Raw genomic sequence first — 72,089 nt, 5'->3', positions numbered from 1 at the left:
AGTCGGAGGATGACATGGGTGAGCCGACCCATGGCTAACCCAAATGACATAACACTTGGGTAGGTGTGTGTCAAGGGTGGACAGGTTGAATGCATATTGCGGGTGAGTCGACCCATATGAATTCAAAGGATGTGTCGGTTCATGAAGAAAATCCATCACACGGTTGGGTATAAGTATGGAGCCGTGTGGAGGAGTGAAACACATAAAAAAACAAGAATATGAGTTAAGTGGACTAAAGGTGCGAGTTGGGTAGAGAAAATAGGACGCAAATGAGTGGGCAGGGCAAGGCATTTGGTCGAGGGACTGAGGCAAGCTTGGCGGAGGGAAATTCTGGGGTTTCCGCAGTGAGAGCATTTGGGACGATCAAGTTGCAGTTTAGGCATCTTACAGTTTGGACGGGCCACGACACTGCAGTGTGGAACACAGGATGAAAGACAGTGTGGGTGGTCATGATAGACATGTTCAAAATAGTCCCATGGGTTGAGAGTGTGCACAGACCACTATAGGCGGGCCGCTTGGGTAGTACACGACTGTGTTGTGAACTATGTGGGCAGGTTGTGTCACGGTGACACCAACAAGAGGCATGTAAGTCGAGTGCTGGTGGTCCGTGTTACAACGACACAATATTTCGATAGGATTGAACAATGGCAGGCTGAATGATAAGAAAACAACATGCAGACACTGCACAACAATGTTGACATTTGGGCATAGTCAGGACAACATTCATTTAGTGCACGACTGGTGCATAGGTTGTGAACATGAATTGTGCAGGTCGTTCAAAGGTTGAACGAATTTGGTGAATTTGTAAAATTTTACATTATTGAATTAAGTTGAGTGGTAAGACTATTTTGGGCTTTTCCCCTCCCATTTATGATATGTGTGTACATTGTTGAGTTATGTTTATTTCCGTTGCATATGAAGATTAATTGATGAAAGATAAATGAAATGATTTTCGTTGCATGATAACACTTAGTGAAAAATTGGTTAAGTGTTGAGTAGGCATAGTCCGTGAACTCAAGTAGTGGTGAAACAAAAAATTTTGGTGGTGTCGCACTCGCCTATGTGTTGGTTGGAAGACACCACTAGCATAGGGGCATGACAGTTGGTATCAGAGCCTGTTTTGCAGAAAGGGGCTTTGACAAAGAAGCAGGAATACGACAGCAATGGCTACGGTTGGAATTGAATCTAAGCATTGTGTAGTTAGTCACACTGTGAAATTAGGAAATTTGGCAAGGGCAAGACAACAAGTTAGGGTTCAGCTAAACATTGAAGTGTATGGTCATGACACATTCAAGGGAAACGCTGATGGTGGGAAATGTGGAGGAACCATAGGTGACAGTTGAATCTAGTATGAGTCTCGAGACAGTTTTCATGAACAAGATGTTGGATCATATGGATGAGATAACTTCAAAGATGAGTGCATTGGAAGCTGAGAATGTTGAACTTAGAGATAAGTTCATAAAGTAGGAAGAGGACGACGATAACTGGAATGTACGATATGAGTATCTTGAATGGAAGTATGGAAAAACTATGAATGAAGTCAAGGACTTTGAAGCTACGTAGGATCAATAATTGGAGAAGATCACAAAGTTGGGCAAAAGTCTTGATGAGGCTCTCAATGAGATTTCAATCTTGAAGAAGGCAGTTGGACATGGACAGGTTGGAGGAAATTCTCATTTTAAAATAAAGGAACCTGATTCTTATGATGGGGTGAGGAGCGCGAAAACACTTGGTAATTTCTTATGGGATATGGAGAAATACTTGGAATGCTTGGGGCTTCCTAATGAAAAGGCCAAGGTGAAGGTAGCTGCTTAATTCCTTACAAAGGATGCCAAGATGTGGTGGAGAAGGAAAGCAGACCAGATTGCTCATGGTGATGCTGAGGACATCTCTACTTGGGAAGAAATGAAGGAAGCATTGCAAACTCACTTTATCCCACAAGATGAGACTTGGGATGCAAGGACAAAGATCAAGTACATTAAGAAAACTGGGAGTCTGCATGCATATCAAAGGGAATCCTTGAGTGCGATCTTGGAACTACCTGATATGGTTAAAAGGGACAAGGTTTTCAACTTCATTATTGGATTGAAACCTTGGGCACACAATGAGGTGAAGAGGTAGAAGATCAAGACACTTGAATAAGCATTTGTTGTTGTTGATAGACTAATAGACCATTATGATGAAGGGACTGAAGGGAAGAACATGAAGTCTAATAAACCAAAAGATAAGGCTACAAAATAGGATCATGCACAAGTAGGTGGCAAACCGAAGGCAAAAAACCTATAAAATTTTGGTTGTGTGGAGAGGACCACACGATGAAGAATTGTCCTTCAAGACTAGCAATGGCAATAATGGCACAATCTATTGCAAAGAAGAAGGAAGAACTAGTGGTTGGGATGATGTAGGTATTAGGAGTTGCAGCAGCAATGGAGGTTTTCCCAAGGCACAATCTTGAAAGGAACAAGTTATAATACGTGGACATGAAGAATAGGCAGAGCACATTGCTTACGATGGCGGATAATGGTGAAACCCACAACTTCATTAAAGAATAGGCATTAATGAATATTGGTTTGAAATTTACACCAACTCAAGCTTGTCTCAAAGAAGTGAACCCTCCACCAGATTGAGTTATTGGTATGGCAAAGAATGTGGAGGTGTGCATTGGTGAGTGGCACGAGAAAGTTGAATTCACAATTTTATGGATGGATGACTATGAAGTAGTTATGGGGATTGAATTTATGAAGCAATATGAGGTTATGATGGTACCACATATAAAGAAGTTGTACATTTATGATGGACAGGAGGATGAACCATTGGGTGTTCCCACTGTGGAAGTTATGACAACTAGATGTACATTGACAATAATGAATGTGGAGGACATCAAGCGGGATGAAGAAATATATGAGAGGTTGAACCAGGTGGAGGAAAAACTCATGGAGTAGGCACAGGTTATGAGATCATTGTCTAATAGTGTTATGGATTTGACAGGTAGACTAGTGGCAGTGGAAGGAAACAAAGATGTGGAACCGGATACTTAGGAGGAGAGCCAGAAAGCATACTTGCAGAGATTGGAAGAGGGGGATATTGACAAATGGATTGAGATGTTGGAGAAGGAGGATGGAAAGCCTTCAACCTTTCCATCTCCTCCCTCTTTCTAGACTACTATGGGGATGCGTCTCATTGTCTTCTGCTCATGGTAGAGAGTCCTCTTTGATAGTGAGCATGCATTGGAGGAGAGATATATGCGATTGAAAACAGGATGCGATGATAGTCATTATGATTTGAGATGCATGCATTCTCATGGAGGTGATGGTATGGTTGGATTAACTACGCAAATAGCCACCATCACAAGTGGATTGTACATGGTGTTCTTACACAGTTACGACAAGATTTGAGCATGGAAAAGGTCATGGGAAAAGCTATTTGAGTGTCAATATATGGAGATATTTGTCTTAGAAATCGAGGTTGCTGAGATGGTTTTCTTGAGGGCGACAACCTTTTTAGAGTGGAGGAGGATGTTAGGGCCTCAAGTTGGCGAGCACCCAAGAGAGTCGAAAATCAACAACCTCGGTTAAAGGTGTGCGGGTGTGCCCAAGGTGTGTGATGAGTGCCCATGTTTGGTTAAAGGCAACTTGGGTGAAGGCATTAGGTTAAAGGTGACCTAGAGGTGGACATTTAGTTATTTGTGACCCCAAAGTTGGTTAAAGGCTCGTATGGGTGTAGCGTCCAGTTAAGTGAGACAAATGGGCGAGTGCATCGTGTTGCGTAGGTTCCCACCCATCATGAGGACCGACCAAGTAGAGCGGCGAAACAGGCGACATGGGTTAGGTGCCCGGGGCAGGCGAGTCACTAGGCAGTGCTATGAGTGGGTGAGTAATGTAGTGGTGAGTGAGTCATGATGGGCGATTCATGTTGCGATGGACGAGTTGTGGGAAAGTTGGCAGACAGCATGGGTGAATCAACCCACAACCAACCCAAACGACATAACACTTGGGTAGGTGTGTGTCAAGGGTGGACAGGTCAACTGCATATTATGGGTGGGCCAATCCATATGAGAATCCAAAGGACGCGTCGGTTCATGAAGAAAATCCATCACACGGTTGGGTATATGTATGGAGTTGTGTGGAGGAGTGAAACACATTGAATAACAAGAATATGATTTTAGTGACCTAAAGGTGTGATATGGGTAGAGAAAAGAGGAAAAAAACGAGTGGGCAGGGTGAGGCATTCGGTCGATGGATTGAGGAAATTTTGGTGGAGGGAAGTTATGGGTTTTTCGCAGTGCGAGCAAGTGGGATGGATGAGTTGTAGTTCGGGCATCTAACAAGGCGGACGAGTCCCGACACTGCAATGCAGAAAAACACATCGACGGGTTGAACGATAATGCGGGTGGTAATGACAAGCACATTCAGGACAGTGTTGTGGAACGAGAGTGTGTGTTGGCTACTACAGGTAGGCCGCTTGGGTAGCACAAAACTGTGTTGTGAACTGTGTGGGTGGCCTGTGTCATTGTGACACCAGTGAGAGGGTCAAAGGCTGAGTGTGGTAGGTCTATGTCACAACGACACAACAATTTGACATAATTGAATGGTGGTAGGCTGAAAAATCAAACAAAAACATGCAGAAGCTGAATGACAGTGTTGACATTTAGGCAAAGTCACAACAAAATTCATGTAGTGCAAGACTAGTGCACGAGTTGTGAACAGGAATTGTGCATGTCGTTCAGAGGCTGCACAAATTTGGTGAATTTGTAATGTTTTGTAAAATTGTACATTGCTGAATAAAATTGAGTGGGCAGACTATTTTTTGAGTTCCCCCTCCCATTTATGATATGTGTGTACTATGTTTATTTCCACCGTATACGAATATTAATTGATGAAACATAAATGAAGTAATTTCCACTCCGTGATAACACTTAGGGAAAAATTAGTTAAGTGTTGAGTAGGCGTAGTCCGTGAACTCATGTAGTGGTGAAATGAAAAAAATTTGGTGGTGTCGCACCTACCTATGTGTTGGTTGGAAGACACCACTAGCATAGGGGCGTGACACCCTCAACTAGTAGCGTGTGGCCTCAAGACACCATGCAACTATTTATTCGATTTTGTGTGATCCACGACCAATCCTCAACTTGTAGTGCACTCATACTTGTGGGAAATAGGTGCAATGTCTTGCTTCATTCTGCTATGTCCTTTTGTTCCCTCACTAGTTGCCAACTTATACATTTTCATTGATTAACTCAAACTATCATGTCCCTTTGTGTCCACTGAATCCAACCCTTCATTTACTCTCATGAATATTCACTTTTGCTTGAGTTGTCCCTTCATTTTATTGATTCTCACGTGGTGGAAACATCAAGTTTCTCTCATCCATGTGGCACACCCTCACACTGACTTGATCCATCATTGGTCATCATGCATATTTATCTAATTGATCCATGGTGCTTACAATCCCCTCACATGTCTATTTATCAGGCATGCAATTAATTTGTCTCAACTTGCATCTCTGCTCGCCAACCGAGCCCATGGGAATATACCTATGTTGTGAGACTATTCCCACCCAACTTTCGATGGCATGCCATTCATGCCACCTTTGATGGTTGGTGAGGAAACCCCAATTCTCTTAGGATAACCAAACCAACACCCCCAACATGCAATCATAAACTAAACAATGTGCAATATGGTTCATGTGCGCTCATGCATGCTTGTCTAATAGAAACATACTAAGTTGAGAGTCTTAGAACCTCACTAGCAATTGCGACACTAAATACACCTAACACATGGAAGAGTTATGTATCTTCAAACTATCGACATTTAAGATTTGGACTTTTACACTATATTAGTAAAATTGCTATCATAGATGTTCATCCCAAAACACAAAGTAGGTGTATTTTTCGTTGAGCCATTTGTATAATGGATTAAATATGTGTTATTAAAAAATAATTATGTTTATTACTCTAATATTCGTGCTTATTTCAGAATATGGCTTTTTTTTGGGTAGGTGAAATTAGTTATACATGGTATTGGCCCATGATATTGTAACAAGACTATTTACAAGTTAAGAATTTCCATGGTGAACTCTTAATGAATCTCCATGGTTATGATTATTCTTACATACTCATATATTAATTATTTTTAAGATAAATAATAATAATAAAGTTACAATTTACTTAATTTTATATATTTTTTTTTAAATCTTGTCAATGTGAGATGTATTATGAAGTAAGTGTTTTGATGTCTATAAGTGTTTTTTGACCATTTAGTTTATATGGATCCATTAGTATATCCAAAGTTATCCAATTATACATGTACAACAATAAATATAAATCAAACCACTCAAACTACGATACTTTGACATTTTAACATTTGGTTTTTATTTTATAAATAAATTAGATATAAATTTTATATTGATATATAAAGTTAATGTTAGATATTATCAAAAAGTATATAATTCAATTAAAATTGTAATTTCACTTAAACACATTATTATTTTGTTGTAAATTACTATATGAAGATATATTTTACACAAAAGAGTGACAAGAATGCTGAAACAACTGGGAGTTTGTTTTTTTCCAAGTTTTCATATATTAATTTTTGTTGACCTTATTTTTACATTTAACTAAAGTTTGAGTTTATTTCAATCTTTTTAAATTTAAGGAAATTGCAAAATGTTGGTTTTTCTTGGACATTATTGGTTAAAAAACCTTGATGTCTTGTTGCCCAATAATCGATGAAATTCTAAGAAACTGAGCTTCTTCCTATTAAAGATTTCATTCTCTAGCATTGAAAGATGGACTCATAAGTATTGCAATCTAGGTAAACAATTCCACCTGGTAGCATGTCATGCAAACTGCCACATCCTCCACTTCCACCTAGTAGTATGCATGCAATCTCCCCTAAGGTCATTCAAACTATTTAGTATCTCGATTTCAAAACATTTTCATAGCTCACTTTAAGTAAGACATTGTAGTCCTCTTCCTTTCATTGTTTTGGATTATCTACACTTTCATACTTTTGTCAATCTATGAAGACACGAGATCTTCACAATGTAGCCTAGACTAAAGAGAAGTCCACACCTCATCAATTATTCTAGTCCAAGGACATCTTCTCTCTATGAGAAAGGGTTATAGCAACAAAAGTGCCTGGATTAAAGAAGAATAGCAGTGCCACCTTATCACTCATTTTATTCCATGGTGAAGGAAATCAACATTCCTTTCCAAAGGTCGCAAATTTATTGCTAAAACTCTGCATTTTAAATGGAATTAATAGTTACTTATAAATTAATTTAAGACGTTATGTACACCATTTTTATTTATTATTTTATTATTATTTTTGGGTACTAAGATGTTGAAAGAGTTATATGCTTTGCTGGATAAACTACCTGCATCTTGACCCTAAGCATGGAAGCTTCAGAGAAGAAGAAAATGTCTACTCATCATCAAACTCCTCTTCATCATCAACAACTATAGATGAAGGCATCTGACATAAAAAACTACAAACAAAGGCATTAAGATTTTCCATTTTTCCTTAAGGATAAAGGGAATGCCAAAAAATTAAAATTATATTGCAACATATTTAATGTATTTGTTATTTTTTTCCACATATTACTTATATTAGTTAAAACTTAGGAAAGCGATAAGCTTGCGTGTCTTAATAATTCATTGTTCTCATTTTATGAGTCTCTAAAATTCATTACAAATGAAGAACAATTTTCTACATTAAAAATATATTAAATTAACATTATCATAACTCTCTCTCTCTATTAAATTAGTTTTTACTACATCTTCAGATTTCTTCTACTCATATTGTAGGAGGAATTTGATGCAATTATTGATATAGGAATTGCTTGCCTACTTGTGAGGTGTGATTTGTAAAAGCTAAAAAACTATTGACTAAGCATATACTATCCTAATGAGCAGGCAAAGTGATTTCAAAAGGAAATAAATATGGCACTATAATGATAAAAGCTGACAAATACAACAGTAGTTCAATACAATTTGCAAAAATACAATTTGCAAAAATATTTCAATCGCACTCATTGATAAACATTACATATTTCATGTTGGAAATCTGACTTCATGTAAGTCTGAGCAACAAAAATGAGATAGCCAATATATGAGTGTATCAATTTCTAAACCTTCAACTACCAAGATTTAAGGCTTTACAATGAACCAATTTTTTAAATAGACTAATAAATTATATATTTTAGATTGAATTTGGTTTTAAATTGGACATGTTAGATTGATGCTTAAGATTCTACTAACATTATCAGTGCTTGATTTTATTTATCACAATTAAATTTGATTGTTCACAATTAAATTACAAATAATCATATGATTAATCAAAACTAAATGTTGTTATGGCATGTTACCACTTGCATTACATTTGAATTTAATGCCACTTTGTACTGTTAGTTAGTTGGTAGCCTATTATATTTGATTCATACCTATTTTTATATTTCTTTGTTTGTTGGTATTTTTTCTTGTGATATGAAAACACCCAATGAAATTCATTGGAAAATAAAAAAATGACACTTCAATATATCTAGGGTATAGTTCAGTTTGGGATACATAATAATTTAGGGTGTAGTCCCTTTGGTGGTTGGTTTCATTGATTCCAATTAGGTTGTTAACCTTGACAATTGGAAATCTATTATAGGTTATGTTATTTTGTCTTGGTTGAGGATTGCCACTTGGGATTGTGAGAAGGAATATGCTATTACTCTTTCTTCAGTTGAAGTAGAGTACCATGTAATGGTTAATGCCAATCAAGAATCCTTGTGGTTTTGATGGATGCCTTTATAGTTTTGATTCTAGAAACAACATTTGACTTCCCCTCAATGTGATAATGTGAGTGTGATCAAGCTCACCAAATATTGAGTCTAACACCAATGCAATAAACACATTAGGGAATATTTTAGGGGATAATATTCATAGATGGGCTAATTTTCCATGCTATTTCCATTTTGTTTTGCAAATTTCGATTTTTCTAAATATTATTTGCCCAAATTTTATAAACTAAAATTATTTTATCTTGAAATCACTAAAATTTTATAAAGACTATTTAAAACCATTAGAAATTTGAATACTTTTACAAAAATTTCATCAAACCTTTTATAGTTTGCATATTAAGGACTAGGAAGATTTGCCAATATTTCTAAACTTTAAGATAAATTTTCATCCTTAAAATTTTCCTGGAAACACATTGAGTTACAAATTCACTTCATCAAAAGTTTCATTCATGATCAGGTTCTTCAAGTGTTCTTTTGCTTGATATATGATCAAGGTACATAAATTTTCACAAAGCCTCTTACAAAGTGTAATTTCCCAAACTTCAATCTATGTAAGGAGTTTAGGATGTTGTCATTAAGGGGGGACAAAGTCAAATTCCTCGTTCCTTCTCCTATTGTGTCACCTTTAATCCTATCCCAAGTTGTTCTTGATGAGGGACATTAGGATATGTAGACACTTAGGAGTTGGTTAAGATCAACTTAGTCTAATGTGTCTTTAGGTAAAAGTATGTTTTTAGTGTGTTTCTTTAGTATGCATTTTTATCATGCATTAGTATGCATTTGTAGTTACCTAATATCATGGCTATGATATGTTCTATACATAGAGTGATCCAATGATTCATTTCCTCCTTAACATGAACGACTATTGGTCCATGGCTTCGTACCCGATTGGTCATGAGATCAATTTAATGGGAATGGAGGGTTATTTGTTTATGATTGATTATAAGAAACTCTCCTATGTACACATTTTTCTTTTGCATTAATAACTTACCTAAAGTAGCCACATTGGCTAGGGCTATAGACTATTTCCTTCTTAGAGGTTTTTAACCACAAAAGCACTGATATTATGATCTTTGATCTGGTTGTGTGAGTGGTTACGTTTGTCTTATGTGGAATACCTTGTTTTCCAAAACAATCTCTTCTTATTTACACTGGCCATCTCTTGCCCCTTTGTTTAAAATTATTTTGTTTAGTTCACTTCACCTTGTATAAGTCATTTTCATTCTTCTATTCTCTTTCCATCTTATCAATTTTATCTTTATTTTCTTTCCATTCTTTTATTATTATTCCAATATGATTTATTCTATTTTTTGTATCATGAATTTATTCCCTTTGTCCTCTTTATCTCATATCTAGGACTATCACCATAGTAGTGATTTATTTAACTATTTTCTTATTAATTTCTACTTTTTTCTTATAATAACTAGGCAAAGTTGTATTATAAAAAGTTGTAATAGTTGTCAGCATGTGTTACATTGCTACTATATTCCCTAAAATTATAAATAACTACTATATAATTCATATTCATCCCTTTATTATGTCCATAACACAAAAATAATTGTATCTTTATACAATAAATGCACAATCCCTTGAAATTTCAAATCTTATAATATGTCTAAAATGATAAGAGAAATGAAAAAAATGAAAGATTAAGAAATAGAAAAATGCCATGAAACATCTAGGCCTGATCTTGCATGTTCTTTCTCCTATTAGGTTGGTGCCATGTCCTTATCAGCTTTGTTCATTATTGTCGCTCCCTTATTTTCTCCTCTAAATGAGGACTCTTACCTTTTTTTGAGGGGACATAATCAAATGATCTTCTTTGTGAATATTCAATGCCAAGTTTATTAGAAGGCTACATTTTACTTCCAACACCACTATTTTTTTTTCACTTCAAGTAGTGTGTCCATAATTCCTACCACTTGAGTGGAGATTTTAGTTTCTAGATCATGCAATTTAGAAACAAAATTATGAATCAAGGAGTTGTTGTAGTGAGTGTGATCCTCATGACATCAAAGAGCATTTTGTGTCTCTAATAGTTCATGGGAAATGAATTGCCTTATCACTATGAATCCAAACGTTTTCACCATGAAATAAAACTCATTATCCCACCACTATCCCAGAGTACAAATTTGGATAGGAGATATGAAATATGTGTTAAAGGACAATGCATGCAATTGTTGAGTTCCCATTGCTTCATGTTCTACACTAGAATATCCAAAAATGGAATTTCTATGTAGAATACCACTCTTTGGTATTCTAAGAATTGCATTAGGACAATGTATCATTCTTTTTTCCCATTCTTTATCGCACTGCAATAGGCAATTAGGAAATTACAACCTTCCAGATATGAACTATCCAATTCATGAGTATAACATGAAGTCACAAAGGTTATACTCGTGAACCATCCACCTAAGGAAAAATAGGCACAAGGAAAGAGAAATAGACAAATGGTAAATGAAAGATGCTTAAAGTCGTGGTTTATGTTTTTGAAGCTATTCATTAAAATACTGGTTGTATGAAAATTTAATACTATGCAACATCTCATATCAAACATAAAGTTTTAAGGGATGGGGTGATGTTGTAAAGTTCCATTCGCCATTTAAACCCTCCATGTCACTGAATTATGTGATTTGCGCAATGATCATTTTTTGAATTGCATTCATGCAAAACATGATAGAATGTAAATGAAGAGAACAAACTTTTCATATTCCTACTTCGATCCAAGATTGTTGTAAGGGGATGATCTCTAGGTTCAAAGTTATTTACCATGTGTTTTCTAAGAGTGTTTGGGTTTCCTATTATTAAGGAGTGTATCCCTAGTTCATTAGCAACTTTGAGCTCTTTCCACAAGGCATAAGCTTATGTCTTGTTATCAGAGGTGATGCTAAGGCCCAGTCAATGATAAATTCTTGATGTCTCTCTGATATACAAGATGATCCCCTCACATCTATCACCCCATTATTAATTTATATACTTATCTTATTTTTAATGTTTCAAGTCTTGATCATATCTATCTGCTTCAATAATACATATTTAAGATATTTTCAATTCTTATTCGTCTCTTCCCTTTCATTAGATCAATTTGAATTAGTTTCCTTTTATTCAAAACGATTTATAGTCATTTCAATTTGTTCCATATCTCTTCCTCTAATCAATTTATTTGACTTAATCTTTTCTTTTACTTAATATTTTTACTATTAATAAAATCAATCAAGCCAACTTAAAAGTAATATTTATTGTTATTCTATAATGACTAACTCATTTGTAACTTATATATTTTGTTTTAGGGTTAAGTCTTTTTTATTTTAAAAAGATTCAATTAGGTTCTCTAATGATGAATAGAACATCCACTCGAAACATTTTGATGTTTCTAAACTCCAACATAGTTCATATCCATAAAATCCTATTATAATTTTCTCTATTTACATATAAAAAACCTCACTATCTCACTAGGAACTTCTTATTCAACATAACCCTCAAATCAACACTCAAAATCAAATAATAATCAAACAGTTAATTCTTTTAAAATTGTCAGGCAAGGTATCTGTAACTCCATGAATTGATGAATTCTATGAGGAAAAATCATTAATATATACATTGGAGAGGAAGACCCTTGGAATATATATTCCAGTGTCTCTTCATCTTCTTTATTCTCATATTTACAATATCTTCCCAATCCCTAAGGATTAGGTGTAAACGTTCTTTCCCTTAATCTGAAGGGATTTTGGTGAGTCCAATCATCATTCTGAATCTTTCAAACTTTTCCCTTCCAAGCACTTTGGTGAAGATGTCTATAATCTACTCATTTGTGGAGCAATGTCATAGGTGAATAATCTTGGCCTCAACTTGATGTCGAATAAAATGATACTTTGTATTAATATGCTTGGTTCGATCATGGAACTTTGGATTCTTGGCCAATTTTATTGTAGAAGTATTATCAATTAAAAGAGGAGTAAAATGCACTTGTTTCTCTTGTAAATCTTCAAGAATTTTCCCGAGCCACACAATTTCCTTCTTTTCTTTTGCAACTGCCACATATTCTTCTTCTGTTGTGGAATTTGCTGGAACTTATTGTTTGCATGACCTCCAGGAGACAACTCCTGATCCAAGACTTGTAACATAACCTAAAGTAGATACTCCAGTTTATTTATCTCCGTCAAAATATGAATTAGAGTATCCAATCAAGCTGAAGTCATCCACCTGTGTATATTTGAGTCCAAAGTCTTGAGTTCCCTTCAAGTACCTTAGAAATATTTTTCCAGTAGATCAATGACCTTCACAAGGTTTTTGCATAAACCTGGAAATGATTCCAACAACAAATGAAATGTCTAGTCTGGTAGTAGTGAGGTAGTTAAGAATTCCTACGAGTTGTCTGTACTTAGTTGCATCCTCAGATTCATTTCTTTCTTTGGATGTGAGATTTAAATTTTGTTCCATGGGAGTGCACAAACTATTGCATTCATCCATGACAAATTAATTCATAAAATCTCCAATGTACTTCTTTTGAGAGAGGAATATAAACTTCTGATGTTGCGTCAGGCCAGGAGGTAACTCCTCAAAATTAATTTTATTTCTTATTAACTTAGATGTACATTTATAATACATTGGAGTGACCATTGGATTCCATATTCCAAGGTCTCTTGGACTCCCATTACCTCTTCAACTCCCACACCTTAACCCTTGGCGGATTAGGTGTCCAACATTCCCCCCCTTAATCCAAAGGGGTATGTGCGAGTCCAAGAAGAGAGCAGTAATATAAAATGTGAAAAAAATCATGGAAACACTATGTTGAATGTGCTCTCTGAAATGTTGGTATAAGGGGGTGGTTTAAGGATGACCACCAACACTGGAACGCTTAGTACAGTTCTCAGAATTGATGAGCCTCATAAATGGGTAGTTATATGGGCTCATTTTACCTCCTAACCTAGTCAAATCAACCATTCTCTTAGCTTATTGTATGATTTTTTGATTATATTTATGCTTATAGAGTGAGTTGAGTTAGTTATTGTGCCATGTGGTCTAACATGTATTTAATGCAGATTATTGATGGATTTCGAGGTCAAAGTCAAGGATCTAGTGGACAAATGGTAGCAATAACTCGAAGTGGACAAAGGAGAGGACTTATAGGAGGGAATCCCCCTCATTTATTACTCCTCACTTCGAATTTCCCTTCATTCAGCTCGGAGTACAAGTAGCTGAATCATGCACTAGAAGGCAGTCGAGCAAGTGGAGGATGACTAATGATTATCTCGAGTTTTGGGAGCCAAGCCTCCCTGATTTTAAGGAAGCTGTTGGTAGCTTCATTTGTATAAGTAGAGAGGCCTAGGGCCTCACTAGGGTCGGATTTTTGCTTATGTAAACTCTGCTCAAATTTCAAGCTTATTATTTTTGTGACAGTTTCATGTAATCTTGCTATTGTTTTGGAAATAAAGATGGAATCCTTTTTGAGCTAGCACTGAGTTACCTCAGAGGGCTGAAGCTCTTGGGTTAGGGCCCAATCCAAGCAGCCAAGCTTCTCTTTACTTGTATTTGTATTCCTTGTTTTAGTTTGTAGATTAGTTTGTTGTTAGATGTATTTCTATTATGGTTAAGAATAGGTTGCTTTTGATGATTTAGTAGTTTGCTTCCATTTGTGCTTTCCGTAATAGGTTAAGCAGTGACCAGCAAAGATTCAAAATGCTAGCAATAGTGCCTTGGCCTCTCTTCCTCCATCTAGGACCATGATTTGAGGCAAAGACTCTCTTGCTGCCCCAAAAACACAGATTTTCCTCCTTCATAGGACTTCTAGTGTTCGGAACTTTTTAGTAGGTTAATAGTCTAGCTTTTCTTTGCTTTAGATCCTCTTCATCATGCTCACTTCTTTATTTTCAATAGTCTTCTTTCATGCTTTCCTTTCCTATAGAATTTTACAACATTTCCCTTCATAGATCATAGTTTAGACCATTTTTATGCAAAACTCTGTTTTTCCTAAATGCATTCCTTTCACTTGTTTCTTGATTTCCTTGGTTGACTGTCAGTTTCTATGCAACATATATCTTCCAGTAGTAGGCCAGCTTATCAAAAATCATACTCTCCATCTGATCCATGCCCTATAGGTCTCCCAAATCTCACCTCAATTCTACCCTAGTTTCTTGCATTTTTCCATAGAACTTCTCCCTCTTTCCTTGAGCAAACCCAATCATCTTTCTCTCTCTTGGTGATTCATGGTAGACCTTAGGCACCCTAAAACCTCATTCCAACCTTCATCCACCTCTTTCACCCACTCTCACACCCTCAAAATAGTGAAAACTACTCTTGGCCTCCTCCTGTAGCCCTCTTGTAGTTTTCCTGTTTTCCTCTTGTAGATTTCCCGTGTCCTCCTATAGATTTTCCTGTAGGCTTTCTTTTGAAGGCTGAGTGTGGGAAAAACCTCTAGAAGGCCACTTGAAACCTCCTAGGAACCATCCACACCATCCTACATCCTTTCAAGTCCCAAAACTGCCCTTCAACACCACCTATTTGCTGCCACACTCACACATAATAAATTACAGGCATGTCAAATTCACAAAAAAATACATAAAAATCCAAAAATATGTATTTTGCTTATTTACTTCCAGAAATACCATATTTAGATGTTTTTTACTTCCTTGAGTAGGTAATGGCATTCCTTTCATGGTTTTCATAGTGCTTTCTATAAAAGTAGAATTAGTTGGTTAATTAGGGTTTACTAGGTTTGCTTTACATTTCAGTATTTCTCCTTTCTACAGTTAGAATAGCATCTGTAGAGTAATCTTTCTTTCCTTTCATCACATATAGAGTTTCTTCTGGAATCCATAGAAGTTGGCTTGAGCTCCTATTGATCTTGTACCGGCTGACCAAGTGACAACCTGCAGTGAGAACTAGTACTTGTGCATACAACACCGATGCTTCCATGTTTGTTACGAACTACCGGATTGATAAGAGTAAAGTAGGCGGCCCAGGAGTTGCAACATTATTGTTGCAATACTGGTGCTCACCACTTTTTGGCGCCGTTGCCGGGGAAGCGTCAGAGTATTTTATGATTACTGCTTTCTTCTATTTCCTATTGCAACATTCTGCTAATAGTTTATTTAAGCAAAAGTAGAACAGTCATTTCTTTTCCTTCAGTTCTGCATTCCTTGCCTTCCTCTTCAATTTTGCAAATTTCATTTCAGCAAAAGTAGACTAGTCATTCCTTTTCCTTCAGTTCTGCTTTTCCTTCAGTTCTGCATTTCCTTGTTTTCCTTTTCAATTCTACAAATTTCATTCAGCAAGTTCATTTCAGTTAGTTGCAATTTGTTTTGTTCAATCAATTTTAGTTTCTGCAGTTACCGTCAGTGTGGGGAAAAAGAAACAAAAACCAACCAAAAATATTTCCTCTCATGCCTCTTAGGAATAGAGATAACTCAAGAAAAAAAATTCCCAACACCCCCACTACTTCACACAACCAACCTTCTCTCTTCTTCGGTGGTTGTGATCAAGAAGACCCTTAGGCGCATAGCCAAACATATTTGAAGAACCTATAGGGGAAGAAGAAGAAGAAAACATTCCTTTGGAGCCAATAGCTGAAAACAGAAATGCTAGGGGGAATGGAGAGAGAATAGAGGGTACCTTTCCCATTCGGGAGACCAATGGGGACACCAAAATGAAGAATATATGCCCTTCTCCCCTACGTCATTTCCATGGTCTGACTACAGAAGATCCTGACACCTTCTTGTTTGAGTTTTTTGTCATCTGTCGAACTTATGACTATGCAAAAGATGAGAAAAAGTTGAAACTATTCCCTTCTACTCTCAATGATGTAGCATTGTGCTGGTTCATGGGATTACCTGGAAATAGCATCACAACTTGGGCTTAGATGCAGCAATCCTTTAACAAAAAGTATCGAGAATATTGTAGGTCAAAAGATACTAAAGAAGAAATCTTCTGAATGACCACAGGAAGTGATGAGTCCCTGGAAGACTATGAAGAGAGGTTCCAACTCAGTTACAAAAGGGTCAGGTGTGCACTTGACCCTGAGTCTCTGAAGTTGGTCCTGCTCAGGGGAATTCGGGAAGATCTTTTAGAAACCCTCCATCTACTAGCCGCGAGAGACATCTACCAACTATCCTATGATGACATAAAGACTATTTTTAGAAACCATTCTAGAGCAGTCAGAAAGAAAGGTAGGGGGAGTCAACTCGTCCATTAAAGGAGAAATTGGAACCATGCTGGAAGACTTCAAGAGTGAGATGCTGCAAACTCTTTCTATGCAAATGGATACCTTACATATCAAAAGAAAACAAAAGGAAGCAGAGAGGGCTTTGGCCATTTTTTGCCCTAGATGCACTAGGAGGCATCCTAGGAATGAATGCCCATTGAACTCTATAGAGGTTTGTTCAGTCTGTGAGGAAAATAATTCCACAAATAAGTGCCCTTCTTTTCCTGGACTTAAAGTTGTATATCAAGGGGCTGAGGGAGTCACTGAACAACTCTATTACATAAACCAAAGAAGGCCGCATGGACCTAGACCATACCAGCAGGCGATGCAAGGAACATCTCAAGCATATTACAACCCCAACCAAGTCACCTCCATACCTACTTGGGGTCCTCCTGCTCATCCTTTCTAGTCCACACCTCCTCCTTGGTCGTCCACATCTTAATATCATGCCCAACCAGCCACCCATTCATTTCAAACCTATGCTCAGCCACAACCTCAGTGGAATACATCTCATCAGGGGTGGAGGCCCTAATACAACCCTCTTCCCACTCTTTTACCTCCACCACCTGCCCAACCACAACCGTTGCCTTCTGCTCCATCAAAGAAACCCCAAATTATTGCCCATCCAAATCCGAACCCGAAAAATAGACAGGCTCAACAAGTGTATATTGGGGAACCATCATGCCCAACTTATCCTATGGAGATTCAAGAAATTAACTTGAGATCTAGGAAAGTCCTCCCAGATAGCCAGCCTCCACCCAGGGAGGTTGAGGAAGATAAAGAGGAAAGTGAACCTAAAGAAAATCCACCCTTTGCTGAGAGACTATCTGTGACAGTCCAGCCTACCCCAGAAGAGACTGAACTCCTGGGAGAATTGAAACATTTATGTGTAAATATACCACTTCTCCAAGCCATAATAGATGTGCTTATGTACAATAGGTTGATCAAAGAGAAGTGCTTTAGGCATTCAGGAAGGCGCAAGAGAGATGCCCCAACCATCAATGTCATAGGACAACTGTTCGACCTGATGTTGGGGTAGGTAATCTGTCCAAAATATCTAGACCCTAGAAGCCCAGTAGTTGATGTCCACATTAATGGCACAATGATCCCGCATACCTTGATTGATCTGGGAGATACCATTAATGTGATGAAAAAGGACACAATTCTCAAACTTAACATCCAAGGCTCCTTGAGGAAGACCACGATAGTGCTACAGCTAGCAGACCACTCCATAGTGACCCCTGAGGGGATTGTGGAAGATGTGATGGTCTCCATTGATTCTTGGGAGTACCCTGTTGATTTCTTAGTTCTCCAGCCAAAGGCAAAGCTCACTGGGTATCCTCTCATTCTGGGAAGACCTTGGTTGGCTACAACCGATGCCTACATCAGTTGTTGAGCTGGGAACATGACCATCAAGAATGGGCACATGTCCAAGCATTTAATCCTATATCCTCCTGCCCAACCCTTGCTATAACATGATCTACCTCTCTGGTTGAAGGAGGAAGATGAGGATGAAGTTTATTCTGCACCACTTTGTGCATTAGAAATCTCCATGGGGGGGAACAAGAAGATGAGGATGATATGATTGAAAATTTGATTCAGAATCCATCTCCTAGTGTATCACCATTAGAGGACATAGTAAGAGAAACCCAAAACAACCCTTCAACTGATCTTTGTGTGGCCGACTCCACTTCTCTCCGTATTAAGAATATAGAGTTTGGCCCAGAAAGAAAATTGAAAATCAATCCATCCTTATCCACTTCCCAAGAGAAGGAATTGTGCAACCTACTGAGAAAACCTCTAGATGCCTTCACCTAGAGTTATAAGGAGATGAAGGGAGTGCACCCTTCAGTATGTACTCATCATATATACATCAAGGAAGACTGCAAACCAATCAGGCAACCTCAAAGGAGGATGAATCCAGCACTTAAAGATATTGTTAAGGAAGAACTGCAGAAATTGCTTGATGTAGGATTCATCTATCCCATCTCTGACAGTGAATGGGTCTCTCCTTTGGTGCTAGTGCCAAACAAAAATGGTAAGTGGAGAATCTGTGTTGACTATTGGGAATTGAACACAGCCACTAAAAAGGACCATTTTCCTTTACCTTTCATAGATCAAGTGTTAGACGATTTGGTAGGGAAAAAGTTTTTCTCCTTCCTAGATGGGTTTAGCGGGTACAATCATATTCAAATCAGCCCAGAAGACCAAGATAAGACCACTTTCACTTGTCCTTGGGGTACTTTTGCATACCGGGTCCTTCATTTTGGTTTGTGCAATGCTCCAGCCACTTTCCAAAGAGTGGTATTGAGTATATTTTCTGAACTAGTTCATGATGCAGTAGAAATATACATGGATGATTTTACTCCTTATGGTTCTGACTTTCAGGAAGCTTTATCTAACCTAGGAAAAGTTCTGGACAAGTGTATTGAGATGAAACTATCCCTTAGTCGAGAAAAATGTGAAATTTTTATGACTTAAGGGACTGTGTTAGGTCATGCAATATCTCAGCAAGGACTACAAGTGGACCCCAACAAAATTGCCATCATCCAAAGGGTCCCACCTCCTCAAAAGGTGAGAGATGTCAGAAGTTTCCTAGGCTTAGCTGGATATTACAGGAGATTCATTAAATATTTCAGCAAGCTAGCCTCTCCTTTGTTTGGCCTCTTAGGCAAAGATGTTGAGTTCATATGGTCAAAAAACTATCAAGAAGCCCTAGATACCTTAAAGAGCAAGTTAGTGACTGTCCCAATTATCAGAGGCCCAAACTGAGCCCTACCTTTCCACATTCACACAAATGCCTCAAACAAAGCAATAGGAGTAGCCTTAGGACAAATTGATGAAAAGTTACCTTATGCCATATACTTATAAGAAAAATCTTGTCAAAGGCGGAGTTAAACTATATAGTGATTGAGAAGGAACTCCTAGCTGTCGTGCATTCCTTAAACAAATTCAGACATTATATCACAGGTTATCAAACCTTTGTGCATACTGATCATGCTACAATTATATATTTAATGAAAAAACCAGATGTAAATGCACGCATTATTAGATGGTTTCTTTTACTGCAGTAGTTTGATTTGACCATTTTTGATAAGCCTGGTAAAGAAAATGTTGTTGCTGACTTTTTGTCTAGAGTAAATTTGCCTGCAGGTGAAGAAGGAATGGTGGATGACCAAATGCAAGATGAAAATTTGTTTGCTATATCAGTACTCTCTTCATGGTTTGCTAATATAACAAACTACTTGGTTTCAGTACAGTTCCCACCACTCCTATCCTCAAAAGAGAAGAGCAAGATAGTAAAGAAAAGCGCCCCTTTCACCTGCTTTGGGGGAAATATCTTCAAACTTGGCCCAGATCAGATCTTGAGAAGATGTGTCAGGGAGGAGGAAGTATTTGACATCCTCTTGACCTATCATGACAGGCCTTGTGGAGGTCATTTTGCAGCAAAAAGAACTACCTTCAAGATATTGCAAGCAGGCTACTACTGGCCCACTCTTCATCAGGATGTGAGGAGATATACAAGCCAGTGTGATCGGTGTCAGAGGATGGGGAAACCTACTCCAAAGGATGAGATGCCCATGCAACCTCAAGTGACCTTTGAGCCATTTGAGAAGTGGGGCATGGACTTTGTGGGGCCTATCAGCCCTCCTTCAAAGCAGAAACAATACATCATTGTGTGCACCAACTACCTGACAAAGTGGGCAGAGACAAAAGCAATCAAAGCAGTGATAGAGGAAAAAGTAGCTGATTTTTTGAGAGAAAACATATTCTACAAGTTCGGGTATCCAAGAGAGTTGGTCACAGATCAAGGTAGTTAGTTCACTTCCAACCTGATTTAAGACCTGCTCACACATCATAAGATCAAGCACAGGACTTCTACTGCTTACCATCCACAAGCCAATGGGCAAGTGGAGGTCACTAACAGATCATTGGAAGGGATCCTAACGAAGGTAGTAAGCAGCAGTAGAAAAGACTGTGCGGATAGATTAGTTGAGGCCACTTGGGCCTACAACACCACATGGAAGACCACCACCAGGTTCACACCCTATGAACTGGTCTATGAGAAGAAGGCTTTGCTGTCAATAGAATTTGAGTTCAATACACTAAGGATTGAAGCTCAGCTAGACCTCGACCTCAGCCATGCACAAAAGGAGAGATTGCTTCAGGTCAATGGATTGGATGAATACAGATTGCAAGCCCTTCTCCATACGGAGGTAGTTCAGCTTCAGAGAAAGATATGGCATGACAGAAATATCAAGGAGAAGCAATTCTAAGAGGGAGATTGGGCACTACTCTATGATTCAAGATACAAGGATTTCAAAGTCAAGATGAGGACAAGATGGCTGGGACCCTACACTGTGGAGAAATGCAATGACAATGGTTCAGTTTTGATCAGAACCATTGATGATGAAGCCATCCCCATGCTTGTCAATGGACATCGGTTGAAGCTCTACAAGAAACCCCTCTCCAAGTGAGAGTTCATCAAAGATTCAAATAAAACAGTGATGGTAGTGGAGCATGTCTTAGCTTCCACTTCACCCACTCACTGAAGAAAAGAAAAAATAATAAGGACTCAAGTGCAAACCTCCATGAGGCGCTTGAATCCGATCATTGGATTGAAAACCTCTTCTAAGGCGGCCCAATGATGTCAAAAAAAAAAGGAGGAAAAAAGAATAAGATCCCTGGGTGAAAACCTCCCTTGGAGGCGCCCAGGGTAGGCAATTAGGGTGAAAACCTCTCTGAGGTGCCCTAGTTGTTTTCAAAAAAAAAGGAAAAAGGAAAAAAGAGAAAAAGGAGAAAGAAAATGATTTTTTTTGTTGCATTGCAAGTTTGGCGGAGGACTACAAGGAGAAAAAGAAGGTGCCAAGGGGACCCTGACATTCATAACAACACCCATCTCATCTTCTCCACACCTTCCTCCATCATTTTTGGCATTTCTTTCACCCCACTGTGCCTCTTTTTCAAAAATTGTGTCTTCTACAGGAGGCTCCTGTAGGAATTACAAAGAGCCATAAGTGGCTACAAAAGGCAGTTTGAGGGACAAAGAAGCTTCATGAAGAACCTATAATCCCTCCTACAATATTCAAACCTCCTTGCCATCATTTCCAAACCTGCATCACACGCCAAGCATCATTTTTGTTCATGTCCAACAAAAACACAGAAAAACAGTTTTTCAGTTTTAAAAAACAAAAAAAAATAAAAAAATGAGAGGAAAAAGCACCATCAACCTCACCTGAAGGCTATCTACTACCTCTCCATATTTATCTACACCTCTGGCATCATCCTCGAGCTCCAAGCATGGGAAGAAGCTGACGTTTCAAGGGGAGATGCAGCTACAGGAACTGATCCCATAGAAATCCAACACCAACAGCAAGAGAGTGCAAACATGAAGGTTGAAAAGGCACCTGAAGCTCAGATCCAGCCAGAGAAGAACCTGCACAAGCACACAACCACACATCAGCAAGCAGAGATAGCATGCAAAAAGGGAAATAAAGGCATGTAGCAGAGAAAGCCACAACACCTCACAGCAAATACACTCGGATCACAGGTAAGTAACTAAGTCACTCCTCTGTTTGCATTTGTGTAATTAGAAGTCATGAAAAAGCAATGAGATGGTTGAGGTTGAATGAGGGAAAGGTGGCCAGTTAACTTGGCCACCTTCATCTAGTTGACTCCACTCATCTGAGATGTCACCCACATGTGCACATAGTCAACTCTAGCACAAGATGCCAAGGACAGGTAGTGGAGGAAGTGTGAACTCCGATGCAATAATGAGGGATGATTACGAGGAGGGGCCATGATGACCAAGCAGGTGGGGACCAACGGTCCGAATATGGCCAACGTATACCTTGCCAACTCAACACTCATCACTGAAAATATCCATAAAGGGTAATAAGTACTCCTCCCCGAGCATTCTCACCACCTTTTCCTTCATTCTCTCCTCGTAACTCAACTACAACAGTCTCCTTGTGCCCCCACATCCTCGTAACCGATGTCCTCCATCGATCTCTCCCATATTCTTTCTCTCAACATTTTCTCCAGGAGCACCTACAGGAAATCTACAGGACGGACAACAGGCTTCTACAGGAGGGGCAGTGAGTCGTTTTGAAAGGAGAAAACACAATTTTTAGCACGATTTTCGCTCTGAACAGGTAGGGTTCATGCATGCCCCCTGTTGAATATTAATATATGAAAGAAGTGGTCTCAATTTGAGGAGGAAATAAGTCTTTAGGATTATAAAAATAAAAATAAAAATAAAATAAAAATAAAAAATAAATAAAAATCTGCTTATTTAAAAAAAAAACACAATCTCCTCTGTTTCTCTATTTTCTCAAAATTCTTTGTCTCCACCTCCATATTTTGTTTTCCAAAAGAGTATAGGCAATATGACAGGAGGTTTTATGAGAAAGGAGCCCACTAACTCCACTAGGCTCCATGCACATCCTAAAGTGGTGGACATCTTCACAAGGGCAAACTGGATGAATTTCTTTGAGAAATTGCAAGGTTTGATGAGGAAATTGTCCAAGAGTTTGCTCTCTCTGGTTTCTCACACAAGAACTCATGCCACTGTCACCATTAGATGTCTTTCCATGGAGATAACCCCTGAATTTATCAGTAGGGTCACTACCCTTCCTCTTGGGCTGCCTTGGAGTAAAGATGAGAAACCAATTGGCCAGGCTGCCAAGAAGAACTTTTTCCAAAATAATGAAACCCCTGTTGAAGATAAAAATGGAATTAGAAGGGCTAGCATACCATATCCCTAGGATGAGGTTAGCTATCAAATAATCAAATACATTTCCTGTGAGGGGAGGTACAACATTGTTTATGGTTATCACTTTAGAATCCTCCAAGAATTAAGGTATGGCATGGACACTCCAGCACCTCAGAAGCTCAGTATCCCTTACTTCCTCCTGCAGTCCCTCATTGACTCTAGCACCAAGGTACAAGTAGGAAATTTAGAGTAGCTAGCTCACCATGGCTTAATCAAAATCCTAGTAGAGGAAGCCCTCCATACCTTTACACTCCCTATAGCATGGGAAGTTTTCCGAAACATGACAGCTGAGGACAACATAAAGGCCTTAACCTATGATGTCAGCCCTATTGGCAGTGAGGAGGAAGAAACGCAAGGGGGAGAAGGTGGAGCCAGGGGTGACATAGCAAAATAAGAAAGGAAGGAGGAAGGAACTGAAATAGAGGAGGAGAGAGCTGAAGAAATAGAGCAGGAAGAGACAGAAAAAGAGACATAAGAAGGAGAAAAAGAGGCAGAGAAGGAAGAACAAGGAGAAGATTCCCCTGAGACTTTGGAAAGGGAGGTAGCAGCTACCCTCACTGCCCTTAGTACACCAATCAAGCCAAAGCAAAAGAAGAAAAGAGAGACCTCCATGTATTTCAGGTCTAGGAAGAGCACAAGAATTAATACAGGCAAACCTCAGCCCTCTTCAAAAGTGCCAATTACCATTGAAGATTCACCCTCTGCCAAGGGGAAAGAATCTCCTTCCAAGACACCTATAACATATGAAAGGGAGACTCCTAGATCTTCCACATGGAAGGAAAAGGTGGTAATACAGGGCCCAAAAGCAGTCCTACAGGAGGCTCAGGCAGTTCTATAGGAGACACTGTGAAAACTACAGGAGACCCAAAAACTTGAGAAAAGGATAGAAGGACATACACAAGTGAAGGAGGAAGAACAAGAGATACAAGAAACTGATCCCCAACCTAGTCTTGCCTCCTATTACAATCTACTTGAGGGAGGAAGGATAATCCCACAGAAATTTGCAATTCCACTATTTTTTGAATTGGAGAAAGGAAGAGTGAGAACACATAGGTGGATGTAGATATCCAAATCCAAAGGAGTTGAGGATGTTGGCCATATGGAAAATAAACTCAGGGAAATGGGCAGAGAGTTGAGTGCTCTTAGAGACAGGGAAGCAATTACAAGAATCCACCTTCAAACTAAAAATGATTTACTAAGGAGGCAGCTGCAAGAGAAGGAGACCCAGCTAGCATGCATGGCCAGCTTATCCATGGAGCCATTGCAATGTAGAACACCAGCCAAATCCTATGGCCTCTATCTAAAGGATCAATGGTTACAATTCCAAATAAAGACTTTCACACAAAGAGGCACAATGCCTTTCCAAGACTACAGGCAGTTCATGGATTTGTGTGACCAAAGCACCTCAGAGGATAAAGCAAAGATGGCAGAATTCTACTTACACAACATGGCCCTCACAGACATGAATGTGTGGGATCCCAATGCCAAGCTAGGGGACCTATAATTAATGGCCATGGCCTCATGGATGAACCATGAAGAATTGAGGGCAACAAAAATAAAAAGATTAATGATAAAGGAGTAGAATGAGCCATTAATGATAAGAGATGAGCCATCAGATCCTATGGCACTCATTAGTACACACAACCTACTTGCCAATGACCCTCAAATTTCCCCTAGATATCTCACCAATCAGGCACAAGCCATTGCACACTTTGAGGATATGCAAAGGCTACTTGGGGATGACTATGTGCATGCATGCATGAGGAGATGGAACACCTTACCACACAGTTTGCAGATCAAGGAATATCATTCCCCCATGAGGCTGAAGGAGGCATTGAAAAGAGTGCCAATGTACAAGCGCTCCATGCAGAGGCTGAAGGTCAACTGGATTGGCCTCAAACTAAGTCCCCCACTACTATTAGGCATGCTGGAAGGCAGAAGAGAAGAAGAAGAGGAGGAGTAGTGGAAGGACATAGACAGGAAGGCAGGATTCTATGGCAAAGAAGAGTAGACCACATCAGAAGCCTGGGATGCTAGGGAGGCCACCAGGGCCATAAAAGATGAGGAGATTGACTAGGTTGCTCAGAGGATGAGCAACACCTTTAGTAGAGGGGTGATGATGAGCCTCATAAATGGGTAATTATATGGGCTCATTTTACCTCCTAACCTAGTCAAATCAACCATTCTCTTAGCTTATTGTATGATTTTTTGATTATATTTATGCTTATAGAGTGAGTTAAGTTAGTTATTGTGCCATGTGGTCTAACATGTATTTAATGTAGGTTATTGATGGATTTCGAGGTCAAAGTCAATGATCCAGTGGAAAAATGGCAGCAATAACTCGAAGTGGACAGAGGAGAGGACTTATAGGAGGGAATCCCCCTCATTTATTACTCCTCACTTCAAATTCCCCTTCATTCAGCTCGGAGTACAAGTAGCCGAATCATGCACTAGAAGGCAGCCGAGCAAGTGGAGGATGACTAATGATTATCTCGAGTTTTGGGAGCCAATCCTCCTTGATTTTAAGGAAGCTGTTGGTAGCTTCATTTGTATAAGTAGAGAGGCCTAGGGCCTCACTAGGGTTGGATTTTTGCTTATGTAAACTCTACTCAAATTTCGAGCTTATTATTTTTGTGACAGTTTCATGTAATCTTGCTATTGTTTTGGAAATAAAGATGGAATCCTTTTTGAGCTAGCACTAAGTTACCTCAGAGGACTAAAGCTCTTGGGTTATGGCCCAATCCAAGCAGCCAATCTCCTCTTTACTTGTATTTGTATGCCTTGTTTCAGTTTGTAGATTAGTTTGCTATTAGATGTATTTCTCTTATGGTTAAGAATAGGTTGCTTTTGATGATTTAGTAGTTTGCTTCCATTTGTGCTTTCTATAGCAGGTTAAGCAGTGACCAACAAAGATTAAAAAGGCTAGAAATAGTGCCTTGGCATCTCTTCCTCCCTCTGGGACCATGATTTGAGGCAAAGACTCTCTTGTTGCCCCAAAAACACAGATTTTCCTCCTTCATAGGACTTCTAATGTTCGCAGCTTTTTAGTAAGTTAATAGTCTAGCTTTGCTTTGCTTTAGATCTTCTTCATCATGCTCACTTCCTGATTTGCAATAGTATTCTTTCATGCTTTCCTTTCCTACAACATTTCGCATCATTTCCTTTCATAGATCATAGTTTAGACCATTTTTATGCAAAACTTTGTTTTTGCTAAATGCATTCCTTTCACTTGTTGCTTGATTTCCTTGGTTGACTATCAGTTTCTATGCAGCAGATCTCTTCTAGAAGTAGGCTAGCTTATCAGAAATCACACCCTTCATCTGATCCATGCCCTATAGGTCTCCCAAATCTCACCTCAATTCTGCCCTAGTTTCCTGCATTTTTCCATAGAACTTCTCCCTCTCTCCTTGAACAAACCCAATCATCTTTCTCTCTCCTAGTGATTCATGGTAGAGCTTAAGCACTCTAAAACCTCATTCCAACCTTCATCCACCTTTTTCACCCACTCTCACACCCTCAAAACAGTGAAAAATTCTCTCGGCCTCCTCTTGTAGGCCTCCTGTAGTTTCCCTATTTTCCTCCTGTAGATTTCCTGTGTCCTCCTGTAGATTTTCCTGTAGGCTTTATTTTGAAGGCCGAGTGTGGGAAAAGCCCCCAGAAGGCCCTGAGACCTCCTAGGACCCATCCACACCATCCTACATCCTCTCAAGTCCCAAAACTGCCCTTCAACGCTACCTATTCACTGCCACACTCACACACAATAAATTACAGGCATGTCAAATTCACATAAGAATACATAAAAATCAAAAAATATGTGTTTTGCTTATTTACTTCCAAAAATAGCATAGTTAGATGTATTTTACTTCCTTGAGTAGGTAATGGCATTCCTTTTATTGTTTTCATAGTGCTTTCTGCAAAAGTAGAATTAGTTGGTTAATTAGGGTTTACTAGGTTTGCTTTACATTTCAGTTCTTCTCCTTTCTGCAGTTAGAATAGCATCTGTAGAGTAATCTTTCTTTCCTTTCATCACATATAGAGCTTCTTCTGGAATTCATATAAGTTGGCTTGAGCTCCTAGTGATCTTGCGTCGGCTGACCAAGTGACAACCTGCAGTGAGAACTAGTACTTGTGCATACAGCACCAACGCTTCCAAGTTTGTTACGAACTACCGGGTTGATAAGAGTAAAGTAAGCAGCCTAGGAGTTGCAGCATTATTGCTGCAATACTGGTGCTCACCAGGAACTCTTCCAAGTTTGGCAAGAAGATGAAATCTTATGCTAGAGGAAGTGTCCCTAATGCTTTGGATAGGGATACCTTCAACCTAGAAAAGGGAGGTCTACAACTTGCAGTGGTTTAAGGATGTCCACCAACTCTGGAATGTTTAATGTAATTCCTAGAACTCTTCTAGAATTGGCAAGAAGCTGAAGTCTTGTGCTAGAGGAAGTGTCCCTAATTTTTTTAAGAGGGAGAAGCTCAACCCCACATAGATGGTTTAAGGCTGACCACCAACCAAAGGCATGCTCACAGTCATTTCTATCTCCGGCTACAACTCTAAATATGGTATGGTAGGTTGTGTCTTAGGCTTGCCTGATGTAGCTTTGAAGCTTTTAGATGGCCATCACTTCCCCCCCTTTCAGATACAAGGTGAGAAGATGTAGAAAACTCAACTGCAAGACCTTTTAATATTCTAGAAGAAATTTTGACATATGAGTAAAATATCTTCTTGGTTGTTGAAGTCCATTGCCAAGAAGTGATCCACCCAAGATGAATATTTCTTCTTGTAGGAGGCTTTTTTTTGAAGCATCTATGTGAAGAATGAGTATGCTGAGCACAATTCTTGCACGGATGAAGATCAAAACAATGATCTTTCATATGGCCAACCCAGTCATAGTGTTGGCATTTAAGAAATTTTTGCTGCGAATGTGGAGGAGCAGAATCTGGAACATGTGAAGGTGAACCGTCATGAAGAAACCCAACAAATTGAAATTGAATGGGCTTGGAATAGTATGGAATATGAAAGGACACCTCCTTATCATATGCAAGACTGATTCTATGCTTGTTATGGACAAGCTTTTTCCAAGGTCTGATGATGGGCTTGGGAAGTGTAGACTGAACTTCTAAATCTGCATGCAAATATGCTCTGGAACTGCACACTGAATAAACCTAAAATTCATACTTGTTGTTGATGGGAGTTTGTCTCAATCTTGAACATAGGATTGTTTTGAACATAAAATACTTTATAATGACAAAGCTTCTGTTGAAGCTCATCTAGCTGGAATTGAGATTCTAGTTGCAAAAACTGAATAAGTTCCTGTGCATTTTGTAGATAGATTCTGATATTGGAAAGATTTTCCTTGCTTATGTTTACCATCTCATCTACAGTGGAATGCATTAGAGTATTTAACAACTCTAATATATCATCAAGTTTGGCCATTTTTTGAGCAAAAATAAAGACTCAACGGTCTAGCAAGACTAGACAAATCCCAACTTGTTGAATATTCCAAAAATATCAGCTATAATATAGAGACCAAATGGATATAGCGCACATATAAGTCTCGGTTGGAATAATCTCTGGTGTTTTACAAGTCCAACATTCAAAATATGGTGTTTTACAACCCTCTCTAGGCATAAAATAATTCTTAAAAGACACAACAATGCAACGAAATCCATGGTTCAATGCATAGAGACTGATTCCTTATGAATAATATGCAAAAAGAATAATATAAATCACTGCTTCAAGGCTTACAGGTAGCTCACGGGTGTGCCTATTGAACAATTCTTCCGGTGTAATGCTTCATGAGTGCGCTTAGCTTTAAATCATACGAGTCTTCACATTAGAACAGAGTGCAAGTATCCATAGTGTAAAATTAGACTACATGATGAATAAGTCCCACACATAGCCATCAAAACCCATGTGGTTGATAGGAACATAGATAGGCCTAAACATAGATAGGCCTGGCAGCTCAACTCCCTATTAGGATGTTGAAAACATTGTCACCAAAGATTTCTATGATAAACTTGTATCCGGTGATCTAAATTTTCCTATTGGCCCTGCAGATATCGCTACCTTGGATTTTTTTTTTTGGTGCAAAGGATACTACTAATTGTGAAGCATATGGCTTCTATCAATACAATGAATTTATTAATGCGACCATTGCAATCCATGACATTGGCACAACTAGGACCTCCAATGACAAAAAAAAATTGTCGCTCTCTTTTCCAATGTTGCTTAGGAGACTACCAAACTGTGTTACGTCAAGGAAATAGGAAAAGGGGATCACTGTAATTCCACCGACACGGAATATCCAGGCAGCTACAAGAAATGAAAAAGGAAAACATATGGGTATAACACACCCAAGTCTTGTATGAAAAGAAACTAGATTCAAAATCGATGGTTTTCATAATCGATGATACTCCATAATCAATAGTGTTCAGACCAATAATGTTTGCTAGTCAAACTCACAACTTATTAAGCAATAATTAAAGGAATTTCCACAAAATCCATGAGGACCAAATACAAGAGAAGGAATGGTTTCTCTATCAAGTGGTTTCGAGGCCAATCCACAATCACAATGTTTCCATTAAAGTCACAGGTTTCACAGAGACCAAAATATTTCACATAGGAGTTTTGGGCGTTCTTGTAGAATACAGAGAAAATGAACAGAGGAAACAAGCACAATTTGGGAACAGTGAAATTCTTGGGCAGGAAACCAATGCCAACACATATAGAAGGCACAAACTATATAATATCAACCAATCAACACATCTATAAAGAGGAGTTTCAACGTATACATCAAATACGAACGCACAAGGTTCAACTTAACTTACTGCTTCAAAGCATAAATTCCATTTTGGGAGTCATTTAAGTGTTTGCTCTTCATAATGAACATATAAAACTTCAACGCAAATGTAATTCAATGTAGAAATAAATATGACAGGATGCATGTGCATTTGGTATCCAAAAAGGTTGGGTGCGTTTGGTAGCCAAAATAAGAAACAATAAAGCAGAAATGGCAGATTTGACAAGATGAGAAAATGACAAAACTCAGATTAGAGCATGGCAGGTATTCACCTGCTCTGATACCATGTCAGGCCAGGAGGTAACTCTTCAAAATGAATTGTATTTCTTTTTAACTTAGATGTACATTTACAATACATTGGAGTGGCTATTGGATTCCATATTCCAAGGTCTCTTGGACTCCCAGTGACCGTTCAGTTCCCACACCTTAACCCTTGGTAGATTGGGTGTCCAACACGTTGGGTTACTTCAATACCCAGATAGTAGTGAAGAGATCCCAAATCTGTCATCTCAAAACCTTTCCCCAATTCTTTCTTTATGGATGCAATATAAATTTTCATTGTTTCCTTTCATTAGTAGATAATCTAAATACAGCACAAGATAAACAAATGTTTCGCCAACTTTCTTGGAAAATAAAGTTGCGTGATCAATATCATAGTGTTTGAAATTTAGTTTCAGAAGATGCTCAGACAATTTATCATACCATGCTCGTGGTGTTTGTTTGAGGCCATATAAGGTCTAATAAGCTTAGTCCCTTCACAACAAATGCTTCTAGTTGAGACATGAAAACATTTTATTTTAGATCTCCATTCAAGAAATATTTTTTTACATCCATTTGATGGAATTTTCATCCATTCTGAGCTTCCAAGGAAAAGAGAGTTTAGATGGTAGCCCATTTTGTTGTGCAGGGGAATTTTCCTCATAATTGACCCCTTCAATATGTGCAAAACTTTTTTCCACGAACCTTGCTTTGTGCTTTTCAAGTGAGCCATCTACTTTATACTTGTTCTTCAAGACCCACTTGCAGCCAATCAAGTTCATTCCAAATGGAGTGTCCACCAACTTACAAGTTCCATTCTTTATCAGAGCATCATACTCTTTCTACATTGATTCTTTCCATTCATCATGAGAAGTAACTTATATAAAGGAAGTTGGTTCGAAATCTATAGACAAATTTAATTCACAACCATATGAAACATCCATATCAATATCTGAATCATAATCGTCTACATCACCTCCATTATGTCTAGTAAAATTTCTCGTTCTTGTCTTTTCAACCTCATCAGGATGAACACTTTCAAGTGTATTAGTGAGACATTTTGGAGGACCTTTCATAGATGGATGAGGCTATTTAGTTGACAGAGATGGGGATGAAACAAGATTTAGCCTTCCATCTATCTCAATCACATCACTCAAAGTGTCTTCTTGATCAATGGTTAGAGCTTCGTGAGGGGGAGAGAGTGTTTTAGAAAGAGATTCCACAAATTTATCTAGGATAGGGACCCCCCCTTCAAGATGTGGAATCTCATTATCAAATTCCTGAAGATATTTTGCATGCTTGATTTTTTCTAAGTGATCAAATTGTCGCTCTGTAATAGAGCTGACCTACAATTATATGAAATGATGCCAATATACCCAATAATTGTAATTAATCTCAAGAGAATTACAAACACAAAATATAGAAATGCTTCTTTATTAATATCAAACCCTCGAGGTAGGGTAACACCATACATTCGCTCCTTAAGGAAGGAGAACACTCCACAAGCCATATGCTTGTCCATACAATATTCCTTGGCATCTCTCAATGTGGAGTCTCTAGCCTCTATATATGATTCATAAATACAATACCATGGGTCATTACCATGGTTCTTTCTATACCATATATCTAATACCATGGGCTTATCACATTATTGCTAACTACTTGTGGTCCTTACATGATGCGGGTTAACCACTTTATTTATTAACTATGGCCCATCTCATTATTACATTATTCCCTTGGGTACCTCCCTCTGTACCCCATACTATCCCCCATAGGTATACTACATTCTACCCCCCTTAAACATGTTTCATCCTCGAAACATAAGAAGAACACAAATAATAAGATCTACTCAAAAGAGTAGTCCATTGGTACCATGCATGTGCATCTAGCCATCCAAGAGAAAGGTGAACCCTCGATCTAGCTACTGCCTTGCTCGCTTGAGATGGAAGTTGACCCTGGCGGCTCTTCTCTGTTGATGTGTTGTGGGTTGATCATCGCTCCTCTCTATTTGTCATGTGGGGTTTGTTGTCCTTGTGGCTAATTTGTTTCCATCGTGTTGGTTGTTTTCTTGTGGGGTGATGTGGGTGGTGATATGCTGAAGTTTTAACCAAAAGTGTATCTTTCTTTAATTCGCCACCTAATGGAGCCTGATTGGTATCTGGTACATGTTGTGGCACATGTTGTTGTTGCTTGTCTTCCAATATTACTTCAACCACGGATTCCTCATCTGATGTACTAGTACCTGTAACATTTTCTGCTTCAGTCTCCTTGGACTCTACCTGTTTATTGATGGAAATATCCTATAATGTAATTTTCTTGTTTTTATACCAGAGCTTCAAAAATTTCTTCTGCACATTAATATTGATAGTACCAATAGATTTCATCCAAGGGTATCCCAAAACAACATCCACATTAGCCATATCTGAAGCATAAAAATCAGAATGCAATACATACTTACCCATAGAAATCTTCAAATTTTTATAAACTTGAACATCCTCATTATCAACTTGTGTTTTCCATGTGGTTTGCTGGAACTTGCAATTTTTTTTCCAAATTAACATTTATAAGATTTTTATTGCTACTAGGATTTATAAACACAATGATCTTCTCCTTCTGAATACATCCATGAACTTGTAATAAGGAGATACCAGTAGAAAATAACCCCACATGCTTCTCATTATCTTGTTTTCTAGCATGAGACCATTTGTCTAACAATAATTTTTCAAATTCTTCATCGGGCAGGTTTAAACACTTCACTCTGTTAAGTGATTCCCACCATGTGGCCGCCTCATCTTTAAAATGAGTCACTATGAAACCTTTCCAACCTTTTGGCCATAATGACTTTTGTATTTCTAACAATTCTTCAAAAGTAAGACCCTTATCGTTCCCTGTAAAAAAATTCTTTCTAGAAGCCATGAAGAGGGTTTTGAAAACAAATCACTTACTTGGTGAAAATTTAAAATGGCCACAATTCAGTCAATATTTCTGAGAATCCTTATTATGACTTGTTTTCGGAAATGGAATAGCCATTTTTCATCTTCCCATGAGACAAAAATCCTGATCTAGGCACTGGAATTTCATATTTGTTCTACAATTGTCCCGCTATCACAAAAAGTTATGAAAAAAGAGCTGATTTTAAATCAGCGATATATCTGTCATAGGGACTCCGATTCGACCGATTTTTTTTTGAAATTAGGTAATTTTTCAATAGGATCTCAGATATGCAATTATTTTCTCAAAATCCGCTATAAAAATGACCAAAATTAACTGGATATCCTCCATCCACAAATTTTCGTCAAAAAAAATTTGCAACACAACTGATTTTTAAATCAGCGATATCTCCCTCATTCAGACTTCGATTTAGCCGATTTCTTGTTTCGAAATTGGTTATTTTTCGTAAAAAAATCCATATCTGCAATTTGTTTCTTCAAATTTTGCTACAAAAGTTACATATCTGATCTGCAAACTTGCCATCCCAAAAAAATCCTACAAAAAAAAAAAAAAATCTATGCTTTGCCCAAGAAAGTGCTCTGATACCACTTGTAATATATTTGATCTGCATACCCAGAAATAATAAGATGGAGATAGAGAGATAAACTTCTCTTTATTAATATCAAAACCCTTAAGGTAGGGCAACACCATACATTCACTTCTTAAGGAAGGAGAACACTCCACAATCCATATGCTTGTCCATACAATATTCCTTGACCTCTCTCAATGGGGAGTGCCTAGCCTCTATATATGATTCATACATACAATACCATGGTTCTCTCTATGCCATATATCTAATACCATGGGATTATCACATTATTGTTAACTACTTGTGGTCCCTTACATGATGCAGGTTAACCACTTTATTTATTAACTATGGCCCATCCCATTATTATATTATTCCCTTGGGTACCTCCCTATGTACTCCATACTATCCCCCCTAGGTATACCACACGCTCAACAACATTGTCAGTCTTGGAAGATTCAAGAAAAATTACATCTCTAGAAAGTATAAATTTCTTATTTACTTAATCGTGGAGATGATATGCTTTGGAGATATCTATGTACCCCAAGAAGATAGAATTTAGAATCCTTGCACCAAGTTTGTTCCTATGCTCCGTAGGTATCAAGGCATACTAGGTGGAACCAAAATCCTTGAGATGCCTCACCAAAGGAATGTGGCCATACCACATTTCATATGGAGTCTTGGTTTTTAGAGCATGAGATAGACATGTGATTGCTCTCTAATATAATTATATTAGAACAATGTACTACTCAAACGCCCCCCGGAAAAAAAAAAAACAAACAAACAAACAAACAAACCGCAGAACAAAGCCAAGTCCAGAACAGAGCCAAGTCCAAATAGGAACATAGGAATTGTAAAAAAATACAAAAACTAACATTTCAAGAAAAATTCATTTTATTGTCCCCTGTAAAACAAACAGTATAAAAAAAGAGGCCATAGCTTGAGTAGAGAAAAAACATTTTGAGAAATGGCTTTCCCTCTCGATCAGGAACCATAAGGCTGTTGATCCGACACATGGATCCTATCCTTATCGGCTTCTTTTATGCACCAGTTACCCATAGTCATTTGCAGGCCCTCCTTAGAAAGGAGGTTTGCGACTAAGTTCCGCTCCCTGTAAGTATGACGGACATTTATAAATTCGAATTTTGTTTTAGATGTAAGACTTCTAATAATGAAATCAAAATATAATTTTGACATCTTTGTTCTCCATTAAACAATTTAACAACATTATGTGAGTCTCCAAAAATCTGGACCGATCCCATCCTCATGTGAGTAAGCCAGCAAAGTAAAAGTTTCAAGGATTGAAGTTCCGCATAATTATTTGTTCTTGAGCCAAGGCCCACCAAAGCTTTTAAATTTTTTTGGTTGTTGATGTGAATGACAAGGCTCGCACCACAGATGTCCTATGGATCAGACACACCTTCAAAATAGGCCCATGGTATATCACCCCTGGTCTATTCTTCTCTTGGTCGCCTGGAAATCTTTACAAGATTTGGTAAGGGGATAAGAGCATAGATTGAGGCACTTTCTACAACAATAGGAATGTGTGTGGATATCAAATCCTTAAATATGCTCCTGTTCCGAGCCAACCAAATTCCCCAAGAGATTTTTAAAGGGATATTTTTCATATTTTCCTCTTGCACCTCACCCCACCATCTTTGTCACGCATCACACATGTTTTCCCCATTCCAAGTCTGAGTCTTCCCCAATAATGTCAATGTTCCTTCCCAACTTGTAATACTGAAATGGCACTTTTAAAAAATGAGTTGAACTGATTCCTCCTTAATTTTGTAGAGGGTGCACCAACTTGGACCCTTCTTATTTCTTTTCTGTAGGTTATCCCATGTAGGGATTTTGTTCCTTAAGATACACCAAAAAAAAGTCTTGATTTTGTGGGACTTTTTAATTTCCAGAGAGGTTTAAACCACCACTCTAGTGCTCCCCATGCCCTTCTTACCATTAGGTAAGAGTAGCCAAACTTTGGAGAATATTTTCCTGTGGGAGCATGGACCCATCTCAGCACATCCAGATGATCCCTTAGACAAACATTTTTTCTTTGGAGCTCTCTAATATAATTATGTCATTCCTCTTTCCATTGAGGTTCCAATTGCAATTCCTCAGCTAGTTTCCATCCTTGTTTTGATATTGTCGAATGACCTTTCCTTGCAATTTGATTCAAGAAAACTAAGTCATGTGAATGTAAACATGTCATGACCTCTCTTGATAGGTCATACCCCTCATTGCATCCTACCCACAGGTCTATTCCTAATCTAAGCTTCTCTCCATTTCCAATGTGTCAAGCCAATCCTTCTTCTATGATCCTAAAGGATTCCAAAGTTGCCTTCCATACAACTGAAGCATGTGAAGACTTATTTTCAGGGTTCCTCAACTGTTCATCCATGGGGGTTGGATCTATATATTTCCTTTTGATGACTGTCGTCCACAGATTCTCCATTGATATAAGCCTCCGCCCCAATTTTTCTACTGGTGAAGATGCAAGGATGGTAGGTCTTTAATGCTCAATCCACCCTATTCCTTTGGTCTAGCTATTTTTTCCTAGGCCACCCATGGAAACACTGAATCCTCCTTTGATTCGGCCCACAGGAACCTACTACATATTTTTCTTATTCATGAGAGTATTCCTTTTGGGATCCATGTCAATGTAGTCCAGTACACAGGGATGGCCACAAGGACCGATTTAATCAAAACCAACCTCCCCACTCTCGACAACCATTTATAACTCTAATGTTTGATCCAGTTTTCAATTTTATCCACTAGCCAATACCAATCTTGTTTCCTGTAAGAGTCTAGTTTTAGATGAAATACCAGGTACTTGAATCTTTCCTTCATCGACTTAGCCTCAAAATGGAGGGCCGATGTAATCCTCATGATTTCAGTCCCTGAGAAACCTTCAAGAATCAAAGATGATTTTTGGGCATTGATACACATACATGTAGCTACTAGGAACAGATCAAGAGATGTTTTTATGTGTTGAATGTCACTTCTACTTCTGTCACTGAATAAAAGAATATCATCAACAAACAACAAATGAGTGATATGCAGGTTTATAGCAACTTTAATGCCTTTTAAATCTCCTCTTCTCTTCGCTTCCAGTATCAATTGACTAAGTCCTTCTGCCACTAGTAAGAAAAGAAGGGGAGACAGTGGGCACCCTTGTCTAAGGCCTCTTTGATTGTGGAAGAAAGAGGATGTTGCCCCATTGATCAGGACAACAAAACTGACATTTGAAATACATCCCATTACCCAGTTTATAAACCCAATGCTAAACCCCAGATGGGTCATTAGCATACAAATATATAGCCAACTGATTCTGTCATACGCTTTGGAAAGATCAATTTTTACAATCACACCTTTTTTCCTGCTTCGCTTAATACTGTGCAGTGTCTCCTAGGCAACCCCAATTGCTTCATGGATCTGTCTGCCATCTAGGAATCCAAATTTCTCCTTGGATATGTTGCCTGAGAGAATAGGCTTCAGACGGATTGCAATAATTTTATAGATATAGTTGCAAAGAGAAATAGGCCTAAATTCCTCAAAAGATGAGGGATCCTCCGATTTTGGGATTAAGGCCAGGAAGGTAGAGTTGAAGGGTTCATAAACCAATCCTTTATCCCAGGATTCCTCCACCACCCCAGTAAGTTCATCCCCTATAAGCTCGAAAAAGTGCTGGAATAATTCCATAGTCCAACCATCCGGTCCTGGGCTCTTGTCCCTCTACATAGATTTTAAGACCCCTTCTACCTCCCCTTTTGACACAAGGGCCATAAGTAGATCATTTTCCTCCTCAACATACCGAGGAAAAATTTGGGCAACCTGGATCACCTCTGCTATTGAGACCACTTCTGGTGCTTTAAATAGATTTTTGAAATGATTCCTTCCCAATGAGGCTAGATCGGCAAAATATTTTGCAGTTTCTCCTTCCTCCGTTTTTAGCCCCCAGATTGTATTTGTATTTTTCCTCCCTTTAGCATAGTTCTGAATTTTTTTTTTTTAGTTTCATCCCCTACTGCCAACCATATTTCTCTACTTTTTAGCCTCCACTGCTCTTCCCTATCATTTAGAATTTTCCTTCTTTCTATCTCCAATTGTTTAATCCTTTCCCTCTTCTCCACCATCTCATATCCATCCATTTCTAGACTCTCCAATATATCTAATTCCTCCCCAATCCTGCTTAAATCAGCTTCATCTCTAATCTTCTTAGCTTTTTCCCATTCTATGGTTTCCTTCTTCATTCGCTTTAAGTTCTCCATGAAATATTGAGCTAAAGACAACCCTTGTTCTCCAGTCAAAGGCCTCCATGTCGCTTTAACCAGATTATTGTATGAGTCTTCCTTGAGCCATGTCGGGTTGAATTTAAATGGAGACCCCGGTTTTTTATTAGGCCCTTTATGATTCTACTCCTTCACCCACCCAGTGTCTAAAACAAGGAATCCTAGAAACCAGATCCTCTTTTAGCAAAAAACGGTCCAATCTCTTAGCTACCCTAGCCTCCCCCACTCTCCTGTTCCTCCAAGTGGGTCTGGATTTTATCAGATTTACATCTAAAAGCTTGCCAGAGTGAATCTTGTTCAAAAATAAATCTGCTAGGGGGTTAGCTTGTGCTACAGGGCCCCAGGTTTTCGAAAAACCTAGGGAGAAGTTTAGATCCCGCCCCTCCCACCACCAAATTCAGATTGTTCATAATGGATTTAGAGAAAATATTATTCCAGAATGAAACCCTGTCCTGACATGACCCATACATATTTAAAAGTAATAATTCTAAACATAGCTCTTGGGATTATACCTCAACCCCCAATTTCATATCTGATCCCTAGGAATTTATTAACTTCATTCTAAAAACTTTGACTCCGAGAGACAGACCCCCGAACCTTACTTTCGCATCTCTAGTCATGAAGGTCCATCTCGGTAGCATTTTGTTAAGAACCATTTTCATCTCCTCTCCTACTCCAAGAGTTTCTTGGAGCATAATAACATCAGGACAATAAAAATGGAACAGAGTCTTAAGTGCTAATTTTTTAGAGGCATGTTGTAGCAGCTACATCTCCCTCCAAAATTTTGGCCTGCACCCAATTTCGGAGCCTCCCTAGAGAGTTTCACTTGATGACTGCACACACTCAAGTTCGATCTGTGAGCTCGTGTGATTCCTCGCATCCACCTTTCTTGTTCATTTCATTCAAGTTTCTGCATGTTGGTGTCTAAGTCATGCTTGCAACCATCTTTTGGATGTGCCCAAAGTCTTCGCTTCGTGTGTACTTGTTGTGTTCACTATGAAAGCATCTATCACACTCACGCACGAAGTCACATTCACTATCGTACAAGCACCCTCTCGATCAATGAACGGTCATTCACAAGTGTCGCACTTGTTTCTTGCACCATCAGTCAATCATGTTGAACATGTGTGTCTGGATGGTTTGGTCATTTCGTCGTCAAGTCATGCGAGTGTGTGTTCGTATGATCACATAGGCATCTTTCGATTGTTCACACACTTAGTCATTTTTGCTGAAGTTCCGATGACTAGAACCCCCACTGACAACTGAACCATCACCCTACTTTTGACTCGATCGACTGTCAACCAGAATAGAGCAAAAGCACCAAGCTAGTCCTTTAAAGTTGCGCTGCCCACAAGCAACTCAATCAGCACCCATGTTGGCCACCCGAGCATCCGGACCTGACAGTCACCCCAGGACTTACTCCCCTCAAAAATTGCATAGAGGCCATTGACCTCACCCACTCAAATTACTGAGGAAATTGTGCAGACAAGCCGAACAGACACCAAGTTCCGTCCCTATCTCCTTTAGGAAATTGCACAGTTTTCTCAGTTAGTCATCTGGACGGTCAACTGTCGGATCATCCAAGAAATTGTGCAGTTTTCATAAGCATTCCTTCCATTTCCCATCAATCATCTCAGCTTAGAAATTTCACAAATATTATCAGCAGACTGGCCTCTTGGCCTCAGTGCATTTCCCTACTAGAAACTCCTACTAGGAGACTGCTAGTTCCCTCTTGGAATTGCACAATTTCTGCTGCCAATGATTGAGTAGCCAATTGCCAGTTACCTCTAGGAATTGCGTAGTTTTGGCTGCTATTGACCTCAGTAGCCAACTGACAGTTCCCTCTAGGAATTGTACAGTTTTGGTTGCCAATGACCCCAGCAACCAAACGGCAGTTTCCTCTGGTAATTGCGCAGTTATGGCTGCCAGTCTTCCGAGAAGTTTCCCTAGAAAAGTGTGCAATCCCTGTTTTTTGACCCTTCATGCATCCCGAACCATTACTCTAGAAAATTGCACAAATCTGGTTTTTGAGCCCCCGCTAACTGTTCATTCCCGAAAATGTGTAGAGCATGCCTGCCTTGCCCTCCTGTAGCCCAGACTGTCCCTTCCAAAATTTGTCCAGTTTTACCTCTCAGCTGAGCCAGACCTCGCAAACAGTCATTGTCGACTCGGATTGCCCATCTCCATCACTTAGTTACTCTTGCGCAATTTTCATCAACAATGCTTGGAGCCATCATCCCACTTTGGAACCTTGCTGCCTCTCTCGGTCACCTACATCCGAAATGATCATGTGTCATGGTAGACTAGGAGGCTTTGCATTTGATGTCATCTCATCATGAGTGAATGCAGGTACAGGTACACCAACAAACATGTAAAGACGAAGAACAGGATGAATGAAGGGAGCACATGCACATGGATAGGTTCACCAACGAACCAACGAATGAAGCATGAGAAGCAGAAAAATGCGACTAGCATGCCCCTTCGCGAACAATTGAGTCTGTCAAGCCTTCCACCATGAAAGAAAGGAACAACATGCTAAAGCTTTATCAAGTGAACCAAGGACCATTGAAGACTCTGTGCACTTTTCCATGGAGAGGTGAAGCTATGATACACCATGAAGACATCCATCACTCAAAAACATTGTAGCTTGACATGCACTCCAGTAGAAATACGAGTGTACAATCACTGTCATGTCAAGTCATTTCGAGTCATGTCATGAGTCATGTTGCCTACTTCATTATTGGCTATGTTGTCAATCAATCGATGTAACATGGAAGTCTAAGAGACCAACTGGTTGAACATAGAGTCATGTAAACGAAAAGTCATGGAATTTGAACTGTCATGAGGGTAGTCGAACAACCACAAGGGTCAGTTTCACCCTTGGCTATAAATACCCCCTCATTTGTACATGAAAGGACTTTTCACCTCAGCATCTCCCACATAGCCAAGAGAGTCTATAATATTTTCTTTGAGGATTAAGTAGTGGCTCCAACACCCCACAGATGGGGTTAGTGACATATGGTGTAACGATGTGTCTTTGAACTTTTGCTTAATTCAGAAGCCTTTTAACAAGCCATCACGTTTTCACACATGTATTGTATTTGTTGTAAGACTTATCTTTAACACTTGTAATGCATGTTGCTTTAACCTATGTTCTACATCTGAATTGTTCCATTTGTTGTAATGCATAATCAATTAATGGAAATGTATTGTATATTTTTTTAATGATGTCCCATCCGTGTCGACTGCTCTGCCAGACATCAAAGAAACCTTTCACATGAACCTTGCTATAACAACTGTTGCATTCGTTCAAACTGATCCGTGAATGTTGTACGTGTTATCTTACCTTGTATGTTGTGACTCCCGCATCTAAGTGAACTTCTTCACTGGAACCTGTGTATGTCATTTTGTGTTGTGTGTTCCTAGCTAAGTTGGGACTGATCCCTTTCAACCTGGAATTCACATTCACTCTCTTCCCCTCACGGTGAAAGAACCATTGACATAAGTATACTTACACTCACCAGGCACATGAACCTCACTTGCCAAAGACAAATCAGACCACTCCCTTATGCTGACAAGCAAGAGTTGAGGAAAATCCTTAAGACAATGGCAACTGGGCCATCATACTAGATGGGACTCCCACACCAAACGATGTGAGGTATAGTTGGGACTTCATATCGGGTGATCCCCTGAATGTTAGCGGGTCCAGCATCGTCAACATTTCTGGCACTAGAAGGAGGGCTTGATGACAAGATGTGCCATCTTATCTAGTTTTGAACCTTTGCATACCTTTCTTGGATTCTTGCACTCTTCTTTCCCCATAGTGTTTTTCGAATCATGAAGATGTCTCCATCACGGGGGAGTTTTTCGATCTCTTTTCCACTTTCACGTATGATGGTGAAGGTGAAGTGGCCTGGCTTGAGTACTTACATGACTTTAATTCCATGCTTCATGAGGAAGATGAGTTTTCTAATGAACAGGCCGGTTTGTTGCTTGCATACACACTTTGTGAATCTCCATTTCATGGGCTTCTCAGCCTACCGGCTGACAACGTGCACTCATTTGAACACTTTTGTGATCTTGTTGAAGACATTTTCTATCATTTTGATCCAAACCATGTTGACAAAAAACTGCTACAGCAACAAAAGGCTCCGCATGAATCAGTTATTGATTTTTGGCAGCGCTTCCGTGACTTGAAGTTTCAAGCTTCTAGGAGCCAGATGAAATTTGCCTATCTTTGGGACCGATTCAAGTACTGCCTTAAGAAATTTTCTCATCCCAAGAAGAATTTTAAGCTAAAATGCCACTCAACATTCTTCAGTGATGGAGCTGCGCAATCATAGTGTACACGGTCGTTGTCACAAGTGACTATCTACTGTCCCCTCATCAAACAGCTCCATCACTGCAGAGTGATTCTAGAGAGCATGAACATACATTTGTTGAAACATCACGACCTCCCGACATCACTCCTTCCAAATTTTTTGCAGAGTTTGTTATGATTCCCATACCTCATCACATGTATTTTGTGCCTCAACCTCCATTTTCTATTCTGATCATCCTCCAGATGACACTGTTTTGTGTTCTTCCATTCCGGACTCTACTCTTGTTTTGAACGAGGGTCGATCTATCGACGGAGTTGGTGTTGCGCAACCAACATGCACAGGCATTCATGAAGAGAATAATAGGGAGCTTGAACATCCACCGGATGCAAGGGACCATCCTTGTTGATCCTGCCATCCCTGATTGTTCATGTGTATCTCTGTCCATGGATGCACCCATTGTTGATATTTCACAGGACACACCGCATGCTAGCCCATCATCCAACAACGGATAGGACCAATCATTCATTGAATATCCACTTGAGCTTTCATATGCTCTTTCTGGAAACGTAGAGGGTGAAAATCCTTCCTTCTCATCTACCCCTCTGTGTCATTCATCAAACCATGAGGATGCCGATCAACATCCTGAATTTTCTGATCTTGGTTGTTGTGATCCTTTCACCTCATCATCTGATCATGATGTTGATTCACTTGTTCTTAATCCGTCTAAGCCACTAGTCTATGAAGATCTATCTATCAACGAAGTAGAAACCCCACAGACTGTCAAGGCACTTCAGCCCGAGCTAATGGTTATGTCAGACCCTCGTTGTCTTGAGGTTGGTTTCACTTCTAATCAAGAAATTGTTCAAACACTTAAGGCTCCTCATCACTCATCTATATGCACTCAAGATTAATCTAACACTCATATTTTACTTCCTCCACTCGAACTACACAATCCCATCGCTCATGCATTGGAGGAATCTTACATAGCAAGCACACTTGTGCAATGTAAGTGGTCTACCTTTCTCACGTTTGCTTGCATATCATAGTTAAGGGAATGTATACACTCAACATTTGCATGCAGTGTAGCACAACACCATGACAAGTCCACAGAGTGCATGACATGCGCTTTCACTCATTTTTGTTCTGTGGATGCTTGTAAGCTTGGAGTGTGTCTATTTTCATTGTTGTATCTTTCACATTTGCTGGTTCGCACAACTAGGTTTCTTGCGGACCAAGCCTTCACCAACATGGGTCAACCAATGCGTCGGTTGCTACATTTGAAATATCACTTCACATGATGAGGTCCATGCACCATTATCTTAGGAGTGGGAGTAGTGTTTGCTTTCAGTTTGCTTGCTTGCATGATTTTTTACTTTCTTGCTTTGCATGTTTGTTTGTTTGCTTGGTTGTATGTTTGCTTACTCGCTTTTCTTTCACTTTTACTTCTGCTTCTGCTTTGCGTTGTTTGTTTTTCTTGCTATTATTGTTTATGTTTGTTTTGTTTGCTTGATATATTACTATTTTTGTTTCCAGAAATATGTGCTGCCAACTACTACGTTCTGGCTTTTGAATAGAGTATGTGGCTGAGATAGGAAGAGACTTGTGACACTGCAGCACTTGGCCAATCTTGTGTCCGTCTTCTCTATGCTTGGTTACAACCTTCGGCCGATGAAGTCTTGACGGAAAATATGAACCATCTGCAAGGGAATTTTTGGCCCAACCATGAACCTGTGTCCACACTAGGAAGCCCCATGCCTGTACTCAGTTTTATGCTCTATGTGTTCAAGCTCATCCAACTAGTAGAAACAGAGAAGGGGAAAAATTAAGTGAGCAAACCTATGTCAGAGGTCTTACATACTTCTCTAAAAGAAAAACTTCTTCTGCTCTCAATATGTCGGGACCGCTCTTCCACCACAAAAATAAATAAGTGCATATGCACAATCCTCTTGAAAAATACAGAGGCGAAAGAAGAGAAAGGCTTCCTGGTGTAGAGAGGTGAAGCATACAACTCCACCAGGGTACTGACCAGGTTCACTGGAAGTGGAGTAATGTGTGTGTTCCTGCGTGACTCCATCGGGGTATTGTCCAGGCTTACTGGCAACGGAGCAACATTAGAGATGAAAACTTATACTCTGAAAATTTTCAACTCGCAAGCTAAAATACCCTTCTCGGATTCAAAACAATGTGATCAAGCTAAAATTTTGATTCTGTTTGACTGAATTGGAAAAAGGGTAAACCATGTGTGTCCATGGGGTAAATGAGGAAGCTGAAGTAACCAACACAATGATTCAATACTCCTTGAAATACCAAGGCCCTGTGCTAGCAATGAAGTGAAAAAAAGAAGTTGAAGTACTACCAGTGTGTCGCCAAGTGTTGTAGCGGCTACAACACCCTCCAAAATTTTGGCCTTCACCCAATTTTGGAGCCTCCCTTGAGAGTTTCACTTGATTATTGCACGCACTCTGGTTCACTCTGTGAGCTCGTGTGAGTCCTCGCATCTGCCTTGCTTGTTCATTTCATTTAAGTTTCTACATGTTGGTGTCTAAGTCATGCTTGCGACCATGTTCTGGATGTGCCCAAAGTCTTCACTTCATGTGTACTTGTTAAGTTCACTATGAAAGCATCTGTCACACTCACACACGGAGTCACATTCACTGTCGCGCAAGCGTTGTCTCGATTAATGAATGGTAAATCACGAGTGTCATGCTTGTCGCTTGCATCGTTGGTCAGTGATGTTAAACATGTGTGTCTAGATGGTTTGGTCATTTTGTCGTCAAGTCATGCGAGTGTGTGTTTGTATTATCACCTATGAATCTTTCGACTGTTCACACACTTAGTCATTTTTGTTGAAGTTATGAAGACCAGACTCGCCATTAACAACCAGAACATTGCCCTACTTTTTACTCGATCAAATTTCAACCAAAACAATGCAGAAGCACCAAGCTAGTCCTTTCAATCTGCGCTGCTCGCAAGCAACTCAATCAACACCCATGCTGGCCACCTGGCAGTCACCCCGAGAATGACTCCCCTAAAAAATTACGCAGAGACCATTGACCTCACCTGCTCAATTGACTGAGGAAATTGCACAGGCAGGCTGGATAGACACCAAGTGCCCGTCCCTGTCTCCTTCATAAAATTGTGCATGTTTCCCAGTCAGTCATCCAGAAAATCGATCGATTGCTCATCCACGAAATTGCGCAATTTTCATGAGCAAGCCTTTTGCTGCGCATCAGTCAACTCAAAATAGAAATTGCACAGAGATGATCAGTAGGATGACCTCAGTGCATTTCCTTACCAGCATCTCTTAGTAGCGGACTGCTAGTTCCCTATGGGAATTGCACAGTTTCTGCTGCCAGTGATTGAGAAGCCAACTGCCAGTTCCCTCTGGGAATTGTGTAGTTTTGGCTGCCAATGACCCCAGCAACTAACTGATAGTTCCCTCTAGGAATTGTGTAGTTTTGGCTGCCAGTGACCCCAGTAGCCAACTGGCAGTTCCCTCTGGGAATTGCGCGGTTCTGGTTGCCAGTCTCCCGGGCAATTCCCCTAGAAAACTGCGCAATCCCTACCTACTGACCCTTCATGCATCCCGACCTGTTACTCTAGAAAATTGTGCAATCTGGTTGTCCAGCCCCCGCTGACTGTTCATTCCAGAAAATGTGCAGAGCATGCCTTCCTTGCCCTCTTGCAACCTGGACTGTCCCTCCCAAAATTTGTGCAATTTTGCCTCTTATCCGAGCCAAACCTCGCAGATAGCCAAACCTCGCTCGGTCACCTACATCCGAAATGATCATGTGTCATGATAGACCTCGAGGTTTTGTATTTGATGTCGTCTCGTCATGAGTAACTGTAGGTACAGGTGTACACCAACAAACATTTCAAGACGACGAAAGGGATGAATGAAGGGAGCACATGCAAATGGACAGGTTCACCAACGGACGAACGAACGAAGCATGCGAAGCAGATGAACGTGACTAACATGCCCCTTCGCGAATAGTTGAGCTTGTCAAGCCTTCCAGCATGAAATCAAGGAACAACATGCTAAAGCTTCATCAAGAAAACCAAGGAACATCGAAGACTCTGTGCACTTTTCCATGTGCTGGTGAAGCTATGATACACCATGAAGACATCCATCGCTCAATAGCACTGTAGCTCAACATGCACTCCAGAAGCAACACGAGTGTACCAACACTGTCATGTCAAGTCATGTCGAGTCATGTCATGAGTCATGTCGCCCACTTTTCCATTATGTGCTATGTTGTCAATCAATGTGATGTAATGTTGAAGTCCAAGAGACCCACTTGGTTAACATAGAGTCATGTAAACGAAAAGTCATGGAAGTCGAACGGTCATGAGGGTAGTCGAACAACCACAAGTGTTAGCTTCACCCTTGGCTATAAATACCCCCTCATTTTTACATGAAAGTAATTTTCACCTCAGCTCCTCCCACATAGCCAAGAGAGTCTGTATTCTTTTCTTTGATGAGTAAGTAGTAACTCCAATGCCCCGTTGATGGGGTTAGTGATGTATGGTGTAACGATGTGTCTTGGAATTTTTGCTTAATTGAGAAGCCTATTAACATGCCAGCACGTTTTCACACATGTATTGTATTTGTTGTAAGACTGATCTTTAATACTTGTAATGAATGTTGCTTTAACTTGTGTTCTACATCTGAACTGTTTCATTTGTTGTAATTCATAATCTATTAATGGAAATGTGTTGTATAGGCTGTTAATGTTGTCTCGTCCGTGTCAACTGCTTTTCTAGACATCATACAGACCTTTCACATGAACCTTACTGTAACAACCGTTGCACTCGTTCAGACTGATCCATGAGTGTTATACGTCTTATCTTACCTTGTATGTTGTGACTGCTACATCCGAGTGCACTATTCCATCAAAATTTGTGTATGTCCTTTGTGATGTGTGCTCCTAGCTGAGTTGGGACTGATCCCTTTCAACCCGGAACTCACCTTCACTCTCTTCCCCTCATAATGAAAGAACCACTGACACAAGTACACTTACATTCACCAGGCACACGAACCTCACTTCCCGAAGACAAAGCAAACCACTCTCATGTGCTGACAAGCAAGAGTTGAGGCAAATCATTAACACAATGGCAACCGAGCCATCATACCGGATGGGACTCCCACACCAAACGGTGTGAGGTCTAGTTTGGGCTTCATATCAGGGTGATCCCCTGAATGTTGGTGGGTCCATCACTGTCAACAAGGCACTAGCAAACCCTCAGCAATTAAAATACAACATAATCATTTAGTCACTCTGGATGGGGCTTGCACTGCTCTAAGCGCCCCTTGTAATGATAATTGTTTCCCATCTGCTATGTCAATTTTTTCTCTTTGTTGAGCCTTTGAAAGGTTAGACTTCCTTCCTCTGGTCTTTTGTGGTCCAACCGAAATATGAGGGCCTCCCAAACCACCCACAACTCCTTGGGGAATTCCCTTCTTTTCTTGAGGCCGAAGGTTATAAGGGGATTTCTCAACAATTTTCTCATAAGGGGTTGAGGATACATGGCTTAGAGACAAGGGATGGTTCAAATGAATATCCATAATAGAAGTGATTATACTATCCAGGGCATCAGATACAGATTCAACATGCATATTTTCCAAAGAAAAGGGCCTAGAAGGACCAGGCCTCAGGATCAAATTGAGCAAAGATATAAAGGATTTTTGAATAGAAGGAAAGGAAGAAGAGACAGTACCCTCCAACTACAATGCAGGGACTATGACACCCCTCTCCTCCATCTCTTCCCGAACAATCTCCTGAGGCTACTCCTCCTCCTGTATGACCGCTTCCTCCATTTGCACTTCCTGGATTTCCTAAATTTCCATTTCCTCTTGTTCTCCTTCTTTCCTAATCCCCATTTCTTTTGCTTGTGCCAATTCCTCCTCTTCTCTCCGTGGGCCTTCTGCATTTCCTGCCTCTCCTCTATGTCTTCTTCTCCTTCTGAATCCCAGTGGACAGTCCCTTGCTAAATGACCATATTTATGGCACCTATGACAATGGAAAGGGAGTTGTTCGTAATCTATGATCTGGATATAAGATAGGTATTTCTATTTTAGATGTATTTCCTCTACCAGTCCCTCCCTTGGAATCTCTAATTTTTCTTTTAATCTGGGGCAACTTGAGCTGTTCTTCAATTATTAGAGTATTTTTCAGATCCTTTAGATCTGATAGCCTGGCTTCAGCTCTGTCCATAATTTGTACAGTTTGTACCATTGTAGAAATTCTCGGATTGGAGATATATGGAAGTTCAATTCTTTTTCTTTTTCCTTTGGATGTCGGGATGGATATGAAATATCCAGCTCTTCCACCTTTGAGTCTGATTGAACCATGGGGTTCGACTGCTGCAAGAAAAACATTACCGAGGATGCAGTCTACTGGAATGTCAGCTACTGCAAATTTTAGATAAACGCAGTGAGTATCAAAACAAAGGGATGCTTTGGGCACCTCATATAGGAGCTTCTTGTTACCTAAACCTACTACTTTCCTTTCTGCAGCTACCCAATATTTTGCTGGAACATTTTCCATATTTAAAATATTAACATCTGCCCCTAAGTCTAAAAGAGCAATCATTTCAAACATTTGCCCTTGTATGCAGATGTTAACCAGTACATGGTGTTTCTAATAGGAGATAGTTAACAATCTCATGTCCCTGAATCCAAAAATTTGGATCCTTTATACCTTTAGCAACTTGAACTTCGTGGTTACTATTGTATGAAGCAATATTCCATGGCTAGTCATTTTCTTCTTCTTTTGCCACATATTTTTCTCTTCTCATTTATGCAATTTGAGTTTTTATAGTAGAAATTTATGTCTTGAGATTATGAATCTCTCGACTGACTTCTCCTAGAGTAAGTGATCTTACTCTATCAGGTTTCTGCTGATGCCTTTGAAATGATTTTGTGTTACATTCAAATGAAGCATCAACAAACAAAGATTTCTTACCTGAACTATTTGAAGCTTTTGCTTTGAGCTGATCCATAAAAGCTTCTGTCAGGCAGTTTTTCATCTCTCCATCCTCCATGGCTCAGATTTGTGACAGAATCTTCAATTCTTCTTCTTCTGTTGCATCCATAAGGACTTTTTCTTTCTGGGGCTTAGGCCTTCCTCCTTCTTCTTCACTTGACTCAGTGAAATATTCAGAATCAGAAATATATTGAGCTTGACAGGCACATTCTTCAGAGTCAAAACATAAACATTCTGAAGAACCAGAATCTGAATATTGTTCTATGTGAGCATGGAGTTCTTCTGCTGAAAAAGAACTAAAAGAATCATAAGAATACTCATCTATTTGGTGCTGCTGAGCTATTTCTCTGATTGTGACATTGGGGCAGCGTTCTGTACTGTGAACATGAGAGCCGCATTTCATGCACACTATTGGTCTTCTTCCTTCTTGCTTTACTTGCTTGTTTCTTTTGGCAAAGGCTTGGGATTTCTTGCCTTTGTTTAGATTTGACTCTTCGCCTTCTGGACATCTGGAGGAAGTGTGTCCAGTTTTTCCACATAACCAGCAAGTAATTTTATTCCATTTCTCCTGCTTAGTGGTGTTCAGGTGAATATATGAGGGATTATAATAGTGTGTTCTGGGAACATACTTATAATACCCCTTCTTTGTTCTAGAGGCTTGGCCTTGCCTCGGCTTTGAATATCTTCTTTTGTTCTTTGGATAATTTCTTCGGTTTTTGTAGAAAGTTTCTTTAAACTCTCTTTTGGCTCTTTTCTTAGCCTTCCTTCATTTTACCAAAGGATCATCAAATGTTAATCCATATTTGCTACATATGGATTTTTTGTCAGGCAATCTGGAAAGTTTCTCCAAAGATTTATTTACCTTTGAGCTAGTACAAAGACTGACCAATGTCTTTTTGATGAGAGCATATATCTCTCCCCATGTATATGACTCAAAAGGTAATTTGAAGACTTCTTGTAATCTAATGTAATCAAAAAATCTAGACGGCAGGGCTGCAAGATATACCTGTTTCCATAACAGGGTCTTTGAGTCTTTAACTTCGTAAATCCTCTGCATCCAGTCTCTGTGGAAGTCTTCATATTGAGACATTTTATGGCACTTTAGATTCATCAAAATAACCTCATTTTTATCAGCAATTTCTGTTTCACTTCCACACCAATGTTCCAGAATCATTGATGTTAATGCCCCGATTATGTTGCTGATAATTGTGCCATCAGAATTATGTATCACATCTCCTTTTTCATCCTGAAACACCTCTGCTTCCATTGTTTCTATGAGCTTTGGAGATGATTCTGTCTCCCACCACCTGAGGAGTGTCCCTGTAAAACACTAAATAATAGTCCTGCAAGCATCAATTTTAGTTTTCCCTCTAAGACACATGAGTTTATATTATGTATACATCATGTCAATCATTTGTCTTATTTGACTGACACTCATGTTATCTATATTCCACTCTTTGTGGGAATCTGGGAAAAATGTATGTGCTTCAAGAAGCTTTCCTTTTCCTTCTATGTCAGGTGCTGGATATCTTGTGAACCTATGTTCAAGAGGTTCATATATAGGAAGGATCTGAGTATCCTGATTTTTGTGTTCTTTCTCTGTGTCTGTTTCTTCATCATTAAATAAGGATGCAATAGTGATCTTTGGTGTAGCCTCAGATTCTGACGATGTGGCTACCTCTTTAGGAAATAATGCTGGAAATCTGTCCACAGATTTCATAGGATTTTGAATTTTTATGCTTCTTTTCACAAGAAATGAGTTTGGAACTGGTTTCTCAATTTTGGAGAGATTCAACTTCTCAACTTTATCTGTTAAACCAATTATGATGTGTTTAGTTGCATCTAAATGATCAACTAATTTTTCTTCGACTCCTTCTATCTTTGATAAAGAATCTCTAGCATAAGAGCGAATCATACTAGATTCAAACTGTACATTATTTAAACATCTATTTACATCATGTATTGATACTTGGACAGTATCAATTTGTTCCTTGACTTCTGTTGATTTTGCAACATTCATTTCTAAGCCTTTTACTGCAGTATTTGTCTAGTTCAGCTGTTCACTGGCTTTCTGTATTCTGCCATCAATGCCTAGGGCACTGTCATCCTTCTGTACCAGTGGGATGGATTTGGCTGCATTTTGATTTTCTCCAATAACAATTCCTTTATAGGGAGGAAAGGTTGTAGGGGTTTCAACCTTGGATCCATCTAATGTAGTCCAAGCATGTTTGCTTGCTGAAACACTAGTAGAACCTGTAAAGACATTTAATGGAGCAATATTATATTTCCATGAATAGAAAGATATCCAAGTGTTATTCATCTCCATATAATGTTTCCAATATTTAGCAAATTGTTTCTTCTCTACAGGAGTGTAATTTTGATCAAATTCATCAACCTGAGGATTAGTGTATAGGTCCCAATTTAACATGGCTTTCATCCATTGGGCACTAATCTCAGATTTCAAGCATCCATCCATAAGAGAGAAAAATTTATGCATTTCCATTACTGCAGGCTTTTTGCAGTCAGAAGGAATAGGGCAAAATCTGCACTCTGGTATCAGGCCATTGGCCTGCTCAAGATATCCCAAAACATATCTGGGCTTGGTTGGTCTCATTTGACATATCATCTCAATCAACCTTGGATCTTCTCCTTCTAATGTTATAATTTCATGCATCATGAGTACATGATCTGGATCTTTCTCATGTGGGAAAGGTATATTCGAGCACTTGGGATTTGGGCATGAATTTACAAATGTGGAAGGAGGAGCAATACCAGTCCTGGGATTATGATTTTTATGGATTTCAGACTCAACTAGAGTGATTAGATTTACATGTTCTTGACAATATAGACATTTGATTTCTAAAGAACAATAATTTACAAGTTGGGCTAACTCATACAAAGAATTATGTCTACAAGAAGATGAAGTAGAACAAACAGTATCTACTGTACAAGGATCTCTATAATATTTGGATTGTTTACAGGCAATCTCTATACCTCTCCGGTCAATGGTGGATCTTCTCGGAAATGATATAACTGTAGAAGACAAATTTTATGTGACATCGGCAGAGGTAATAGCTTTCAAAATAAGAGGCTTAGGATTATTTACAACCGAGTGTTCTGGAAATGTCAAGTCTTCCCAACGAATGGTCTGATGCTCAATTTTTTGGTTCTTTGCATCAGTGAGGACAACTATACTTGACTTTGAGTCTTGACTGGGTGTATGGCGGATGGCTGGCCACAAGGTCTTGGTGTGATGGAAACAGCCTTTGGTCTGGATGGCAATATTATTCCTCTTTTTCTTCATATCGAAATCAGTAGTCTGAATTTGTAGTTGCGGAATCTGGTCTATAGTTTCGTCAAAGATATAAACAGAGATATTGGGGTAATAGTCGAAGTAGACTGGGCCATCAGATAGAGGAGCAACAATCCCGCCTATTAAGGAATCTGTATACTTATTATGCGTCATATCTCGAACAGTAGCTAGCACAAAAGTATTTATCCCTTTATGGGTTAGAGCATTGATTCCTACTCGGATACATCCTAAAAGAAAATAATTCGTCTTTAGTCTTTTTGCCTCTGCCTGTAATTATTTGGTTTTTAATAGAGATATAGTCTGTATATTATCTGAATTCTCCTGAATTTGGCTTACAGACTCTTTAATGCTTATTCTAGTAGCGGCTATTAGATGGAAAGTTGAAAGGTCACTATACACTTATGAGGGAGCTATTGCAGGTAGTTCCCATCGGGCTGAAGGTTGGGGTTCTTCATATGAAAGTTCAGCAAAATTTAATACTCTACTAGAACTAGTAGCAAACATATCCCGTAAAGGGTTCTCTTCAGCCTGAGAATCTCTTTCTTCTAATTCTCGGAAAGAAATTGATTTCCGGAAAGGCTCCATTCTTTTATGAGTATAAATATTTGAATACCGACCTTAAGAACCAGACGTTACTGGCTCTGATACCAATTTTCAGCAGGGGCTTCTGGTCACAAGCTTGCTACAGTGGCTGTTGCAGTGCTGCTACTACAGTGTCGCTGCTATAGTGCCGCGCGCTCCGCATGCTATGCTACTGCCACCTTTTCTGCTGACTTGGCCTTGTTGTGTCTCTTCAATTATCTCTGATTACTGACTCTTGGTGAACCAGTGGTGAACCTACTCAAAACTTTCACGCTCTCACGGCCCCAACAACGGCTTCCTCGCCTAACAACGGCTTTGATACCAATTTTCAGCAGGGGCTTCTGGTCACAAGCTTGCTACAGTGGATGCTACAGTGTTGCTGCTACAGTGCCGCTGCTACAGTGCCGCGCGCTATGCCGCTATCACTTTTTCTGCTACCTTGGCCTTGCTGTGTCTATTCGATTATCTCTTATTACTGACTCCTGGTGAACCTACTCAGAAATTTCACGCTCTCACGGCCCCAACAACAGCTTCCTCGCCTAACAACAGCTTTGATACCAATTTTCAGCAGGGGCTTCTAGTCACAAGCTTGCTATAGTGCTGCTGCTACAGTACCGCTCTATAGTGTCGCACGCTATGCCGCTGTCACTTTTTCTGCTAACTTTGCCTTGCTATGTCTCTTCGATTATCTCTGATTACTGACTCCTGGTGAACCAGTGGTTAACCAGTGGTGAACCTACTCAGAACTTTCACGCTCTCACGGCCCCAACAACGACTTCCTCACCTAACAACGGCCTTGGCGTCCCTTCATTCCTTTTGCGAACTTCGGATGTAAGCTTCAGAGATAACTACTACCACAGCAGACATTATATATGCGCAAAGTATTCAGATGCAGAAAGGTATACTCATTTTATTTCAGAATGGATAAAGCTTTTTATAGAGAGATTCTTTACAGAGATTGACTATATTTGCATTTATCGGACTGTATACTGTTCGCAAGGAACAAGCAATACCGAAGGCTACCTGGAGAAAGATAGGCTCTGCCTCAGAATAAGACTTGGACTCATACACAGACTGGTCGACTCTCTATATGATTCGGCCACTTTAGGTTCTCACCAGCGTCAAGCACTGATGCGCAGGCTCCCAAATCACCTAAGGACTTGAGTTCTTCTCGTGATGCAAGCAGATCAGACTAAACATCCACAGATGCAGAGCAGGAGAGGCACTCGACACAAACTCTCAAAGACTCAGACTGACTCAAACTCCAAATGTGAATGCCTTGGCAATGAGCCTTACCCTCCTTATATAGGAAGAGAGGGGGGACAAACATCACTGTGGATCATCCATGATCTGACCTAAAGACGGGATCATTGCCTTTCGGTGCTGCCAGGGCAACGTCCGCACAAATATTCCGATCTAGGTGGATGGAATTATTGCTTTTGGGTAATGCCAGGGTGTCAATCCGTTCAGCAGATCCTTGTCCGGAAAAGTAAATTTTACGGAAAATATTCTTCTTGGTACAAAGCACATGAGAAGATTATGAAATCGACAAAACAAAGTGGATGCTTTTCTGAAAGCCCATGGGAAAGACTATTTACACAGTGGAAACTTTAGTACAACAAAGTCCATGAGAAATCTGGCCACAATTAAGCCCTTGTGACTGGTACTTTATTGTCTACAATATGGATGCTTTTTATGGAAAGCCCATGAGAACCATCAAAATATTGTTAATTCAGGGAATCTACCACTTTTATATAACATTTTGTCCCATGCTTTTGTGTAGATCCTACGGACTATCATCGGTTTCCCTAGTACAATCTGATACTGAACTTTGGTTAATACAAGCCACTCCATGTGTTCTCTCATATATTCTTCCATGGAATTATTATAGGGATATGACCTGTAGGTCATCCATTCTCCTTCTGTCATTTCTTTGACAGTGTTATAAATGGGATGAATACATTATGTATTTTGCTGATTACATATATTACAAGGAGTCTTACAATATCTTTCATGCCATATTGGGTCCATTGCGGTCCTACTTACACCATAATCAGTCCACCAGTCTCTAAACCACTTACATTGTTGATACCCTTGATAATGGCCAATGGTGCTAAATTTTAATTTGGTGTAGTGGGTTCCTACCTTGTCATCAACGTTCAGGAAGTCCCACCAGAGCTGCTTGTAGTCTACAAAATTGTACACTGTATCAGGAAAAATGATCTTGGGATCATTTCTTGGCCATCTGGCAGCGGGTTGTGTTCTGACATGTCCCAACTCGTTCCAAAGATCTCTTGTTCTGTATATGCAGACATACCTTTCATGTATTCCTCTGCTGGGTCCGCCATGGTACCAAATAGTGGCAATGTCATGAAAATTTTGCTCCAATGCTTGTTGTGCAATGTCAGCATCTCGTCTTGCTTTGTCATATACCATATCATGAATCCACTTGCCTCCTTTAGGGTACACTTTTCTTTCTAGGACAAAGTGTTGAATATCTGTATGAGGCTGCAAGTTGGCGTCCAGGACCTTTGTGTTTCTCAGCTACCAAGTGGGTCTCCAGTTTTTCTTATAAGTCTCCCAGTCTTTGTCATCTGGGATAGTCCTTAAGACTTCTTGTTTCTGGTGCTGGTCCCACTCAGTGATGATCATCATGACATGATATTTTGATTCAATGTATTCTCTGGTAAGAAAATCAAGGAGATTGTTGTCTTTTCCTTTGATGTGTTCTACATGAAAATCAAAGTTTGCAAAAAGAGCTTGCAATCTGGCAAACTTGGCTTCTACATCTTTCTTGATGTCTTTTGTTAAAACCTTCTGTAAAGCAGATGCATCAGTTCTAAGCAAAAAAGATTTATTAATGAGATAAACTTCAAACTTATTGATGCAATTCCATGCTGCCTTGACCTCTTTTTCAATTGTGGAGTAGTTCAATTCGGCTGGATTCCATACTCCAGAAGCAAACTGAACAACTTGTTCTTCTTTTCCAACCTTTTGTTTTAAAACTCCACCCCATCCAACATTACTTGCATCTGATTCAACAATTTTATATGCAATATCATCAGCTACGTACAAAATAGGCAAAGATTTTACCTTGGCCTTAATGTTCTGGACTGCCTTTGTATGGACCTCAGTCCATTCTGGAGGATTCTTCTTCAGTCTTTTGTTCAATATCCTTCTGTCGCTGGCACAATATTGATAGAAATTGTTGACATAGTTAAGGCAACCTAAGAACCTTTGTAGTCGGTTCTTGTCTATTATGACATCTAGAAACTTATCTGCAAACTCTAGAGCATGTTTTTGCAGAGAAATTTGCCCATTGCAAATTGTATGACCCAAAAATTTGATAGTGGTTTGAAATACCTCTATCTTCTTTTTTCTGAGCACTAACCCATTGTGCTTGACCAAATTCTTGAATATATTCGCATGTTTAAAATGTTCATGAATGGTTTTGGAGAAAATTAATACATCATCTATATATACAATTAGCCAATCAAAATATGGCTTGAAAATACTGTCCATTACCTTTTGGAACTTTGATGGAGCATTATTTAACCCAAAAGGCATGACATTCCATTCATAATGCCCTGTTGGGATACTGAAGGCAGTCTTGAATTTATCTTTTTCAGCAATGGCCACTTGCCAGAAGCCTGCTTTCAGCTCAAACTTAGAGAAAATCTTAGCTCCAACTATCATTCTGATTAAATCTCCTTTATGGGGTATTGGATAGATATCATCAGCTAATACTGAATTTAGAGGCTTGTAATTGATGACTAACCTGGGGATGCCTCTGAGTTGTTCAGCTCTCTTGTTCACATAAAACCCATAACAGTTCCAGGGATTGTTGGATTCTCTAATTAATCTTATGCTGAGGAGCTGCTGAATTTCTTCTTCATAAAGATCTCTGTAATATTTTCTCATTGGAATAGCTCTGCTCTTACAAGGCTTACCAGCATATCCTTCCTTGTAAGGGAGCTCTACTGTGTGATGCTTCCTATGCCAAAAAGCATTAGGTTCCTCCGAGCAGCATTCTTCTTCTATTTGTTTCTTCAAATCTCCAATTTTGCTTTTAATCTGGGGCAACTTGAGTTGTTCTTCAATTCTCAGAGTATTTTTCAGATCCTTTAGATCTGATAGCCTGGCTTCAGCGCTGTCCAAATTTTGTACAGTTTGTACCATTGTATAAATTCTCGGATTGGAGATATATGGAAGTTCAATTCTTTTTTTTTTTCCTTTGGATGTTGGGATGGATATGAAATATCCAGCTCTTCCACCTTTGAGTCTGATTGACCCATGGGGTTCGACTGCTACAAGAAAAACATTACCGAGGATGTAGTCTACTGGAATGTCAGCTACTGCAAAGATAAACACAGTGAGTATCAAAACAAAGGGAGGCTTTGGGCACTTCATATAGGAGCTTCTTGTTACCCAAACCTACTACTTTCCTTTCTACAGCTACCCAATATTTTGCTGGAACATTTTTCATATTTAAAATATTAACATCTGCTCCTGAGTCTAAAAGAGCAATCATTTCAAGCATTTTCCCTTGTATGCAGATATTAACCAGTACATGGTGTTGCTGATAGGAGATAGTTAACAATCTCATATCCCTGAATCCAAAATTTGGATCCTTTATACCTTCAGCAACTTGAACTTCGTGATTACTGTTGTGTGAAGTAGTATTCCATGGCTGGTCATTTTCTTCTTCTTTTGCCACATGTTTTTCTCTTCTCATTTCTGCAACTTGAGTTTTTATCGCAGAAATTTCACTCTTGAGATTATGAATCTCTCGACTGACTTCTCCTAGAGTAAGTGATATTACTCTATCAAGTTTCTGCTGATGCCTTTGAAATGATTTTGTGTTACGTCCAAATGAAGCATCAACAAGCAAAGATTTCTTACGTGAACTATTTGAAGCTTTTGATTTGAGCTGATCCATAAAAGCTTCTGTCAGGCGGTTTTTCATCTCTCCATCCTCCATGGCTCGGATTTGTGACAGATTCTTCAATTCTTCTTCTTCTGTTGCAGCCATAAGGACTTTTTCTTTCTGGGGCTTAGGCTTTTCTCCTTCTTCTTCACTTGACTCGCTAAAATATTCAGAATCAGAAATATATTGAGCTTGACAGGCACATTCTTCAGAGTCAGAACATAAACATTCTAAAGAACCAGAATCTGAATATCGCTCTATGTGAGCATGGAGTTCTTCTGTTGACGAAGAACTAAAAGAATCATAAGAAGACTCATCTATTTGGTGCTGCTGAGCTATTTCTCTGATTGTGACATTGGGGCAGCGTTCTGTACTGTGAGCATGAGAGCCGCATTTCATGCACACTATTGGTCTTCTTCCTTCTTGCTTTACTTGCTTGTTTCTTTGGGCGAAGGCTTGGGATTGCCTTTGTTTAGCTTTGAATCTTTGCCTTTTGGACATCTGGAGGAAGTGTGTCCAGTTTTTCCACATAACCAGCAAGTAATTTTATTCCATTTCTCCTGCTTAGTGGTGTGCAGGTGAATATCTGAGGGATTATACTAGTGTGTTCTGGGAACATACTTATAATACCCCTTCTTTGTTCTGGAGGCTTGGACTTCCCTTGGCTTTGAATATCCTCTTTTGTTCTTTCGATAATTTTTCGGTTTTTGTAGAAAGTTTCTTTAAACTCTCTTTTGGCTCTTTTCTTAGCCTTCCTTTGTTTTACCAAATGATCATCCAATGTTAATCCATATTTGCTACATATGTATTTTCTGTCAAGCAATTTGGAAAGTATTTCCAGAGATTTATTTACCTTTGACCTAGTACAAAGACTGACCAATGTCTTTGTGATCAGAGCATATATCTCTCCCCATGTATATGACTCAAAAGGTAATTGGAATACTTCTTTTAATCTAATGTAATCAACAAATCTAGACGGCAGGGATGCAAGATATACCTGTTTCCATAACAGGTTCTTTGAGTCTTTCACTTCGTAAATCCTCTGCATCCAGTCTTTGTGGAAGTCTTCATATTGAGACATTTTATGGCACTTTAGATTCATCAAAATAACCTCATTTTTATCAGCAATTTCTGTTTCACTTCCACACCAATGTTCCAGAATCATTGATGTTAATGCCCCGATCATGTTGCTGATAACTGTGCCATCAGAATTATGTATCACATCTCCTTTTTCATCCTTAAGCACCTCTACTTCCATTTTTTCTATGAGCTTTGGAGATGATTCTATCTCCCACCACCTGAGGAGTGTCCCTATAAAACACTGAATAATAGTCTTGCAAGCATCAATTTTAGTTTTCCCTCTAAGACACATGATTTTATATTATGTATACATCATGTCAATCATTTGTCTTATTTGACCGACACTCTTGTTATCTATATTCCACTCTCTATGGGAATCTGGGAAAACTGTATGTGCTTCAGGAAGCTTTCCTTTTCCTTCTATGCCAGGTGTTGGATATCTGGTGAACCTATGTTCAAGAGGTTCATATATAGGAAGGATCTGAGTATCCTGATTTTTGTGTTCTTTCTCTGTGTCTGTTTCTTCATCCTTAAATAAGGATGCAAGAGTGATCTTTGGTGTAGCCTCAGATTCTGACAATGTGGCTACCTCTTCAGGAAATAATGCTGGAAATCTGTCCACATATTTCACAGGATTTTGAATTTTTATGTTTCTTTTCACAAGAAAGGAGTTTGGAACTGGTTTCTCAATTTTGGAGAGATTCAACTTCTCAACTTTATCTGTTAGACCAGTTATGATGTGTTTAGTTGCATCTAAATGATCAACTAATTTTTCTTCGACTCCTTCTATCTTTGATAAAGAATCTCTAGCATAAGAGCGAATCATACTCGATTCAAACTGTACATTATTTAAACATCTATTTACATCATGTATTGATACTTGGACAGTATCAATTTGTTCCTTGACTTCTGTTGATTTTGCAACATTCATCTAAGCCTTTTACTGCAGTATTTGTCCAGTTCAGCTGTTCATTGGCTTTCTGTATTCTGCCATCAATGCCTAGGGCACTATCATCTTTCTGTACCAGTGGGATGGCTTTGGATGCATTTTGATTTTCTCCTATAACAATTCCTTTATAAGGAGGAAAGGTTGTAGGGGTTTCAACCTGATGCTCAATTTTTTTGTTCTTTGCATCAGTGAGGACAACTATACTTGACTTTGAGTCTCGGCTGGGTGTATGGCAGATGGCTGGCCACAAGGTATTGGTGTGACGGAAACAGCCTTTGGTCTGGATGGCAATATTATTCCTCTTTTTCTTCATATCAAAACCAATAGTCTGAATTTGTAGTTGCAGAATCTGGTCTATGGTTTCGTCAAAGGTATAAACAGAGAAATTGGGGTAACAGTCGAAGTAGACTGGGCCATCAGATAGAGGAGCAACAATCCCGCCTATTAAGGAATCTGTATACTTATTATGCGTCATATCTCGAACAGTAGCTAGCACAAAAGTATTTAGCCCTTTATGGGTTAGAGCATTGATTCCTACTCGGATACATCCTAAATGCAAATAATTCGTCTTTAGTCTTTTTGCCTCTGCCTGTAATTCTTTGGGTTTTAACAGAGATATAGTCTGTATATTATCTGAATTCTCCTGAATTTGGCTTACAGACTCTTTAATGCTTATTCTAGTAGCAGCTATTAGATGGAAAGCTGAAAGGTCACTATACACTTCTAAGGGAGCTATTGCAGGTAGTTCCCATCGGGCTGAAGGCTGGGGTTCTTCATATGAAAGTTCGACAGAATTTAATACTCTACTAGAACTAGTAACAAACATATCCCGTAAAGGGTTCTCTTCAGCCTGAGAATCTATTTCTTCTAGTTCTTGGAAAGAAATTGATTTCCGGAAAGGCTCCATTATTTTATGAGTATAAAGATTTGAATATCGACCTTAAGAACCAAACGTTATTGGCTCTGATACCAATTTTCAGCAGGGGCTTCTGGTCACAAGCTTGCTACAGTGGTTGCTACTGCTATAGTGTCGCGCGCTCCGCGCGCTATGCTGTTGTCACTTTTTCTGCTGACTTGGCCTTACTGTGTCCCTTCGATTATCTCTGATTACTGACTCCTGGTGAACCAGTGGTGAACCTACTCAGAACTTTCATGCTAAAGTGGCCGAATCATATAGAGATTCGACCAGTCTGTGTATGAGTCCAAGTCTTATTCTGAGGCAGAGCCTATCTTTCGCCAGGTAGCCTTCGGTATTGCTTGTTCCTTGCGAACAACATACAGTCCGATAAATGTGAAGATAGTCAATCTCTGTAAAGAATCTCTTTGTAAAAAGCTTTATCCATTCTGAAATAAAATGAGTATACCATTCTGCATCTGAATACTTTGCGCATATATAATGTCTGTTGTGGTAGTAGTTATCTTTGAAGCTTACATTCGAAGTTCGCAGGAAGTTTGCCAAAGGAACAAAGGGACGCCAAGGCCGTTGTTAGGCGAGGAAGCCGTTGTTGGGGCCGTGAGAGCGTGAAAGTTCTAAGTAGGTTCACCACTGGTTCACTAGGAGTCAGTAATCAGAGATAATCGAAGAGACACAGCAAAGCCAAGTCAGCAAAAAAAGTGACTGCAGCATAGCGTGCAAAGAACGCGACACTGTAGCAGCCACTGTAGCAAGCTTGTGACCAAAAGTCACCAACTTCATTAATATTTGCTTCGTCATAAATGTGAAAGACTAAACTAATGTAGACACATCGATTTAATCTTACAAAAATTAACTTACAATAAATACCCACTCTAAATATATTATTAAAATTACATTTACATATAACACTTTTGCTTAAAGATTAATAAATTAAGTCAAATTTAACCCTTAAAATAACTTACATCCCACATGTATATACTAAAAGCCCACCACACAATGTACTCAATATTTAATATATAAGCGAAAAGTATAGCACACCTCCATGCCATATGTCAAATTTCGCGATGAGATAAGCCCACCTCACAATGTACTCAATATTTAATATATAAGTGAAAAAGTGTAGCACAGCTCCATGCCATATGTCAATTTTAGCTATGGTATAAGTTTGTCTAGAGCATGTGTATTGTCCACAAAGAGAAATATGATTGATCACAAATTTGGGGGCACAAAATAACATGGAAACGTAATTTCCAAATGAATATGATGTTTTTGTAATTTCCACATGGACATTATGATCGTGATATGATGTTGCTCCATTTTATATATATATTTGATATATAGTTTGCAATGATGTTAAAAGATGAAAAGTATTATAGGTATAAAACTATTTTTAAAATATCATTTATATTTTGAGATATTATTATATTAATTATAAAAAATTATTATATATATATAATTTTGAGAATATATTAAATTATAAATAAGAATTTTTAATATTTGATAATAGTGTAATGTAATTAATTTATGTTATTTTTTTATAAAAATAATAGGTAGAGAAGATTATATTAATAAAGTTGGGCTCTGGTTTAAATTGTTTTTCAAAAGATAAAAGCTATCAATTTTTTTTGAGATTTGGAATTGAGCACTTAGGTTTATTATAAATTTTTAAATGTGAATTCTATAGAACGTAAAATTTGTTTCCATTCTAGCTGAAATTTTTCCAAAGACACCTAAAATGCAAGTGTATTTGCATCTTATTGTCATTTCAACTTTGAGTGGCTTCTGGTTATCCTTGGAGAGTTGTTTTTCATCTTTTTCCTAACTTGGATCCATTCCAAATTTTCTGATAAATCTGTCTTTTCACCATTATTGGAATGATCTCTATTGGCATATGCATTCTTTTGACACAGGGGGATCAACCATGTCTACATGGTGACATGGTGACGAGGGTTTTCAAATTTGATTTTATGGAGAAATATTTTTAGTCGCAATGATCTTAGAGGCATAAATCTTACCCTTATCCATTATTGGGAGAACAACCCCATAAATTTATTTTTATTTTTTATTTATTTATTTATTATTATTATTATTATTATTATTATTTTATTTTTTTTTTCAGGAGTATTCCCCATTGAAGCATTTGGAAAATTGATATTCACTAAATTTAAAAAATCTCTACCTTGTTGTCCATATTCGCTTGATTTGTTGCAGATTCAAACATGATTTCTAGTTATTTTTTAGCCTTTTGTAGATTCTCCCCTTTAAAAGGAGCTGGGGGGAGATCCTCCTGGCAAACTGTATAATGGTATGAATTAGCGCATCCCACCATCTTGGTTTACGAATAATTTTCTTGTTTTTATTCTTCCCAGATTTAAGACATTATGTATACCATATTTTTATTTTGTTATTCGATGGCTACTAAGATGTCGAAAGAGCTATAGACTTTGATGGATAAATTACTTCCATCTTGATCCAAGCATGAAAGCTTCAAAGAAAAAGAAGATGTCTACTCATTTTCAAACTGCTCTTCATCATCAACAACCACAAATGAAGGCATATGCCATCAACAATTACAAATAAACTCCTCTTAATCATTAACAACTATAGATGAAGGCATTTGCGATCAATAACTATAAATAAAGGCATTAGGATTTTCTCTTTTTCCTTAAGAATAAAGGTAACGCCAAAAGCTTACAACTTATAATGCAACATATTTAATGTATCTTCTTCCCAAATACCTAAAACTTAGAAAAGCAATTATCTTGTGAATTTGACAATTCATTGTTTTCATTTTACGAGTCTCTGAAATTCACTATAAATGAATAAAAACTTTCTACATTAAAAATGTATTAAATTAACACTATAATAAATCTCTCATTCTACTCAAATTGTAAGAGCACTTTGATGCAATTATTAATATAAGAATTTCTTGCCTACTTGTGAGGTGTGATTTGTAAAAAGCTACAAAACTATTGACCAAGCATACACTATCCTAATGGGTAGCTAAAGTGATTTCATATGGAAATAAATATGACACTACAATGGAAAAAACAAACAAATACAACACTAGTTTGATAAAAGATGCAAAAACAAATTTCAATTACACTCATTGATAAACATTGTATATTTCATGTTGGAAATTTGACTTCATATATCTTTGGGCATCAAAATGAGGTAACCAAGATATGAGTATATTAACTTCTAAACTTCAATGGATCTTCAACTACCAAGCTTTAAAGCTTTACAATTAACCGACTTTTTAAAATAGACTAATAAAGTATTATATATTTTAGATTGAATTTGGTCTAAAATTGGTAACATTGAATTAATGCTTAAGATTCTACTAACATTAACATTAGTAGTGTTTGATTTCACCTTTCTTAATTAAATTACAAATAATCATTTGATTAATCAAAACTAAGTGTGGTTATCGCTCATTGTCCCTTGCACTACATTTGAAGTGGATGCCACTTTGTACTATTAGTTATTGGGAGCCTATTATAATTGACTCATACTGATTTTGATATTTCCTTAGTTGTTGGTCTTATTTCTTAGTATATGCAAACACCCCATGAAAGTAATTAGGAAAAAAACAAAATGATACTTCAATATATTTAGGGTATAGTTCAGTTGGGATGCATAAAATTTAGGGGGGAGTCCACTTGTTGGTTGGTTTCATTGATTTTGATTGGGTTGTTAACCATGATGATTGGAAATCTATTGTAGGTTATGTTTTGTCTTGGTCCAAGATTAATCACTTGGGCTTGCGAGAAGCAATAGGCTATTACTCTTTCTTCGGTTGAATTATAGTACCATGAAGTGGTTAATGCAAATCAAGAAACCCCATGGTTTTGATGGATTCTTTTAGATTTTGTATTCTAGTAGCAACATCCGACTTCCCTTCGATGTGACAATAAGAGTGTGATCAAACTCACCAAAGAGCGAGTCCAACATCAATGCAAAAAACACATTAGGGAATACTTTATGGGCTAATAGTCGTAGATGGGATAATTTTCCATGCTTTTTCCAAAAAATCCAATTTCCACTTTTTAAATTTTCTTTTTCCCAAATTTTATTAGATATAATCATTTTATCTTGAAAATCGCTAAAATTTTATACTGACTATATAAAACCATTAGAAATTGAATAATTTTACAAAAATATCTTTAAACATTTTATAGTTTACATATTAGAAATTAGTAAAATTAACCAAAATTTATAAACTTAATATAAATTTTCATCCTAAAAATTTCCTTGAAACACATTGAGTTACAAATTCACTTAATCAAAAAAAATTTCTTTCAGGATCATGTTACATAAATTTTCACAAAACCTCTTACATAAATGAAATTTCCCAAACTTCACGTCTAATTTATACGTATTAAAAAAATCCAATAACTAATAAATACCTATAATGTATAAAATATTAAATATGAAAAAAAAAACACAAACACACAAAGGGAAAGAAAAAATCCAGGGAAGAGAAAACAAAAGAAACCAGGGAGAAAAAGGGAAAACCAGGAAAGTTCTAACCAAAAGACATTTATTCTTTGACATTACTGCGCACTTCTCGACTTAATAATGCTGGTGTGAGGGAATTCATATACCGTTGGTCAGTAGTTATCCTATCATCATGACCCCTGCCACTCAGCCATTATTCTAGCTTTGCTGCACCGTCTTCTTGAAACTGCATGAAATTTTCACTCATGAGCTCTAATTCCTGGTCATTGAACTTGGAAGAAACCATGGCAGTTGATCCCTCCTCCTCATGATTCTGCATTGACTGTACATTCCCTCCTTCCATGTTGCTATTACTAGACCACCTAAAAAGGCTCCCAGCAGCCCGTTGTAAAGCTGACTTGAATCGTGAGTGTACAAACCCATTGGAATTTCCATTAACAATATCTGTACCTGATGATAATCCCTTTCTGCCATGGTAATCATTCTGATCAGTATTGACAGGAACAGATTTCTGTAACGTTGGTCCTTGTATTTTGCTTCTCGTCTGAATTTGAATCATTAGCATGTGATGATCTCCATCTTGCTCTGCTGGCCACCTTGATTGCAGAGCCCATGTCGCAATAACACCATTAGCTGACTTGAGTTTTGAGTATACAAACCCATTGAATCTTCCATTAGTAACATCTGTACCTTATGATAATCCCTCTCTGCCATTGTAATCATTCTTATCAGTATTGACAGAAGAACAGTTTTCTGCAACGTTTCTCCCTGTATCTTGCTTCTCGTCTGAATTAGAATCATTAGCCCGCGATGATCTCCATGCTGTTCTGCTCGCCTCCTTAATGGCAGAACCCAATTTGATTATAACACCATTACTAGGTTCGTTTTGTGTAAATGAGAGTTCAAGCATTAGCGCAAATGAAGAATCGAGTTTATCCATCATGCGTTCAATGGTAGAAATCCCACAGCGTTCCATTGTTCTCACACAAGCAATAGCATCTTCCATATCTTCTTTAGCTGTAATTACTTTCTTAATCATATCAGAAACTCTAACTTTATTAGCGTGTAAATTGTGAGCATCTTTATGAATACGTTGTTGGGCATCTGATAGCCTCATTGAGGTTCCATTTGCCACCTCCTCCATAATCTGCGACATACTATCTTGTGTTTTTTTAAGTTCCGCCATTGTCGACTGAATTACAGGCATAGAAGAAAGAAGGGTGTATGATTAAAAAGTAATGTTATAGGAAAGAAAGAAAGAAATTATTTTTAATGTTTATCAGGTTAAAGATAGTTTATGGGATATATTGCTTTTTCATCGACTTGATGTATGTGGTTATTTTTCAGTGAAGCATCAAAATAAATGCTGGGAAACCCTTCGCTAAATAGATTATCCTAAGAACTAGTTGTCAGCGTATCTGCATAACTTTTCTTGTTGTTTTTGAAGGCCTCACATTCTAAAATGAAATGTTTTTCTGTTTCCACTTTTCTTGAAGAACAAAAAAAGCATAGTCTTTCTTCCCACGCTTCCTTTAATCTTTTCCAGTGCCCTATTTCACAGCAGAATTAATGATAGTCATTAACAAAATTGACGATTAAAAAATAGTGTCATATAAGTGGCTTAAATATACGATTACAAACTGTTAATGAAAATCGCCTATTAAATCACAATGATTAATATTTTGTTGCTTTGTTGCTCTTGGCTTAAACCAAGAAAACTTAGCAAACCCCAAAAAATATAAAAACCGTGACATAATGCTTCGTAAAGCCAACCGTAATTGGATTATGTCTCTTTACTATTTTCTTAGTATACTTAATCAAAATTACATTTGCAAATATACAGCTTAAAAATAAAAGACAATAATATGAAGACAAGCGACCCAAACTCAGCTTAACACCTCGTTTAAATAACATATAATAACAAATATGGCATAGATTTCGGCCCAATCTTACTCTTACACATTCAGCCCAACCAGCCTCTTATAAGCTCGACTTAACCGCCTAGTTTACGAACTCGGCCCAAACGACCGCTATACACGATTCTTGGTCAAATCAACTTTATACAAGGACTTAACCAATTAGCCTACCACACTTGGTCAAATTGAACCTCATACACGACTTTGGCCAATTAGCCATCCTTTCCACAATGGCACGCACCTTATAAAGTATCGCACAACCCTTGGTTACAAAAGTATCACACAATGCTTGGTTAGAAACTATCCTGACATGCACCTTAGAAAGTATCATACAACCTTTGGTTACAAACTCTCGTGACATGCACTTTAGAAAGTATCACACAATCCTTGGCTACAAACTGTCCCCACGAGACACCCTTGACCTGAACGCCTACATCAATCAATAGTGCACAATCTTAAGACACCATGCAACCCTCTATTTGGTTTTATGTGCCCCATGGTCAATCCTTAAACCTATGGAATGCCTCTATCTATGGTTAGTAGGTGTGATGTGTTGCTCTATGTTGTTGTGCCCCTTTTCTCCCTCATTGGTCGCATACTTATACCTTTCCATTGTGTTACCCGAACCATCACATCCCTTCATGTCCACCCAACTTGACCCATTCTTTCCTCTCACTACTCTTCACCGTTGCTTGAGTTGACCCTTTGTTTACTCAACACCTATGCGAAGGAAACCCTTACTTTATCTCCTCTATGTGACATGCCCTTGTGACGACTTGTTCCATCATTCATTGTTGTGTGTCTTTGTCCAACTAATCCATGGTGTGTGTGCTCCTCTTGCTTGACAACTGACTAAACATGCAATTAGCTAGACTTAACATGCATTTCCTCTTGCTAATTGAGCCCACAGGCATGCCCATGCCATGCGACCACACCTACCTGACTTACAATGATGTGTTGTGACATGGTGTGCCATTCATGCCACCTTTGGGAATTTGGTGAGGAAACTCCAAATTGATGCAGGAGAACCAAACCAACATCCCCAACATGCAATCATGAACCAACTAATGTGTTATAGGATCCATGTGCACTCATCTAATCAATGACCCTAGGTTGAGGGTCTTACCTCCCCATCACTTTCCTCCAATAGTTTAGAATGGTAGTGTGACCTTTGTCCTCCTCTCCTACTTTCTTGTCTTTCTCTGAATCAGGCTAAGTGAAAGCCTCCACACTGTCATCAACTATTGTACTCAGAATTACTCTCCTCCATTGGTTTTTAGGTGAATTTTCTTGAATTTTTTGTCTACCACAATTGTGAATACATGATGATCTCCATCTCCATCTTGCAGTTGTGGGATGAACCAATATCTTGGTAAGAGATCACGATGTTATTTCTACATTCTCTATCCTTCTTTAACGAATGGTAGCAACAACTTGACTGCCCTCTTATTGCGATGTTATGGTGTGAGGGTCTTTTGTCACCTTGTGAACCCTGCCAATCAACCTAAAGATAAAATTTTGCAACTTCCATCCTAGATTACTCTTCTTCACCATTGACACACTCAATGATCTTATCTCATAAAGGAAAATCAAACAATCTATTGTTGTCAAAGAAAGTACTACAGTGCTCTTATAGAAATCTCATCCCAACACCAACATGGTTTTCATGGTTTTCGCATGAAGATTTTCACAGTTAACATTTTGATGTTGAGAACATTTTCCATTTAACTATTTTAAGTTATTCTTTTACTATTTCAATTCGACCTCAATCCATTTTCTCATAAAATCTTCTAATTTTACTCATTTATTTTTATTTTGTCTTATTTTATTTTATAATTTTCTTATTCTAATCTACCTCACCCTTCTTGAATTACTAATTAATATATCTTTAACATTCTCACTTAAACTTGTTATTGTACTCTTCATATTAATATTCTTAGCTTTCTGTCACTGAAGATGGGTGAAGTGTTCTCCCGAAATGTTGAACACCTCAATGAGAACACATAATATTCCATAAAAATCTCTCAACACCAACATGGTTGTCTAATGAGACTATCCTTAAATCTATGTTTCCAAACCAATAATCTATCTGAATGGGTGCAAAGTGTACAACTCATATGGTTAGTTTTACCTCCAAATTAACCATCTTGTACAACTCTCATCCCTCTCCAGATTGCAACAAAGACACTTCACTATCTTCTCGTTGATGAAGTTGTGCGTTGCACTAGTGTCCACTAATACAACCACATTTTTCCCCAATACCGTCGCATTAATGAATCAAAGAACCAACTCTTCTTCGTTTCACAATGACACCTTATCTTCTTGCTCCCTTTCTTGCATGAAATCTAGAAGTCTTCTGATTGCCTCAAGAACTTCTCTTAAATATTGTTGTAGTAGGACCTCTTCCATAACATGTGAATTCTCCTTTTTTGGTGTTTGCAAGACTTCCCCATCATACAATATCCCGACGAACCTCTCCTTCAATGGATAGTCCATTATACAATGTACCTCAGAGCATAGGAAACACTCCAACTTCCTTTCTTGCTTCTTCCTCATTGTCACCTATCTATTTGAATGGGTTTCTTCAAGGAGTTTGTGGTTTAAAGTGTTTTTTCCTCACTTTCCTTGACCAATCTGACCTTCCATGTACATCTACTCATAAAATGGTCCCATGAATAGAAAGAACATATATAACTTCTTACCTTTTCATTCGTTGATGGGTTTGCCTATTGTGGCAATGGCTCCATCCTCATCAAGATGCAAACTTTGTGATCCTCCCAAAGTACATGGGCATACTTAATCTCAATCTTCCTAGAATCCTCCTAGTTTTTCAAGCCTTGTCCTCCTTATCCTTGACAAGAATTACAGAAAATGTTCCTAAGAACATATGCAACACTTAATCTCTTCAACTACCAATTTTTTTTCTCTGGCAACAATACCTATCTTGGTCACTTCCACCTCGAAAGTGTCAATATTGACCAATAACTTGGTCACTCACTCATCCTACTCACTCCATTGTGTGATGATCTCCAATATTCAAGCCATACTCATTCACAACCTCAACATTTGCATTCTAGCTTTCAACAATACAAAAAACCTCCTTTCCCATGGCTCATCTTCTCTAAATGATCGAATGGCCAACACTTTTGTTACTTATTGCAGCTTCTTGTCACATTTGTAGAAAACTATGATATAGTATTACTTATCATCGTTGTAACATCAAATAATGTGCCTTTACTTGGAAGGTTTCTTTGGTACCTCTTGTCACATATCTACGAGGACTTGCATAGAGTAAGGCATTTCGTGGACCTCGGGGTGTGTGGCACCAATGTTTTTACTCTGAACGACATACCCACTTCAATTGTACTCAACTTGGACTACGTCTTTGCTCTTTTCCAAGTTAACTCTTTGCTGGAATTTTTGTACTTAACTAAATTACATTTGTAGATATACATCATAAGCAACGAAAATAATATGAAGATGGGCGACCCAAAATCGGCATATCACCCAATTTAAATGACATATAATAAAAAACATGGTGGATTCCATTTACATAGATTTTTACTCAACCAACCATCCTACCACACTCAGTCCAACTAAACCCCCATTCAATACTTTGGCTAATTAGTCATTTAGTCCAAAATGACAGAGACCTTACAAAGTATCACATAGGTCTTGATTGCAAGCTTTCCCCATGAACACCCTCAACCGAAATGCCTCCCTCAAATGGTAGTGTGTGGTCTCAAGATACCATGCAACTCTTTGTTCAATTTTATGTGATCCTCAACCAATCCTAAACCTGCAGTGCACTCCTATTTGTGGGTAGAAGGTGCGATGTTTTGCTTCATTCTATTATGTACTTTTGTTCCTTCCCAATTGCATACATACCTTTCCATCGAGTCACTCAAACCATCACATCCCTTTGTGTCAACTCAAGTGAACCCTTCATTTTCTCTCATGACTCTTCACCTTTGCTTGAGTTGACCCTTCATTTGCTCGACACCCGTG

Source organism: Pinus tabuliformis, chromosome 9, assembly GCF_031772625.1.
Source record: "Pinus tabuliformis cultivar Carrire ecotype Pingquan chromosome 9, CPIR1, whole genome shotgun sequence".
In the NCBI taxonomy this organism is placed as follows: domain Eukaryota; kingdom Viridiplantae; phylum Streptophyta; class Pinopsida; order Pinales; family Pinaceae; genus Pinus; species Pinus tabuliformis.
Note: the sequence above shows the minus strand (reverse complement) of the source record.